The sequence below is a fragment of the Nannobrachium achirus genome, assembly GCF_963921795.1.
Source record: "Nannobrachium achirus genome assembly, chromosome: 2".
Classification (NCBI taxonomy): Eukaryota; Metazoa; Chordata; class Actinopteri; order Myctophiformes; family Myctophidae; genus Nannobrachium; species Nannobrachium achirus.
This window is the reverse complement of record NC_137811.1, coordinates 6,912,186-6,984,274: the sequence shown is the minus strand read 5'-3', so window position 1 is coordinate 6,984,274 and position 72,089 is coordinate 6,912,186. Positions and strand designations below refer to the sequence as shown.

The window sequence follows — 72,089 nt, the reverse complement described above, 5'->3', positions numbered from 1 at the left end:
ATTTATTTCACTTCATCTTTATCATTTAATATAACTCTGGTAATGGCTTAAAATAGGGACAGGGGGATAAATAGCAAATCAATTATAAAAACAACCGAGTTCTCTATGGGCCAGGTGTAAGGAGCAAGGGGGATAGGGACAGGTCGACCGACCCAGGGAAGTGGCTCTCCAAATCACAGCAAAATCAAATATAAACAAAAATAATATAACACAGCAAAACGGGGGGATTACCACAACCCTGGGCGGCTGCCCGTGTCCCAACGTAAGGCCCCAGCACCGTGGCCTGTGTAATAGAAAGAGACGGTGTTAGAATGAATCACAATAGTTCTAGGCTTGTCTCGAGATACTAGAACTAAAACACACGGGCGGCGAAGTTGGAGTGGAGGAAGAGTTGTACGTGTGTCAGATCCTTGCGTTTCTGTATGGCGGGCGACCTTGCGGTCGCAAAGCAGCAGTTTCAATGGCTCTGAAATAGGCAACAAGCGGCCCTATTAGTTTACCAGTATACTGCATAAAGTTCAAAGAAATAGGAACAGAGAGATGCACACCTACCACTTTAATGCGAGCGGAACTCACAGAGTCCTGTACACACAGCGGCCCCCGGGAGGACGTTAATAACTGGAATACAAATACAAAGCCCAATGTTTAATCTAGTGAACGCACCAAACCAACATATACTGCGGAGACTGAGAGGGAGGAATGTACACCTACCCCATGCGTGTGGCACTAGATCGCCGCACCATAGAGCAGGAAGCTCCCGACAGAGCGTTTGATCACAGCTAAAAAAGACAACACCCAGTCACGGTCAAGTTCAAGTTCACTATGCAATGTACCAAAAGGTATTTACTTGAACAGCAAAACCTGGGAACGTACCTTCTCTGAGCAAATGAATGTGTAGCTGCTGGAGCCCATCAGGCCAGCGCGAGCTGGAGGGCACCTTCAGTGTGCCCCACCAGCGAGAGGAGACAACCATCTAACTCACAGCTGAAGACCATGCTGCTTAAATACTGGTTTCAATCAGGCTAACAAGGGGGAGGAGGATGGGCAATGGGAACCGACGCCCATACTGCTACAATCCATCCCCCCCAATTGCGTCGTCGACCCGACGATGACTCACCTAGCAATACCAAACATGTCATAAGGCTCACTAGGTGCAACAAATATAATCTATAAGGCACACAGACTGTGCGTTGTAGCTGAAGCCCGCAGGCCAGCGTAGTTTGACACATTTAAACTCTTGAGGGCACAAACACCACTACAGTTGCACCGCTCCTGAAGAGACGGGCAAAAACTGTCCAGCTTGTTAACAAGCGAACAGGCTGTAGTCAATTATCAAACCATGACTTGCTCAGCTCCTTGAGGTGAACAAAACAGAAAAGACTCACTTACGGAAGCACACAGAAGTGCGCGGACTGACTGAAACCCAACAGGCCAGCCATTGAACAGTTTTAAAACCTGGCGCATTCAGCTCCTCTGGAGGTGAACACAGCGAACCGACTAAACCCATTACGAGCCAGCCATCGAACCTTTTAAAACGTGACGTATTCAGCTCCTCTAGAGGTGAACACAGCGAACCGACTAAACCCATTGCGAGCCAGCCATCGAACCTTTTAAAACATGACGCATTCAGCTCTTCTGGAGGTGAACGCAGCGAACCGACTAAACCCATTGCGAGCCAGCCATCGAACCTTTTAAAAACATACTATAACCTGTTCAGCTCCTCGGGAGAAGAACACCACTGAAGACTCACTTATTGAAAGCACACCGACGTGCGCGGACAAACTGAAACCCGACGGGCCAGTCAAACTTTAACATACTGACTTGCTCAGCTCCTCTGGAAGTGAACAAAATTGAAAAGACTCAACTTATTGGAAGCACACCTGAAGTGTGCAGGCTGACAAACTAAAACCCAACGGGCCAGTCCACCAACTCTAGCTGTTCAGCTCCTTTTGGAGGTGAACAAAACTGACGAGACGCAACTATCCTACACGGGGGAGGGGACGCCATCGGGACCTACACTCCCTGGCAAAATGGCAAATCTTTGTCAGCCATTTCAACTGCTCCTGCTGTCCCTTAAGCACTGCCTGCACATCAGAGGAGACAATACTACTACCTGGTTGTGCATCTCTCTGTTCCCGTCTCAATGAACAATCTGCCCTGAGCTGTGCTACCAGCTCAGCCTCCATAGTGGTACAGACTTTAAGACTTACGACCAGATTGAGTTTTACACGAGCCAGGTCCTACAGCGGAGACCAGGGAACCAGTCTAGGCGACCCGCGGGTCCTCCCCTCCACTGACAACTGCTGCTTTGCTTAAAAAGAACAAAATATCAGTTAATACACAAACAACTCTTCTCCACCTTTTTTTTTTTTTTAACTGGACTAACAAATTATACATCTAACTTAAATCACTGTGCTAACAGAACAAATGATCTAACAAGGGAACTAGAAAAGAAAAAAAAAATACACGTTTCTGCCTAGTTAGTAAATCCTGCCGACGTACCCAAATGTGGCATAGCGGTATAATTTAGGGTATTGCCAGACAACGCCACCGAGGGAGTTGCGCCCCCGGAAATAGTTATTATCTAAATTAAACACTTCAGGTTCAACATATAGCACACAAGTTCGTTTTACAAGTCAGGCAGAAACGTGTTTACAAAAGTACAAAACAATTCTTTATTTGACTTAGGCAGAGTATTTAGGCAGTAGTACATATTTATTTCACTTCATCTTTATCATTTAATATAACTCTGGTAATGGCTTAAAATAGGGACAGGGGGATAAATAGCAAATCAATTATAAAAACAACCGAGTTCTCTATGGGCCAGGTGTAAGGAGCAAGGGGGATAGGGACAGGTCGACCGACCCAGGGAAGTGGCTCTCCAAATCACAGCAAAATCAAATATAAACAAAAATAATATAACACAGCAAAACGGGGGGATTACCACAACCCTGGGCGGCTGCCCGTGTCCCAACGTAAGGCCCCAGCACCGTGGCCTGTGTAATAGAAAGAGACGGTGTTAGAATGAATCACAATAGTTCTAGGCTTGTCTCAAGATACTAGAACTAAAACACACGGGCGGCGAAGTTGGAGTGGAGGAAGAGTTGTACGTGTGTCAGATCCTTGCGTTTCTGTATGGCGGGCGACCTTGCGGTCGCAAAGCAGCAGTTTCAATGGCTCTGAAATAGGCAACAAGCGGCCCTATTAGTTTACCAGTATACTGCATAAAGTTCAAAGAAATAGGAACAGAGAGATGCACACCTACCACTTTAATGCGAGCGGAACTCACAGAGTCCTGTACACACAGCGGCCCCCGGGAGGACGTTAATAACTGGAATACAAATACAAAGCCCAATGTTTAATCTAGTGAACGCACCAAACCAACATATACTGCGGAGACTGAGAGGGAGGAATGTACACCTACCCCATGCGTGTGGCACTAGATCGCCGCACCATAGAGCAGGAAGCTCCCGACAGAGCGTTTGATCACAGCTAAAAAAGACAACACCCAGTCACGGTCAAGTTCAAGTTCACTATGCAATGTACCAAAAGGTATTTACTTGAACAGCAAAACCTGGGAACGTACCTTCTCTGAGCAAATGAATGTGTAGCTGCTGGAGCCCATCAGGCCAGCGCGAGCTGGAGGGCACCTTCAGTGTGCCCCACCAGCGAGAGGAGACAACCATCTAACTCACAGCTGAAGACCATGCTGCTTAAATACTGGTTTCAATCAGGCTAACAAGGGGGAGGAGGATGGGCAATGGGAACCGACGCCCATACTGCTACATAAACAAAGTCAGGCTGAAAAATGCCAAATTGATTATTTCATCATTATTTACAACCACCTAAGAAAGCATCACAAAACCTCCTCAGATGCAGAAACAGCCACAGAGAGAGAGAGAGAGAGAGAGAGAGAGAGAGAGAGAGAGAGAGAGAGAGAGAGAGAGACACTCTGCAGCAGCCAGTCCTCCATCGTCTGATGAAGATGATTTGGTGACAGAGGATGATGATGAAGTTGTGGCTACTGATATGGAGAAGATGATGTGGTTACTGATGGAGAAGACTTGGCTACTGATGATGATGGAGAAGATGAGGTGGGAGAGGATGATGATGGAGACCATTATGATTCTAGAGGTAGTGAGGATGAGCAGAGGGAAGAAGAGGTCAATCCAGAACCGCATTTAGTAGAGGACCCAGGACTATGGCAAGAGAATCTAACTAATAAACAGAGACAAATGTGTTTGCAGATTGGCTAATAGACATTTTTTAAAGTCAGCCAATGGCCGTGAGAAAATTAAACGAGACTGGCTCATATATAGTGTAAGTGCAAAGGCTCTGTACTGCATCCCATGCATTCTGTTCTCTCATGAGCTAAAAAAATACATCCAAAAGTGCACTGAACAGCAAAGATGGAATGAAGTTAGTGGACACCAAATGGAAACCCTTGTACATGAAACTACCAAATCATGGGACAGACAATTCCCATAAGCAGTGCTACTTGAAATGGAAATCACTGCAGCAGTCACTATTGGCAGCAACAGGAGTCGATAGTCACATTAAAAAACAAATGCAAACAGAAGTAGAGAAGCATAAATTGTTTTTGGAGAGGCCTTTGCATGTGACCCTTCATTTGGCTTCAAGGAATCTTTCATTCAGAGGCCACACCTCAATATTAGATAATGTCCATAATGGTAATTGTCTTGGCAGTCTTGAGATGTTGGAACGTTATGATCATGTTTTACATGCACACTTAGAAAAAGTAAGGCAAAAAGAGAAAGGGACACGGTTAACTCATTATCTAAGTTCTAGCACTCAGAATGAGTTCATTGATCTATGTGGCAAGAGAGTCCTAACAAACTTCTGGATGAAAGAGAAAACGCAACACCAGACATCTCTCACACTGAACAGAATGTGATAATGGTAAGATTTGTACATCGAGAAGACAAAGAGAGAGGCGAAGACAGTGGTGTTGTTATCAATGGTGTTTGGAAGATAACTGAGAGGTTCATTCAATTCACACAATTTAACAAAAAGACAGGCAAGGATATTTCAGACATGATTAAAGTTTCATTGCAAGACAATGGCATACCGTTAGAGGACTGTAGAGGTCAAGGATATGACAACGGGGTCAATATGCCAGGAAAGGTGAAATGAGTTCAAGCTCAGATTTTAAAAGCCAATCCTCTTGCTACATACTCGCATTGTGCTTCCCATACCCTTAACCTGGTGGGTGTACATGCAGCTGGATGATGTACTGAAGTAAAAAAAAATGTGGTTGTGTTTATCGACTATACAACTTCTTCAGTGCTAGCCCAGAGCGATTGGAAATATTGAAGAGTAAGACAGGGTGCTCTCTCCATTCCCTCTCTGAGACTCGATGGAGTGCATGCATTGCTGCTGTTAAAGTTGTGGCTAGACGCTTGCCCTCTATCATCGAGGCACTGGAATGTGTATTAACAGAATGCAATCTGACATTTTCACCCCTTCTGAATCTGAAATGATGACAGCATGCCAGACACTCCAAAAAAGATACTACAGTGATCTTTCCAAGGAATTTGTAAACAAAATGCTTCACCTGCGCACAATCTATAAGGAGACATTTCCACCCTCTCTGTCCCCTCTTGATCTCCTCAATGCCATCTACAAGACCCAGCTGGTGAACATCTTTAAAGATGTGTGTGTCGCACTGCAGATCTGCACCTTGCCTGTCACTGTTTCAGGTGGTGAACGCGCATTTAGCAAATTAAAACTTGTTAAAAACTACCTGCGATCAACTATGAACCAGGAACGGCTCAACGGCCTGGCAAGGCTTTCCATCGAAAGCGAGTTGGCTAAACCATTGAACTTTAAAGATCTAATGGATGATTTTGCCAACATGAAGACCCGCCAATGGGCATTTTAGAGCCAATAAATAACAGTGATGTGAAGTAACTAAATACCACTTACGCAAGTACTGTATTAACACAGTATTTCCAATTTTCGATTTTTATTTCTACCACACTACATTTCAAAGGTGATTATTGTACTCCACTACAAATATTTGAAAACTAGTTACCTTGTACATTTAAGGTTGTGAAACAGGACATTCTGCACAATGGGCTCTTTCCTTTTTGGTACTTAAAGTACACTTTGATACCAATACTTTTGTACTTTTTTATTTTCTTTTTTTAATCCCAGACTTATACTTATACACATGAAGATACATTTAATAATTACGTAATGCATTAGCATTATAATCCCTTTGCTGTGGCCCTTGGTACTGATAATATCACTACACACGATGACTATGATACTCAAAAAAGAAATAGAAATAAAAGGAAAGAAAACAGAGCAAAAAAGAATCAGGGATTATGCATATTTATTCAATAATTCATTACAAGATAGATTGCATAACAAACTTAGTACAATAATCAATGTACATGCATCTTGACTCAAAGTGCAAATTCAAATTTCAAGAAGAAAATGTAAAATAAAATCAAGCTGGGCACATTAAAGTATATAAAATGCAATGTATGCAAATACACTTGTATGTATGTAATTGTATTGTATGCAAATGCTTTCTCAAAAGTGAGTAGTGACTTGTTTGTGTAGACACATTTTCAGGTCTTCAGTGCTTAAACAAGAACAGAGAAGACACACAATACAAAATTTTGGTCTTTCTTTATACTCTGTCAGAGTTTGCCGAGACAGAATCTGTAATTCTATTGGTCCATACCTCCAGACATGTTGATTCGGGGGTGAGATTAGATTTAGCATATGGCGTCCAAATGGGCCCGTGACCCAAGGGCTTTTGTTGACTGTAAACACCTTATCAATAGCTAATCACAGCAGGTGACATTCCTACACAAAGACAGTGCCCTGTGACTTTGCTCCATCTAGGAGCCATTTGGTGCCGTGGGGGACAGACAGACAAACATGATTGAGTTACTGGGTTAGGGTTATTTGGTGAATATGAGTTTCATAAGATACGACAGTGGAAAGCGTCTCAGGGTCACATACAAACTTGTACACGTACCTCTCGCTGGCCACCTTCTCCATGATGCCCTTCTCATAGTAGTTACGCAGGGAGCGACTCATTTTTTTGTAGTTCATGGCGGGACAATTATTCTGCATTCCCCATTGCCGGGCCACCTCCCCTGGCTCGATGAGATTGAACTCCATGTTGCGTCCAGTCCAGGCGATAAAGTGGCTGTTGGCTGGATTGACCAGCAGGGTGACTAGGAACTGCCAGAGCTGCAGCGATCGCTTCTTGGTCTTCTTCAGGACATCCACCACTGCTTCCCGTTCGGAGGAAGAGATCCGGGGGCTGAGCCAGCATTCTGGAAGGACAGCGACATTCTGGGTGAATCGTGTATCCAGGGGCTCATTAAAGTCACCCAGACTCTCCTGCTCTGCATGCTTGGTTGTTGGTCTGTTCAGTCTGATCAGCAGGCCTGGATCATCTGCATCTTCTAGGGCAACACTTATACACAGAGCCTTATCTCTTTCGGAGGAAGAGATCCAGCTTTCAGGCAGAACAGCAGCATTCTGTACATGTCTCCCATTTTGGGGGAGAGAATCGGGATCATTCTGGGCGAATACTGTCACCAGGGGCTTCTTGAAGGTGCCCAGGCTGTTCTGTTCTGTGTCACTCTTCCTTGTGTGCTGCTCTGTCAACTCAGCCTGTAAAAAACAAAGTAAAATATTACAATAATAGAAGTGTAAATGCATATTATTATTACCCCTATCATTATATAATTAAAATATGATCTATTTATATTGTAATATGGATGATCTAATTCAACTCACCACTTTTCCTTTAACCAAAAGTGGTGGTTGCTTTTCAGGGTCTTGGACTAAACGCTCTTGCCACAGTGATGATGCTATGGGCATGCTCCAGGTGATTTCCTCTATTTCTGTTAGCTCTGCCCAAAATAGTTTCTCCTTCCCTTGCAGTTCAGGCATGGCCGCCAACTTAGCCTTCTCAGCCTGGAGAAGATCCTCCCACAAGATCATTGCAGAAGATGTGTCCTCAGCTACCTGAATTATTAATAGAAAATGGTTAGGTCATGTGATTTGACACCTTAACTGGATTCAAATATAATAATTTAGTATTATGTAATTTAATGGTTCTTAGTCGTTCTTAGAGTCTTTAAGTAGTACACTCTCAGAGTTCTTCAACACAGAGGAGTGTAGTGTGATATAACAATTATAATGGGTGTCCTCTAAAACATTATCAAACAGGAGTCCTTGGTTAATTTTAAAACAACTCACCCTATGCTTAGCTGGTGATGGGTCTTCAGAGGCTGAACTCTTTAGCCTCTGTGATGATCGTCCGGTTGAATTCAATATATTACTGCTGGTCATGTTGATAATCTGTAAAGTGTCCTCTGTCTGAGGAACAAACTGTAAAGTGTCCTTTGTCTGGACGGGGGATCGCTGCTGGTTCTGATGATCGATCTCCCTGCAGAGGTCGAACCTGAAGCCCTCGTTGTGCTCAGGAACGGTGGCCACATCTGGGATGTGGGATTCGTAGTTGCGCCGTCCGTCACATTCTCCCACCACAGAGACATGGGATGGGAGTCCTGAATGCTCACCGGATCTGGAGGCGTAGTGCTGGTGTGCAATGTATGTAGGGACCATTTGCTCTTCGCTGCTGTAGTCTTGTCCTTGCAGTTCCAAGGACTCCACAGCCCAGGGTGAAAGTTGCTCTTCCTCCTTGGGACTCTTCATTGTATCCACTGATTGAGTGGCATAGGGTGACCGCTGGATGCCTAAGAGGGAAATACACACTGTTTAATTTGAGATTCCAGATTTTTTTCATAGTTATGCATCAATACATTTATAATTCCATCCTGGTTTAAGATGCACATATCATGTTTTGGAAGGGGGTATTACCTGGAGGACTGTTGTACATGGCCTTCATATCCATCTTGGCTTTCTTTGCAGCACTCTTGGGACTGTTGTTTGAGCGGCACCTCTTGCTTTGAAGGCGGGTGCCATCCTCTCTGAATGCTTTGGCAAATGGGTTGTGGTCAATCTTCAGTTTGATGATCTTGGTGTTCTGGTAAGAAGTGACTGCCGTGAAAGCGGTCTCTGGGAAGGTGAAGGTCGGGAAATGTCCCCAGTGGACTGTGTAGGGGCTGCCTGCCTGGATCACATGGAACCTGGGCTGGTAGCGGTGCAGCGAGTGCAGGATGATCTAATAACCAAAGAGAGGGCAAAAACAGCATGAAACATAAGTACTGCTATTAACAGTAATAGTTGTAGTTGAAAGTTGTGCTTTCATAACACTGCAAGTTGTAGTTGCTATCCTTACCTTATGTCCAAACTGATCCAAAGTGTTGTTGGTGAGTTTCATCTTGAGGAAGGACACAGACTGCTTCATCCAGTGGGTTCCTGTGGCGGGGGAGTCAGGATGGATGTAGGTTCGACGCGGGGGCTGGGGCTCTGCCTTGGCTGCTACTTCCCACTTCTCATTATTCCACTACAGAAGGATATGTGAGATGGGAGAAGAAGGGGGGTTAGGAGTGGAAACCATTCGGCATGCCATGAGGGCTTTATAAAAAGCCTGATTGCTCCTATGAGGAGATGTCTTGAAATTATACTAATTGAAAGGCCTCCAACTGAGGGTTGAAAAGCCATCCTGGTTGGGATGGCTAGTGGCTTTAACCTGGAGCCTGTAAATAGTGTTTATCTCGGCAGAACATTATCCTTACCTTGTATCTGAAGTTATCCACAGGAACCATGTCCATCACAACAACATAATTGGCATAGGGCCGGAGTCCAGAGAGGCTGATGTTACAATGAGGAAACATTCTCCTGAAAAGACACAAAACAACACTGATGAGCTTGCCGTTCAACTACCAGTTAGGGTCAGCTATAGGAAATGCCTGTGATTATTACAGTTTCTGTAAGATGTTGGGTGAAAGTATTCACCTTCCGTGCTTGGTGATAATCATCTCTGTTTCAACGCCATTGAAGGTCTTCCACAGATCAGAGTTCTCCAAAGTCAACTTGGTGCTTGTCTGCTGGTAGGGTTCATCTGCAGGAGGGTACTGTGCCATGCTGAGGGGCTTGGTGTCTATATTGACAAAAGCAAATAGAAAATAGACAGACTTAAAAACATTGTATCATGCTTGCGAGTGGACAGTTTCATTGTTTTTAGCTACATGTCACACACGTGGCATGCTCTAATTGATCATACAATCAAATAAATCAATCAATACGTCAAATTACTTTAACTTTGATGCAGATGGAAAATGCACACTTGCAGGTCCGTTCATTAATTTAACTCACCGGAACAGAATGGACCTAAGTAACTCTTGCGAGTTAAAATAGCTGCAGATTAGCTTACTGTGTAAAGTTAGATCCCAAAGATAAGTCAGACTTACCACAGATTCGCTCAATTCTATCTTCTTAAGATCTTCACAACTAGCAGCAGTAGTAGAACTAGTAGTAGTAGGAGGCAGCTGGTGGAGCCTTGATGCAAAGGTTCTTGCGAGACAAAGCAATGAAGTGCAGGAATTCAAAGAGCTTTAGTTCAAGTTGCTTGTGCTGTTCATCCATGGAGTGAAGACCTTTTAAATGATCCTCTCCCCTCATGTTTGGACTGCTGAAGGCCTGACCCTTGAACTTGATTGGTCCTCCCAGAAGAGGAGGTGCCTAGGTAGGTAGTGCTCAGGATATACTAGTGAGGGGGGGGCAGGTTCGTTATCTGGTGTCTAACCCTTTGATGTGGGCTCATCAGGGGAGTGCTCACACTTTGACATTATGCATAGATCTACTAGAGTTGTTTGTGAGGATTCATACAGGGGAAAAGCCATTTAGCTGTACAGATTGTTGCAGAAGCTTTAGTATGAGTGGTCATCTGAAGGAGCACATACTGATTCATACAGGGGGGACAGACTGTGGCAGCAGCTTTGGTAAAGCAATTTGTCTGAAGCGGCACCTGGGGGAACAAAAAACTCCAGCTGTAAAACTTGTGGCAAAAGCTTTGGTCTAGAGCAGGGGTGGGCAACTTTGATGATGGTGAGGGCCACTATACTTCCACATTTACTCCAGAGGGCCACATTGCATATTGCTACATCCTACTTTGTCATAGTGTCGCACATAATAGCAAAAATAGCAGATATATAAGCTCAAAACGCATCGCAAGCTCAAAACGCATCGCACTGTGATGCGTTTTGAGCTTGTAGATCGGCTATTTTTGCTTCTTTTGAATTCGAATCCTGAATTATTTTTTGTTATTTCTTAATTGGAATCCTGAAATGTAACATTTTGATTTAATTTCAAAGGCATTTAGTTGTATACTCATGTTAACTTTATGAACCTAAATGCAAATACATTGGACATAAAAAAATACATTTTAATACTACTATACTAGTCATTAAGCTACTAATATAGACTGATGGAATTAAAGCAGGGCATGTTTGGAATTGTAACAGCTGAAATTACTGTGTTATAAAATAAGTAACAGTATTGTTTGACCTAAATGGGAAAACCACCCATTTTCAGCATTAATTGTGGGCTTTGTATTGCAATGTACACTTTCAGATGTTGTTGCAAATCCAGTAGGTCAAGCGTTAGCGTCAACCCCTGGATAAGAAGATGGTTAATTGTGTCTACGTTTGATCCCATCCATGTACAATGTGTGTCACAGAAACACATTGAGTTTGACCACATTGAGAAATAGTTATGATAGTTAAATGGTTTAAAGTTTGACTGAGTTTGAACTTTCCAATTTAAATGACACAACACACACACACTCACATTACATTAAACAAGTGTATGGATGATTTACCAATAGTGTTTTAGACAAACTGCAGATACAGGTATATGTGTCCTTGTGGGTTATGAAGAATTTGAAGTCTGTTGACCTCCAGATATTCTATTCTTATTATTCAAGAATGCAGCTCATTGAATCTCCTCACATAGTGTAGCAAGCTTTTGTTCAGCTTTTACTGAGGGAACGAGCAGCACTCAGGTGTGTGGAACCACTTTCAATAGGGTCTTGATTGGGCTTAATTTCAATATGGTAAATGGAGAAGAAACTCATTCTTATCACCTGGTTAAAATGCAAATATGGATGTCTGATGATTGAATTGCCCAAACAAAAGATTGAACATGCAGTGATCAACGAGTTAATGGTCAGTTGTGTGGCATTGAATGGAACACATATTATAGGGGACAATAACAACCCTATTGAAACTACTGGTAACACTTGCTATGCATCCATGACGATAAGGTGTTATGAACATAATGATAATGTATAATTTAGTAGGTATCATTATAACTTAAGTAGAATATAATGCAATATGCATGGTTATAATGTGTTAAAGATAGGTGTACATATTACCAGTATTACAATGGAGGCATCACTGCTTGCTAAGATCATTCATTTAAACCTATTATTCTTGGAAAATGTTTAGAGTGTATATCATATAATAATATATAAAGAGTAAGGACAGGTTTCAGTGTAGTTTAGGGACATTGCAGACATTTGATGACTTATGCAGTAGGTTTTCCTTCCATTTATAAAAGAATGGAGCTCATTGAAGAGTCTGCTCACATAGTGTAGCAAACTGATGTTCCTCCCTAGAACACCAGCTTCTATTGTTCAGAAGGAATGAGCAGCACTTGTGACATTAGAGTAAAGGCATTTCTAAAGTAACACATTCCAGCTGATTGAAATGCAAATAGGTTCAATGATGATTACATATTAATTAATTAGCACACACACACACACACACACACACACACACACACACACACCTGAGTGCTGCAAATTTCGCGCTTTAAGTCAAAATTGCACGAAATTAGCATTTGCTCCCCTAAATCCCCACACTAATTGGGGATATGTGAGAAAAGGTTAAAAATGAACCCCATGGGACATTAGTTGACCACGGCAACAAGCAGAAATCATAACTAGACATAAGGGTCCTAAAAAACCTGTGGTATCAAAAGAATACACCTTAATTCATCTGTACAAAGAGAAGTATAGACGTGTTTTGAACATTTTTGGGTTATTCTTCGCCGTTTCTGTCCTGAAATAGGGTCAAGATGTGCTTAAATGTAAAAAATAACCACTTTAATGAATTCCCTGGGTCAAAATCATATAGAAAAGTGTGTTCATTTGTCCCTGTAGGTTGTTTACATCAAGCGTTATGGCATTTTCTGTTATGACCATTGTATGGTTCAGATTGGGAATAGTTGTGAGAAAAGGTTAAAAATGAACCCCATGGGACATTAGTTGGCGACGGCAACAAGCAGAAATCATAACTAGACATCATAACGGTCCAAAAAAAACAGGTTTCGAAAAAGTGTCATTGGGGTGCTGGTAGACCCCTCTCTCCTGCCCTACTAATAGTGTAGCAAGCTTTTGTTCAGCTTTTACTGAGGGAACGAGCAGCACTCAGGTGTGTGGAACCACTTTCAATAGGGTCTTGATTGGGCTTAATTTCAATGCAAATAGGTTCAATGATGATTACATATTAATTAATTAGCACACACACCTGAGTGCTGCAAATTCCTTCACGACAATAGAAGCTGGTGTCTATCAGTCTGTAGGGTTTACAGGTGTAAAACCTGGTCAGATATTCTTCATCAGTAGATTCAAGTATATCCATATATAATACCGGTATGTTAAAATGTGTGTGTGTGTGTGTGTGTGTGTGTGTGTGTGTGTGTGTGTGTGTGTGTGTGTGTGTGTGTGTGTGTGTGTGTGTGTGTGTGTGTGTGTGCGCGCGTGCACAATATCAACTTAGCAATGCTCACCAATATTTGGAGTTAGTTGTAAACAGTTAAATTATTGATTGCGACCGTAGTTTACTATCAGAACCGCCACAGCTTGTGGCAACGTGTACACTTTTGTAATGTCTATGGGTGAATCTTTTCATTTTTATTTAAAACAAAAGTCAGGATATTCATGGCAACAGTCCGCCATTCCGAAACACCGCTATTCCGAAGCAGGGTTAGGGTTAGGGTTAGGGGTAGGGTTAGGGGTAGGGTTAGGGTTAGTTAGGGTTAGGGTTAGGGTTAGGGTAAGGGTTAGGGTTAGGGTTAGGGTTAGGGTTAGGGTTAGGGTTAGAAGTCAACGTTCGGAATAGCGGTGTTTCGGAATGGCGGGGTGTAACCGATATTCATATTTCTCTCTTAATACATGACCTGAATGATACGAATGTGCGTGCATTGTTAATTGCGAAGCCACTCTTACAATATGTTTAAAATGCAAATAGACTAACATTTTTATAATCGGCTGATGATTGAATTGACACAATAAAATATTGAAATACAGTGATGAATGTGTTAATGGTCAGTGGTTGTTTGGCCTTGAATATATCACATGTTAATGATCATATTATGGTTGGACAATAATAACCCTATTGAAACTATGGGTGACACTTATGTGTGACCAGTCTTAATGCTTTATGGACATAATTAAAAATGTATTATAATCTACTTATAACACAGTTTAATTATACTAACTCATAAATATGCATAATACAAAAAGCTTTTTTATAATGATGTATACGGTCAAGATAATTATACTTCATAATTACTGGTCATTCAGACATTTTATTTTGGCAAGGACCATACATTTATTATTATCAGTTCACATATTTAATAATTACGTAATGCATTAGCATTATAATCACTTTTCTGTGGCCCTTGGTACTGATAATATCACTACACACGATGACTATGATACTCAAAAAAGAAATAGAAATAAAGGGAACGAAAACAGAGCAAAAAAGAATCAGGGATTATGCATATTTATTCAAAAATCTTACAAGATAGATTGCATAACAAACTCAGTACAATAATCAATGTACATGCATCTTGACTAAAAGTGCAAATTAAAATTTCAAGAAGAAAATGTAAAATAAAATCAAGCTGGTCACTTGTATGTATGTAATTGTATTGTATGCAAATGATTTCTTAAAAGTGAGTAGTGACTTGTTTTGTGTAGACACATTTTCAGGTATTCAGTGCTTAAACAAGAATGGAGGCATCATTTTACATACAACATACTAATGTCTCCTCAACGGTGACTTTAGATAATGGTCCATTTATTGTGTTTGGTACGTTTTACACGAATTGCTCTGATCAGTAGACCTGGATCAACCACACATTCTGTTGAAACAGGTGTCTCCCGTTTGGAGTAAGAGTGGTCTGTCAGGACAGCAGTATTGTGGATGAATGGTGAAACCAGGGGCTTCTTGAAGGCTCTCAGGCTCTCCTGTTCTGCGTCGCGCTTCCTTTTGTGCTGCTCTGTCAACTCAGCCTGTAAAAAAAAACAAAGGTTGGTCAACAGTATTTACTTAAGCCTAAGGCTGGAGTACTCCAGGTGGACAAAATGGATGGATTAAAATACTGTATTATAATGACATATATTATAAATAGAAATATACACAAAATTGTAATAGTATTATGCAATTATAATTAAACTATAAATGTCTATTTATAATGTAATATCTGTATGAATATAATTCAACTCACCACTTTTCCTTTCACCATAAGCGCAGCTGGTGGTTGCTTTTCAGAGTCTTGGACTGAACGCTCTTGCCACAGGGATGATGCTGTTGCTATGGGCATGCTCCAGCTGATTTCCTCTGTTTCATCTAGCTCTGCCCAAAATAGTTTCTCCATCCCTTGCAGTTCCGGCATGACGGCCAAATTTTCCTTCTCAGCCTGGAGAAGATCCTCCCACAAGATCATTGCAGAAGATATTTCCTCTGCAAACTGAATAATGAATAGACAAATGGTTAAGACATGTGATTTGATATGACAATGACATATGGACTCAAATTCATTATTGTGTAATGCTGAGTCCTTAAGTAGTACACATGAGTACATACCAGAGTGTATGGATTAAGACTCATTGATTGAACTCACCCAATGCTTAGCTGGTGTTTGGGTTTCAGGGTAAGAGGCTGAACGCATTAGCTTCTGTGATGATGTTCTGGTTGAAGGCCTGCAGCGATTAAATCTAGTACTGCTGTTCATGATAACAAACTTAGGGTGTCCTCTGTCTGGATAACAAGCTGTAATGTGTCCTCTGTCTGGATAACAAGCTGTAAGGTGTCCTCTGTCTGGATAACAAACTGTAAGGTGTCCTCTGTGTGTCTTCAGCTGTTGTGATGCATTGCTTTGCAGATTGGTGGTCTACTTATAGCCCACAATGGGTGTGAGGTTTGTATCACCCTCTATCAAGGAGCCAATTGGAGAAGAGAACAACATGCTAATGCAAATAGGCCAAATGATGGTGACTGATGACAATGCAGTGATCAAACATGCTAATGGTCACTCATTGTCTGGCATTTAATTGAGATCACCTACATATATCAAATGAATACCATTATTAGCAGAAGACTAAATTACCCTGGAAGTAAACTTGAATCAAATATAATATAACTATCTCTGTTGTCAGGCCAAAACCTCCTAACTCCAAAATGTTCATTTTCGGGAAAATGAGCTCAAGCGGAGTTAGGTGGTTTTGACAGAAGGTTTTTTTTTTATTACTTTTCATTGGTTCAACATTATTTTAAACAACACAACCAATCGGGTGGAGTTAGCTGCTTTGGCCGAAAGTGTGGAGTTCGGAGGTATTGTCCCAAGCAATAAATAAACAAATATCTCTGCTCCACTTACATCAAGACTACAACTACATTCTCTTCTCCCTTCCACGGGTTGTTCTTCAGTCAAGTGAGTCAACCTGTGGGTCGAGATCCCCAGAGGTCCCCAAATGATTTTGGGGGTGTCCCTAGATGACAATGAAGTCATAATTTGATTCACTTGAAGAGCTTTTTAATAAATAAAGAATGACCAAGATCAAAAGTAATCAAACTATAGGCTACAATAAAAAAAAAACATTAGCCAAATTGTACAATATTATAAGAAAGAGGCACATTTGGGGAAATAGCTGATCTACAAGCTCACAACTCTCAAAAACATTTTATTGGGAACCCATACATTTTTTCTCAGACCCATTTGAATGACCACCTGTGGGTCTCATGACCCATTACATTGAAAGCCTAGCAGCTGTACAGATCATGGCAGCAGCTTTAGCAGAGCAATTAGTCTGAAGAAGCACATGCTAATTCATAGGTGAAACCCCCGTATAGCTGTACAATGTGTGGCAACAGTTTTAGTCGAAACAGTACTTGAAGCAGCACACAAGGATTCATACAGGGGGAAAACCCTTCAGCTGTTCACTTTGTGTAAAATTTTTAATACAAAATAGTAATCTGAAACACCACATGAACAGGGGAGTATTATTTTAGTTGCAGTGTGTTTGCCAGCAACTTTAGTCATTTTACAACTTTGAAGAACCCCATGAGAATTTATGCATGGAGAGTCCCTTTAACTGTACTGATTGTGCCTACAGCTTTAAAAAGGGTAGCATAAAAATGCAACTGCAAGGATCACGAGGTGGGATGAAAAGTGGAACTAAAACTCACTGATGGGCAGATGTGACTTATAAGGATTGGAAGTCACATCTGCCACTGGCGGCAGCCAGCTCGTTTGAATTACAATTATAAATAATGATAGTGAAATTATAACCATTTGTCAAATATTCGTCTTGATAAGGGCCAATGATGCCTGTTGTCTTTCGCCTTTATTGTCTGTGCTACTCATTTCAGGCCATATTCTGCTTCATGCCATTGTGTTGACATTGTGTTGTAATCTTGGTATCTTAGTATCTTTTGGAGATACTGATTTCCATTGAATGGTGCTATGCTGGTTGACATTGTCGTTTGCACTATTGCCTCTTGCCCTGGCCTATATCACGTAAATGATCAATGTCCTAAGTCGACTCCTGTGTTTCATGTGACACTGGCACCATTTCCTTTATGTCGTGCAATGTGACCATACATACTGATAATTATGACCTTTATACTCTTACTGAGGATGAACTGTTTTTTGAACTATTATTCTAATAATTGAGTAAGAATGTATGTTTATTCTAACATTTGAGCCTTGTATCAGGAAGGAATACAATTTGTCAATGCTATATTATAAACATATGACACATGATGCATATTAGAAAAAACTTTATTGTCCATCACACAGTGATACAGAATTTTTACATTTCATATAGTGTTGCATAGTTGCATATCACAAAAAAAACAAAACAAAAAGATATTTGTAGTCTGTGAATCAAAAGACTCCATTGCTAATATACACCGTACAAGCCATTTTCATACAGTGCTTTTTTACATTTTACCCCAAGAAATTAAGTGTGTTCTCTCAAGACAATGTTTTAAAAATATGATCTATTTATATTGTAATATGGATGATCTAATTCAACTCACCACTTTTCCTTTAACCAAAAGTGGTGGTTGCTTTTCAGGGTCTTGGACTAAACGCTCTTGCCACAGTGATGATGCTATGGGCATGCTCCAGGTGATTTCCTCTATTTCTGTTAGCTCTGCCCAAAATAGTTTCTCCTTCCCTTGCAGTTCAGGCATGGCCGCCAACTTAGCCTTCTCAGCCTGGAGAAGATCCTCCCACAAGATCATTGCAGAAGATGTGTCCTCAGCTACCTGAATTATTAATAGAAAATGGTTAGGTCATGTGATTTGACACCTTAACTGGATTCAAATATAATAATTTAGTATTATGTAATTTAATGGTTCTTAGTCGTTCTTAGAGTCTTTAAGTAGTACACTCTCAGAGTTCTTCAACACAGAGGAGTGTAGTGTGATATAACAATTATAATGGGTGTCCTCTAAAACATTATCAAACAGGAGTCCTTGGTTAATTTTAAAACAACTCACCCTATGCTTAGCTGGTGATGGGTCTTCAGAGGCTGAACTCTTTAGCCTCTGTGATGATCGTCCGGTTGAATTCAATATATTACTGCTGGTCATGTTGATAATCTGTAAAGTGTCCTCTGTCTGAGGAACAAACTGTAAAGTGTCCTTTGTCTGGACGGGGGATCGCTGCTGGTTCTGATGATCGATCTCCCTGCAGAGGTCGAACCTGAAGCCCTCGTTGTGCTCAGGAACGGTGGCCACATCTGGGATGTGGGATTCGTAGTTGCGCCGTCCGTCACATTCTCCCACCACAGAGACATGGGATGGGAGTCCTGAATGCTCACCGGATATGGAGGCGTAGTGCTGGTGTGCAATGTATGTAGGGACCATTTGCTCTTCGCTGCTGTAGTCTTGTCCTTGCAGTTCCAAGGACTCCACAGCCCAGGGTGAAAGTTGCTCTTCCTCCTTGGGACTCTTCATTGTATCCACTGATTGAGTGGCATAGGGTGACCGCTGGATGCCTAAGAGGGAAATACACACTGTTTAATTTGAGATTCCAGATTTTTTTCATAGTTATGCATCAATACATTTATAATTCCATCCTGGTTTAAGATGCACATATCATGTTTTGGAAGGGGGTATTACCTGGAGGACTGTTGTACATGGCCTTCATATCCATCTTGGCTTTCTTTGCAGCACTCTTGGGACTGTTGTTTGAGCGGCACCTCTTGCTTTGAAGGCGGGTGCCATCCTCTCTGAATGCTTTGGCAAATGGGTTGTGGTCAATCTTCAGTTTGATGATCTTGGTGTTCTGGTAAGAAGTGACTGCCGTGAAAGCGGTCTCTGGGAAGGTGAAGGTCGGGAAATGTCCCCAGTGGACTGTGTAGGGGCTGCCTGCCTGGATCACATGGAACCTGGGCTGGTAGCGGTGCAGCGAGTGCAGGATGATCTAATAACCAAAGAGAGGGCAAAAACAGCATGAAACATAAGTACTGCTATTAACAGTAATAGTTGTAGTTGAAAGTTGTGCTTTCATAACACTGCAAGTTGTAGTTGCTATCCTTACCTTATGTCCAAACTGATCCAAAGTGTTGTTGGTGAGTTTCATCTTGAGGAAGGACACAGACTGCTTCATCCAGTGGGTTCCTGTGGCGGGGGAGTCAGGATGGATGTAGGTTCGACGCGGGGGCTGGGGCTCTGCCTTGGCTGCTACTTCCCACTTCTCATTATTCCACTACAGAAGGATATGTGAGATGGGAGAAGAAGGGGGGTTAGGAGTGGAAACCATTCGGCATGCCATGAGGGCTTTATAAAAAGCCTGATTGCTCCTATGAGGAGATGTCTTGAAATTATACTAATTGAAAGGCCTCCAACTGAGGGTTGAAAAGCCATCCTGGTTGGGATGGCTAGTGGCTTTAACCTGGAGCCTGTAAATAGTGTTTATCTCGGCAGAACATTATCCTTACCTTGTATCTGAAGTTATCCACAGGAACCATGTCCATCACAACAACATAATTGGCATAGGGCCGGAGTCCAGAGAGGCTGATGTTACAATGAGGAAACATTCTCCTGAAAAGACACAAAACAACACTGATGAGCTTGCCGTTCAACTACCAGTTAGGGTCAGCTATAGGAAATGCCTGTGATTATTACAGTTTCTGTAAGATGTTGGGTGAAAGTATTCACCTTCCGTGCTTGGTGATAATCATCTCTGTTTCAACGCCATTGAAGGTCTTCCACAGATCAGAGTTCTCCAAAGTCAACTTGGTGCTTGTCTGCTGGTAGGGTTCATCTGCAGGAGGGTACTGTGCCATGCTGAGGGGCTTGGTGTCTATATTGACAAAAGCAAATAGAAAATAGACAGACTTAAAAACATTGTATCATGCTTGCGAGTGGACAGTTTCATTGTTTTTAGCTACATGTCACACACGTGGCATGCTCTAATTGATCATACAATCAAATAAATCAATCAATACGTCAAATTACTTTAACTTTGATGCAGATGGAAAATGCACACTTGCAGGTCCGTTCATTAATTTAACTCACCGGAACAGAATGGACCTAAGTAACTCTTGCGAGTTAAAATAGCTGCAGATTAGCTTACTGTGTAAAGTTAGATCCCAAAGATAAGTCAGACTTACCACAGATTCGCTCAATTCTATCTTCTTAAGATCTTCACAACTAGCAGCAGTAGTAGAACTAGTAGTAGTAGGAGGCAGCTGGTGGAGCCTTGATGCAAAGGTTCTTGCGAGACAAAGCAATGAAGTGCAGGAATTCAAAGAGCTTTAGTTCAAGTTGCTTGTGCTGTTCATCCATGGAGTGAAGACCTTTTAAATGATCCTCTCCCCTCATGTTTGGACTGCTGAAGGCCTGACCCTTGAACTTGATTGGTCCTCCCAGAAGAGGAGGTGCCTAGGTAGGTAGTGCTCAGGATATACTAGTGAGGGGGGGGGCAGGTTCGTTATCTGGTGTCTAACCCTTTGATGTGGGCTCATCAGGGGAGTGCTCACACTTTGACATTATGCATAGATCTACTAGAGTTGTTTGTGAGGATTCATACAGGGGAAAAGCCATTTAGCTGTACAGATTGTTGCAGAAGCTTTAGTATGAGTGGTCATCTGAAGGAGCACATACTGATTCATACAGGGGGGACAGACTGTGGCAGCAGCTTTGGTAAAGCAATTTGTCTGAAGCGGCACCTGGGGGAACAAAAAACTCCAGCTGTAAAACTTGTGGCAAAAGCTTTGGTCTAGAGCAGGGGTGGGCAACTTTGATGATGGTGAGGGCCACTATACTTCCACATTTACTCCAGAGGGCCACATTGCATATTGCTACATCCTACTTTGTCATAGTGTCGCACATAATAGCAAAAATAGCAGATATATAAGCTCAAAACGCATCGCAAGCTCAAAACGCATCGCACTGTGATGCGTTTTGAGCTTGTAGATCGGCTATTTTTGCTTCTTTTGAATTCGAATCCTGAATTAGTTTTTGTTATTTCTTAATTGGAATCCTGAAATGTAACATTTTGATTTAATTTCAAAGGCATTTAGTTGTATACTCATGTTAACTTTATGAACCTAAATGCAAATACATTGGACATAAAAAAATACATTTTAATACTACTATACTAGTCATTAAGCTACTAATATAGACTGATGGAATTAAAGCAGGGCATGTTTGGAATTGTAACAGCTGAAATTACTGTGTTATAAAATAAGTAACAGTATTGTTTGACCTAAATGGGAAAACCACCCATTTTCAGCATTAATTGTGGGCTTTGTATTGCAATGTACACTTTCAGATGTTGTTGCAAATCCAGTAGGTCAAGCGTTAGCGTCAACCCCTGGATAAGAAGATGGTTAATTGTGTCTACGTTTGATCCCATCCACGTACAATGTGTGTCACAGAAACACATTGAGTTTGACCACATTGAGAAATAGTTATGATAGTTAAATGGTTTAAAGTTTGACTGAGTTTGAACTTTCCAATTTAAATGACACAACACACACACACTCACATTACATTAAACAAGTGTATGGATGATTTACCAATAGTGTTTTAGACAAACTGCAGATACAGGTATATGTGTCCTTGTGGGTTATGAAGAATTTGAAGTCTGTTGACCTCCAGATATTCTATTCTTATTATTCAAGAATGCAGCTCATTGAATCTCCTCACATAGTGTAGCAAGCTTTTGTTCAGCTTTTACTGAGGGAACGAGCAGCACTCAGGTGTGTGGAACCACTTTCAATAGGGTCTTGATTGGGCTTAATTTCAATATGGTAAATGGAGAAGAAACTCATTCTTATCACCTGGTTAAAATGCAAATATGGATGTCTGATGATTGAATTGCCCAAACAAAAGATTGAACATGCAGTGATCAACGAGTTAATGGTCAGTTGTGTGGCATTGAATGGAACACATATTATAGGGGACAATAACAACCCTATTGAAACTACTGGTAACACTTGCTATGCATCCATGACGATAAGGTGTTATGAACATAATGATAATGTATAATTTAGTAGGTATCATTATAACTTAAGTAGAATATAATGCAATATGCATGGTTATAATGTGTTAAAGATAGGTGTACATATTACCAGTATTACAATGGAGGCATCACTGCTTGCTAAGATCATTCATTTAAACCTATTATTCTTGGAAAATGTTTAGAGTGTATATCATATAATAATATATAAAGAGTAAGGACAGGTTTCAGTGTAGTTTAGGGACATTGCAGACATTTGATGACTTATGCAGTAGGTTTTCCTTCCATTTATAAAAGAATGGAGCTCATTGAAGAGTCTGCTCACATAGTGTAGCAAACTGATGTTCCTCCCTAGAACACCAGCTTCTATTGTTCAGAAGGAATGAGCAGCACTTGTGACATTAGAGTAAAGGCATTTCTAAAGTAACACATTCCAGCTGATTGAAATGCAAATAGGTTCAATGATGATTACATATTAATTAATTAGCACACACACACACACACACACACACACACACACACACACACACACACCTGAGTGCTGCAAATTTCGCGCTTTAAGTCAAAATTGCACAAAATTAGCATTTGCTCCCCTAAATCCCCACACTAATTGGGGATATGTGAGAAAAGGTTAAAAATGAACCCCATGGGACATTAGTTGACCACGGCAACAAGCAGAAATCATAACTAGACATCATAAGGGTCCTAAAAAACCTGTGGTATCAAAAGAATACACCTTAATTCATCTGTACAAAGAGAAGTATAGACGTGTTTTGAACATTTTTGGGTTATTCTTCGCCGTTTCTGTCCTGAAATAGGGTCAAGATGTGCTTAAATGTAAAAAATAACCACTTTAATGAATTCCCTGGGTCAAAATCATATAGAAAAGTGTGTTCATTTGTCCCTGTAGGTTGTTTACATCAAGCGTTATGGCATTTTCTGTTATGACCATTGTATGGTTCAGATTGGGAATAGTTGTGAGAAAAGGTTAAAAATGAACCCCATGGGACATTAGTTGGCGACGGCAACAAGCAGAAATCATAACTAGACATCATAACGGTCCAAAAAAAACAGGTTTCGAAAAAGTGTCATTGGGGTGCTGGTAGACCCCTCTCTCCTGCCCTACTAATAGTGTAGCAAGCTTTTGTTCAGCTTTTACTGAGGGAACGAGCAGCACTCAGGTGTGTGGAACCACTTTCAATAGGGTCTTGATTGGGCTTAATTTCAATGCAAATAGGTTCAATGATGATTACATATTAATTAATTAGCACACACACCTGAGTGCTGCAAATTCCTTCACGACAATAGAAGCTGGTGTCTATCAGTCTGTAGGGTTTACAGGTGTAAAACCTGGTCAGATATTCTTCATCAGTAGATTCAAGTATATCCATATATAATACCGGTATGTTAAAATGTGTGTGTGTGTGTGTGTGTGTGTGTGTGTGTGTGTGTGTGTGTGTGTGTGTGTGTGTGTGTGTGTGTGTGTGTGCGCGCGTGCACAATATCAACTTAGCAATGCTCACCAATATTTGGAGTTAGTTGTAAACAGTTAAATTATTGATTGCGACCGTAGTTTACTATCAGAACCGCCACAGCTTGTGGCAACGTGTACACTTTTGTAATGTCTATGGGTGAATCTTTTCATTTTTATTTAAAACAAAAGTCAGGATATTCATGGCAACAGTCCGCCATTCCGAAACACCGCTATTCCGAAGCAGGGTTAGGGTTAGGGTTAGGGGTAGGGTTAGGGGTAGGGTTAGGGTTAGTTAGGGTTAGGGTTAGGGTTAGGGTAAGGGTTAGGGTTAGGGTTAGGGTTAGGGTTAGGGTTAGGGTTAGAAGTCAACGTTCGGAATAGCGGTGTTTCGGAATGGCGGGGTGTAACCGATATTCATATTTCTCTCTTAATACATGACCTGAATGATACGAATGTGCGTGCATTGTTAATTGCGAAGCCACTCTTACAATATGTTTAAAATGCAAATAGACTAACATTTTTATAATCGGCTGATGATTGAATTGACACAATAAAATATTGAAATACAGTGATGAATGTGTTAATGGTCAGTGGTTGTTTGGCCTTGAATATATCACATGTTAATGATCATATTATGGTTGGACAATAATAACCCTATTGAAACTATGGGTGACACTTATGTGTGACCAGTCTTAATGCTTTATGGACATAATTAAAAATGTATTATAATCTACTTATAACACAGTTTAATTATACTAACTCATAAATATGCATAATACAAAAAGCTTTTTTATAATGATGTATACGGTCAAGATAATTATACTTCATAATTACTGGTCATTCAGACATTTTATTTTGGCAAGGACCATACATTTATTATTATCAGTTCACATATTTAATAATTACGTAATGCATTAGCATTATAATCACTTTTCTGTGGCCCTTGGTACTGATAATATCACTACACACGATGACTATGATACTCAAAAAAGAAATAGAAATAAAGGGAACGAAAACAGAGCAAAAAAGAATCAGGGATTATGCATATTTATTCAAAAATCTTACAAGATAGATTGCATAACAAACTCAGTACAATAATCAATGTACATGCATCTTGACTAAAAGTGCAAATTAAAATTTCAAGAAGAAAATGTAAAATAAAATCAAGCTGGTCACTTGTATGTATGTAATTGTATTGTATGCAAATGATTTCTTAAAAGTGAGTAGTGACTTGTTTTGTGTAGACACATTTTCAGGTATTCAGTGCTTAAACAAGAATGGAGGCATCATTTTACATACAACATACTAATGTCTCCTCAACGGTGACTTTAGATAATGGTCCATTTATTGTGTTTGGTACGTTTTACACGAATTGCTCTGATCAGTAGACCTGGATCAACCACACATTCTGTTGAAACAGGTGTCTCCCGTTTGGAGTAAGAGTGGTCTGTCAGGACAGCAGTATTGTGGATGAATGGTGAAACCAGGGGCTTCTTGAAGGCTCTCAGGCTCTCCTGTTCTGCGTCGCGCTTCCTTTTGTGCTGCTCTGTCAACTCAGCCTGTAAAAAAAAACAAAGGTTGGTCAACAGTATTTACTTAAGCCTAAGGCTGGAGTACTCCAGGTGGACAAAATGGATGGATTAAAATACTGTATTATAATGACATATATTATAAATAGAAATATACACAAAATTGTAATAGTATTATGCAATTATAATTAAACTATAAATGTCTATTTATAATGTAATATCTGTATGAATATAATTCAACTCACCACTTTTCCTTTCACCATAAGCGCAGCTGGTGGTTGCTTTTCAGAGTCTTGGACTGAACGCTCTTGCCACAGGGATGATGCTGTTGCTATGGGCATGCTCCAGCTGATTTCCTCTGTTTCATCTAGCTCTGCCCAAAATAGTTTCTCCATCCCTTGCAGTTCCGGCATGACGGCCAAATTTTCCTTCTCAGCCTGGAGAAGATCCTCCCACAAGATCATTGCAGAAGATATTTCCTCTGCAAACTGAATAATGAATAGACAAATGGTTAAGACATGTGATTTGATATGACAATGACATATGGACTCAAATTCATTATTGTGTAATGCTGAGTCCTTAAGTAGTACACATGAGTACATACCAGAGTGTATGGATTAAGACTCATTGATTGAACTCACCCAATGCTTAGCTGGTGTTTGGGTTTCAGGGTAAGAGGCTGAACGCATTAGCTTCTGTGATGATGTTCTGGTTGAAGGCCTGCAGCGATTAAATCTAGTACTGCTGTTCATGATAACAAACTTAGGGTGTCCTCTGTCTGGATAACAAGCTGTAATGTGTCCTCTGTCTGGATAACAAGCTGTAAGGTGTCCTCTGTCTGGATAACAAACTGTAAGGTGTCCTCTGTGTGTCTTCAGCTGTTGTGATGCATTGCTTTGCAGATTGGTGGTCTACTTATAGCCCACAATGGGTGTGAGGTTTGTATCACCCTCTATCAAGGAGCCAATTGGAGAAGAGAACAACATGCTAATGCAAATAGGCCAAATGATGGTGACTGATGACAATGCAGTGATCAAACATGCTAATGGTCACTCATTGTCTGGCATTTAATTGAGATCACCTACATATATCAAATGAATACCATTATTAGCAGAAGACTAAATTACCCTGGAAGTAAACTTGAATCAAATATAATATAACTATCTCTGTTGTCAGGCCAAAACCTCCTAACTCCAAAATGTTCATTTTCGGGAAAATGAGCTCAAGCGGAGTTAGGTGGTTTTGACAGAAGGTTTTTTTTTTATTACTTTTCATTGGTTCAACATTATTTTAAACAACACAACCAATCGGGTGGAGTTAGCTGCTTTGGCCGAAAGTGTGGAGTTCGGAGGTATTGTCCCAAGCAATAAATAAACAAATATCTCTGCTCCACTTACATCAAGACTACAACTACATTCTCTTCTCCCTTCCACGGGTTGTTCTTCAGTCAAGTGAGTCAACCTGTGGGTCGAGATCCCCAGAGGTCCCCAAATGATTTTGGGGGTGTCCCTAGATGACAATGAAGTCATAATTTGATTCACTTGAAGAGCTTTTTAATAAATAAAGAATGACCAAGATCAAAAGTAATCAAACTATAGGCTACAATAAAAAAAAAACATTAGCCAAATTGTACAATATTATAAGAAAGAGGCACATTTGGGGAAATAGCTGATCTACAAGCTCACAACTCTCAAAAACATTTTATTGGGAACCCATACATTTTTTCTCAGACCCATTTGAATGACCACCTGTGGGTCTCATGACCCATTACATTGAAAGCCTAGCAGCTGTACAGATCATGGCAGCAGCTTTAGCAGAGCAATTAGTCTGAAGAAGCACATGCTAATTCATAGGTGAAACCCCCGTATAGCTGTACAATGTGTGGCAACAGTTTTAGTCGAAACAGTACTTGAAGCAGCACACAAGGATTCATACAGGGGGAAAACCCTTCAGCTGTTCACTTTGTGTAAAATTTTTAATACAAAATAGTAATCTGAAACACCACATGAACAGGGGAGTATTATTTTAGTTGCAGTGTGTTTGCCAGCAACTTTAGTCATTTTACAACTTTGAAGAACCCCATGAGAATTTATGCATGGAGAGTCCCTTTAACTGTACTGATTGTGCCTACAGCTTTAAAAAGGGTAGCATAAAAATGCAACTGCAAGGATCACGAGGTGGGATGAAAAGTGGAACTAAAACTCATTGATGGGCAGATGTGACTTATAAGGATTGGAAGTCACATCTGCCACTGGCGGCAGCCAGCTCGTTTGAATTACAATTATAAATAATGATAGTGAAATTATAACCATTTGTCAAATATTCGTCTTGATAAGGGCCAATGATGCCTGTTGTCTTTCGCCTTTATTGTCTGTGCTACTCATTTCAGGCCATATTCTGCTTCATGCCATTGTGTTGACATTGTGTTGTAATCTTGGTATCTTAGTATCTTTTGGAGATACTGATTTCCATTGAATGGTGCTATGCTGGTTGACATTGTCGTTTGCACTATTGCCTCTTGCCCTGGCCTATATCACGTAAATGATCAATGTCCTAAGTCGACTCCTGTGTTTCATGTGACACTGGCACCATTTCCTTTATGTCGTGCAATGTGACCATACATACTGATAATTATGACCTTTATACTCTTACTGAGGATGAACTGTTTTTTGAACTATTATTCTAATAATTGAGTAAGAATGTATGTTTATTCTAACATTTGAGCCTTGTATCAGGAAGGAATACAATTTGTCAATGCTATATTATAAACATATGACACATGATGCATATTAGAAAAAACTTTATTGTCCATCACACAGTGATACAGAATTTTTACATTTCATATAGTGTTGCATAGTTGCATATCACAAAAAAAACAAAACAAAAAGATATTTGTAGTCTGTGAATCAAAAGACTCCATTGCTAATATACACCGTACAAGCCATTTTCATACAGTGCTTTTTTACATTTTACCCCAAGAAATTAAGTGTGTTCTCTCAAGACAATGTTTTTTTTTAAAGAAAAGGGAATATTGTCATTTAAATTTCACCAACAGGGGTAGGAGAAGAGTGGGTACTGGCTCCACTCTGCTGTGTTCCCACCATGGTGATGGTAGCTGCGTTGTTGTTGGCTGCTGTGCTCGGGGATGGTGGCGGCGTGCGAATGGAGAGAGGGGTGCGTGAGCGGGTGCATCACGTACTGTCCGGCTGCCTCGGTCTTGGCCTCTCCTCTGTGACTCATACCCTGCTCAGCTGGATAGTACCCGTGCCCGTAGAGTGGGTAGCCCCGGATGGCAGCGTTTGTTTTGAATGGCACGTGCATGCCAACGGCCGGGGCGTGGCGGTAGTCTTGGCTGACGGGCATGGCAGCCTGGCTCTGGACCGGGGATCTCTGCTGGTTCTGATGATCGATCTCCCTGCAGAGGTCAAACCTGAAGCCCTGGTTGTGCTCGGGAACGGTGGTCACGTCTGGGACGTGGGATTCGTAGCTGCGCCGTCCGTCACATTCTCCCGCCACAGAGACAGGGGATGGGAGTCCTGAATGCTCACCGGATCTGGAGGGGTAGTGCTGGTATGCAATGGATGCTGGGACCATTTGCTCTTCGCTGGTGTAGTCTTGTCCTTGCAGTTCCAAGGACTCCACAGCCCAGGGTGAAAGTTGCTCTTCCTCCTTGGGACTCTTGATTGTATCCACTGATAGAGTGGCATAGGGTGACCGCTGGGTGCCTAAGAGGGAAATACTCACTGTTTAATTTGAGATTCGAGATTTTTTTTCCTCATAGTTATGCATTAATACATTTAGAATTACATCCTGGTTTAGTTTAAGATGCGAATATCATTTTTTGGAAGGGGGTATTACCTGGAGGACTGTTGTACATGGCCTTCATATCCATCTTGGCTTTCTTTGCAGCACTCTTGGGACTGTTGTTTGAGCGGCACCTCTTACTTTGAGGGCGGGTGCCGTCCTCTCTGAATCCTTTGGCAAAGGGGTTGTGGTCGATCTTCAGTTTGGTGATCTTGGTGTTCTGGTAAGCAGTGACTGTCGTGAAAGCGGTCTCTGGGAAGGTGAAGGTCTGGAAATGTCCCCAGCAGACTGTGTTGGGGCTGTCTGCCTGGATCACATGGAACCTGGGCTGGTAGCGGTGCAGCGAGTGCAGGATGATCTAATAATCAAAGAGAGGCATAATGCATAAGTACTGCTATTGATAGTAGTAGTTGTAGTTGAAAGTTGTGCTTTCATAACAATGCAACTTGTATTTGCTATCCTTACATGTCCAAACTGATCCAAAGTGTTGTTGGTGAGTTTCATCTTGGGGAAGGACACGGACTGCTTCATCCAGTGGGTTCCTGTGGCGGGGGAGTCAGGATGGACGTAGGTTCGACATGGGGGCTGGGGCTCTGCCTTGCCTGCTACTTCCCACTTCTCATTATTCCACTACAGAAGGATACATGAGATGGGAGAAGTGGGTTAGGTGTGAACCCATGGTGCAAGTCTGATCAAGCATGTCTTCTCACAGGATTTTACATAATAAGAGATAAAACATCTTGTGTAAAACAAATAGGAGCTTGCAAATATTGTTTATCTCGGCAGAACATTATCCTTACCTTGTATCTGAAGTTATCCACAGGAACCATGTCCACCATAACAACGTAATTGGCATAGGGCTGGAGCCCAGAGAGGCTGATGTTACAATGTGGAAACATTCTCCTGAAAATACACAAAAACAACACTGATGAACTTACTGTTCAACTACTAGTTAGGGTCAGCTATAGGAATGCCTGTGATTATAACAGTTTCTGTAAGATGTTGGGTGAAAGTATTTACCTTCCGTGCTTGGTGATAATCATCTCTGTTTCAAAGCCATGGAAGGTCTTCCACAGATCAGAGTTCTCCAAAGTCAACTTGGTGCTTGTCTGCTGGTAGGGTTCATCTGCAGGAGGATACTGAGCCATGCTGAAGGGCTTGGTGTCTATATTGACAAAAGCAAATAGAAAATAGACAGAATTAAATGTGTTTCATTGTATCATGCTTGCAAGTAGACAGTTTAATTGTGTTTTAGCTACATGTCACACACAGGTCTATTCATTATTTTAACTTACTGGTCTTGCAAGTTAAAATAGCACAGAGGAGCTTACTGTGTAATGTTAGATCCCAAAGATAATTATAAGTCAGACTTACCACAGATTTGCTGCATTCTATCTTCTTAAGATCTTCACGACTAGCAGCAGTAGTAGAACTAGTAGTAGTAGGCAGCTGGTGGAGCCTTGGTGCAAAGGAGATAAAGCAATGAAGTGCAGGAGTTCCAAGAGCTTTCGTTCAAGTTGCTTGTGCTGTTCATCCATGGAGTGAAGACCTTTTAAATGATCCTCTCCCCTCATGTTTAGGACTGCTGAAGGTCTGACCATTGAACTTGATTGGTCCTCCCATAAGAGGAGGGGCATAGGTATGTAGAGTGCTCAGGATAGAGTGAGGAGGAGGGCAGGCTCATTATCTGCTGTCTAACCCTTTGAAGTGGGCTCATCAGGGGAGTGCTCACACTGTGACATTATGCATAGATCTACTAGAGTTGTTGGTGGCCTTTTGTGAGGATTCATACAGCTGTACAGATTGTGCTAGCAGCTTTAGTCAAAATGGTGTGGTGTGTGTGTATGTTTAGATAAATATGCTTATATAATATATAAAGAGTAAGGACAGGTTTCAGTGTAGTTTAGGGACATGTGATGACTTATGCTGTAGGTTTTCCTTCCATTTATAAAATAATGGAGCTCATTGAAGAGTCTTTTCACATAGTGTAGCAAACTGTTGTTCCTCCCTAGAACACCAGCTTCTATTGTTCTGAAGGAATGAGCAGCACTTGTGACATTAGAGTAAAGGTATTTCTAAAACACATTCCAGCTGGTTGACATGCAAATAGGTGCAATGATGATTACATGTTAATTAATGAGCACGTTATCGTGTCACACACCTGAGTGCTGCAAATTCCTTCACAACAATAGAAGGTGTCTGGTGTCTATCAGTCTGTAGGGTTTACAGGTGTAAAACCCGGTCAGATATTCTTCATCAGTAGATTAAAGTATATCCATATATAATACAATATGTTAAAATGTGTGTGTGTGTGTGTGTGTGTGTGTGTGTGTGTGTGTGTGTGTGTGTGTGTGTGTGTGTGTGTGTGTGTGTGTGTGTGTGTGTGCAATATCAACTTAGCAATGCTCACCAATATTTTGAGTTAGTTGTAAACTGTTGATAGTTAAATTGTTGATTGCGACCGTAGGTCACAGTTTACTATCAGAACCGCCACAGCTTGTCCGTATATGTCCGTCCTGACGTGTACACTTTTGTAGGGTCAATGGGGAAATCTTTTCATTTTTATGTCAGGCTATTCATATTTCTCTCTCTGTTAATAAATGACCTGAATTATACGAATGGGAGTGTGAATTGCGAAGCCGCTCTTACAATCTGTTTAAAATGCAAATAGGCTAACATTTTTATAATCGGCTGATGATTGAATTGACACAATAAAATATTGAAATGCATTAATGTTATGAATGTGCTAATGGTCAGTGGTTGTGTAGCATTATCACATGTTAATGATCACATTATGGTTGGACAATAATAACCCTATTGAAACTATGGGTGACACCTGTGTGTGAACCGTCTTAATTCTTTGTGGACATAATTAATAATGTATTATAATCTACTTATAACACAGTTTAATTATAGTACCACTAGCTCATTAATATGCATAATGCAAAAAGTTTTTTTTATAATGATGTATAGTCAAGATAATTACTCCATAATTACTGGTCATTTAGACATTTTCTTTTGGCAAGGATCATACATTTATTCTAATTATGAGTTCACATAATGATACATTTAATAATTATATAATGCATTATATCACTTTGCTGTGGCCCTTGGTACTGATATTATCACGACACACAATAACTATGATACTCGAAAAATAAAATAGAAATAAAGGGAAATAAAAAAGAGCAAAAAGAATCAGGGATTATGCATATTTATTCAAAGATCTCACAAGATAGATTGCATAACAAACTTAGTACAATAATCAATGTATGCATGTGTACATGTGTCTTGACTCAAAGTGCAAATTACAAGAAAAAATGCAAAATAAAATCATTAAAGTATATAAAATGCAATGTATGCAAATACACATATAAATACATGTATGTAATTGTATTGTATGCAGATGCTTTCTTAAACGTGAGTAGTGACTTGTTTTTTGTAGACACATGTTCAGGTCTTCAGTGCTTAAACAAGATACACATAAAATAAAATGAAATCCTGGAGACACACTTCAGGCCCACACTTAACCAACTGAGCCATTGGAGCAGACTACGAGACTATAAAGCAAGCCCTTAACCATTGGCTCATGGAGGCATCATTTTTACATACAACATACTAATGTCTCCTCAACTGGGACTTTAGATAATGGTCCATTTATTGTGTTTGGTACGTTTCACACGAATTGCTCTGATCAGTAGACCTGGATCAACCGCACATTCTGTTGAAACGTGTGTCTCCCGTTTGGAGTAAGAATGGTCTGTCAGGACAGCAGTATTGTGGATGAATGGTGAAACCAGGGGCTTCTTGAAGGCTCTCAGGCTCTCTTGTTCTGCGTCGCGCTTCCTTTTGTGCTGCTCTGTCAACTCAGCCTGTAAAAAAAAAACAAAGGTTGGTCAACAGTAGTTTGGTTAGATGAGGTCTGAACTTTACTTAAGCCTAATGCTGGAGTACTCCAGGTGGACAAAATGGGTGGATTAAAATATTATAATGACATACATTATAAATAGAAATATAGGCTACACAAAAATGTAATAGTATTATGTAATTATAACTAAACTATACATGTCTACTTATAATGTAATATCTGCATGAATATAATTCAACTCACCACTTTTCCTTTCACCGTAAGCGTAGCTGGTGGTTGCTTTTCAGAGTCTTGGACTGAGAGCTCTTGCCACAGTGATGATGCTGTTGCTATGGGCATGCTCCAGCTGATTTCCTCTATTTCATCTAGCTCTGCCCAAAATAGATTCTCCATTCCTTGCAGTTCCGGCATGACGGCCAAATTTGACTTCTCAGCCTGGAGAAGACCCTCCCACAAGATCATTGCAGAAGATATTTCCTCTGCAAACTGAATAATGAATAGATAAATGGTTAAGACATGTGATTTGACATGACATATGGACTCAAATTATTATTGTTTTAATTATTATATATCCTTAAGTATTACACATGAGCACATACCAGAGTGTATGGATTAAGAATCACTGATTGAACTCACCCAATGCTTAGCTGGTGTTTGGGTTTCAGGGTAAGAGGCTGAACGCATTAGCGTCTGTGATGATGTTCTGGTTGAAGGCCTGCAGCGATTAAATCTAGTACTGCTGTTCATGATAACAAACTTAGGGTGTCCTCTGTCTGGATAACAAGCTGTAAGGTGTCCTCTGTGTGTCTTCAGGTGTTGTGTTGCTTGGCAGATTGGTGGTCTACTTATAGCCCATAATGGGAGTGAGGTTTGTATCACCCTCTATCAAGGAGCCAATTGGAGAAGAGAACAACATGTAAATAGGCCATAAATGATGATGGTTGATGACAATGCAGTGATCAAACGTGTTAATGGTCACTCATTGTCTGGCATTTAATTGAGATCACCTACATATCTACACATACATATCAAAAGAATACCATTATTAGCAGAAGACTAAATTACCCTGGAAGTAAACTTGAAATATAACACATACGTATCTCCTTACTCCAAAATGTTCATTTTCAGGAAAATGAGCTCAAGTGGAGTTAGGAGTTTTTTTTTTAATTACTTTTCATTGGTTCAATATTATTTTAAATAACACAACCAATTGGATGGAGTAAGCTGGTTTGGCTGCAGAACGTGTGGAGTTAGGAGGTATTGTCCCAAGCAATAAATAAACAAATATCTCTGCTCCACTTACATCAAGACTACAACTACATTCTCTTCTCCCTTCCACGGGTTGTTCTTCAGTCAAGTGAGTCAACCTGTGGGTCGAGACCCCCAGAGGTCCCCAAATGGTTTTATGGTTGTCCCTAGATGACAATGAAGTCATAATTTGATTCACTTGAAGAGCTTTTTAATAAATAAAGAAAATAATAATAAGTAAAAAAAAAAAGATCAGCTGTGGGTCTCGTGACCCATTACATTGAAAGCCTAGCGGCTGTACAGATTGTGGCAGCAGTTTTAGCAGAGCAATTAGTCTGAAGAAGCACATGCTAATTCATAGGTGAAACCCCCGTATAGCTGTTCAATTTGTGGCAACAGTTTTAGTCAAAACAATACTTGAAGGATTCATACAGGGGGAAACCCCTTCAGCTGTTCACTTTGTGTAACATTTTTAATACAAAATAGTAATCTGAAACACCACATGAACAGGGGAGTATTATTTTAGATGTAGTGTGTTTGCCAGCAACTTTAGTCATTTTACAACTTTGAAGAACCACATGAGAATGTATGCACGGGGAGTCTCTTTTTCCTTTATGTCGTGCAATGTGGCCAACTGGCCATACATACTGATAACTATGGCCTTTACAGTTTTTTGGACTATTATTCTAATAATTGAGTAAGAATGTATGTTTATTCTAACATTTGAGTCTTATATCAGGAAGGAATACAATTTGTTAATGCTATATTATAAACATATGACACATGATGCATATTTAGGAGGAAACAAAACTTTATTGTCCATCACACAGTGATACATCATTTTTACATGTCATAGTGTTGCATAGTTGCATATCACTAAAAAAAATAAAACAAAAAGATAAATGCGTAGTCTGTGAATCAAAAGACTCCATTGCTAATATACACCGTACAAGCCATTTTCATACAGTGCTTTTTTACATTGTACCCCAAGAAATTAAGTCTGTTCTCTCAAGACAATGTTTTTTTTTCTTTTTTTTAAAGAAAATTCACCAACAGGGGTATGAAAAGAGTGGGTACTGGCTCCACTCTGCTTTGTTCCCACCATGGTGATGGTAGCTGCGTTGTTGGTGGCTGCTCTGCTCGGGGATGGTGGCGGCGTGCGAATGGAGAGAGGGTTGCGTGAGCATCAGGTACTGTCCAGCTGCCTCGGTCTTGGCCTCTCCTCTGTGACTCATACCCTGCTCAGCTTCGTAGTACCCGTGCCCGTAGAGTGGATAGCCCTGGATGGCAGTGTTCGTTTTGAATGGCACGTGCATGCCAACGGCCGGGGCGTGCCGGTAGTCTTGGCTCACGGGCATGGTAGCCTGGCTCTGGACTGGGGATCTCTGCTGGTTCTGATGATCGTTCTCCCTGCAGAGGTCGAACCTGAAACCCTGGTTGTGCTCGGGAACGGTGGCCACGTCTGGGACGTGGGATTCGTAGCTGCGCCGTCCGTCACATTCTCCCGCCACAGAGACAGGGGATGGGAGTCCTGAATGCTCACCGGATCTGGAGGGGTAGTGCTGGTATGCAATGGATGCTGGGACCATTTGCTCTTCGCTGCTGTAGTCTTGTCCTTGCAGTTCCAAGGACTCCACGGCCCATGGTGAAAGTTGCTCTTCCTCCTTGGGACTCTTCATTGTATCCACTGATTGAGTGGCATAGGGTGACCGCGGGATGCCTAAGAGGGAAATACACACTGTTTAATTTGAGATTCCAGATTTTGTTTTCATAGTTATGCATTAATACATTTAGAATTACATCCTGGTTTAGTTTAAGATACATAATTTTTTGGAATGGGGTATTACCTGGAGGACTGTTGTACATGGCCTTCGTATCCATCTTGGCTTTCTTTGCAGCCCTCTTGGGACTGTTGTTTGAGCGGCACCTCTTGCTTTGAGGGCGGGTGCCGTCCTCTCTGAATCCTTTGGCAAAGGGGTTGTGGTCGATCTTCAGTTTGGTGATCTTGGTGTTCTGGTAAGCAGTGACTGCCGTGAAAGTGGTCTCTGGGAAGGTGAAGGTCTGGAAATGTCCCCAGCAGACTGTGTAGGGGCTGTCTGCCTGGATCACATGGAACCTGGGCTGGTAGCGGTGCAGCGAGTGCAGGATGATCTAATAATCAAAGAGAGGGCAAAAAACAGCATGAGACATAATGCATAACTGCTATTGATAGTAGTAGTTGTAGTTTAACGTTGTGCTTTCATAACACTGCAACTTGTATTTGCTATCCTTACATGTCCAAACTGATCCAAAGTGTTGTTGGTGAGTTTCATCTTGGGGAAGGACACGGACTGCTTCATCCAGTGGGTTCCTGTGGCGGGGGAGTCAGGATGGACGTAGGTTCGACATGGGGGCTGGGGCTCTGCCTTGCCTGCTACTTCCCACTTCTCATTATTCCACTACAGAAGGATACAGGAGATGGGAGAAGTGGGTTAGGTGTGAACCCATGGTGCAAGTCTGATCAAGCATGTCTTCTCACAGGATTTTACATAATAAGAGATAAAACATCTTGTGTAAAACAAATAGGAGCTTGCAAATATTGTTTATCTCGGCAGAACATTATCCTTACCTTGTATCTGAAGTTATCCACAGGAACCATGTCCACCATAACAACGTAATTGGCATAGGGCTGGAGCCCAGAGAGGCTGATGTTACAATGTGGAAACATTCTCCTGAAAATACACAAAAACAACACTGATGAACTTACTGTTCAACTACTAGTTAGGGTCAGCTATAGGAATGCCTGTGATTATAACAGTTTCTGTAAGATGTTGGGTGAAAGTATTTACCTTCCGTGCTTGGTGATAATCATCTCTGTTTCAAAGCCATGGAAGGTCTTCCACAGATCAGAGTTCTCCAAAGTCAACTTGGTGCTTGTCTGCTGGTAGGGTTCATCTGCAGGAGGATACTGAGCCATGCTGAAGGGCTTGGTGTCTATATTGACAAAAGCAAATAGAAAATAGACAGAATTAAATGTGTTTCATTGTATCATGCTTGCAAGTAGACAGTTTAATTGTGTTTTAGCTACATGTCACACACAGGTCTATTCATTATTTTAACTTACTGGTCTTGCAAGTTAAAATAGCACACAGGAGCTTACTGTGTAATGTTAGATCCCAAAGATAATTATAAGTCAGACTTACCACAGATTTGCTGCATTCTATCTTCTTAAGATCTTCACGACTAGCAGCAGTAGTAGAACTAGTAGTAGTAGGCAGCTGGTGGAGCCTTGGTGCAAAGGAGATAAAGCAATGAAGTGCAGGAGTTCCAAGAGCTTTCGTTCAAGTTGCTTGTGCTGTTCATCCATGGAGTGAAGACCTTTTAAATGATCCTCTCCCCTCATGTTTAGGACTGCTGAAGGCCTGACCATTGAACTTGATTGGTCCTCCCATAAGAGGAGGGGCATAGGTATGTAGAGTGCTCAGGATAGAGTGAGGAGGAGGGCAGGCTCATTATCTGCTGTCTAACCCTTTGAAGTGGGCTCATCAGGGGAGTGCTCACACTGTGACATTATGCATAGATCTACTAGAGTTGTTGGTGGCCTTTTGTGAGGATTCATACAGCTGTACAGATTGTGCTAGCAGCTTTAGTCAAAATGGTGTGGTGTGTGTGTATGTTTAGATAAATATGCTTATATAATATATAAAGAGTAAGGACAGGTTTCAGTGTAGTTTAGGGACATGTGATGACTTATGCTGTAGGTTTTCCTTCCATTTATAAAATAATGGAGCTCATTGAAGAGTCTTTTCACATAGTGTAGCAAACTGTTGTTCCTCCCTAGAACACCAGCTTCTATTGTTCTGAAGGAATGAGCAGCACTTGTGACATTAGAGTAAAGGTATTTCTAAAACACATTCCAGCTGGTTGACATGCAAATAGGTGCAATGATGATTACATGTTAATTAATGAGCACGTTATCGTGTCACACACCTGAGTGCTGCAAATTCCTTCACAACAATAGAAGGTGTCTGGTGTCTATCAGTCTGTAGGGTTTACAGGTGTAAAACCCGGTCAGATATTCTTCATCAGTAGATTAAAGTATATCCATATATAATACAATATGTTAAAATGTGTGTGTGTGTGTGTGTGTGTGTGTGTGTGTGTGTGTGTGTGTGTGTGTGTGTGTGTGTGTGTGTGTGTGTGTGTGCAATATCAACTTAGCAATGCTCACCAATATTTTGAGTTAGTTGTAAACTGTTGATAGTTAAATTGTTGATTGCGACCGTAGGTCACAGTTTACTATCAGAACCGCCACAGCTTGTCCGTATATGTCCGTCCTGACGTTAGGGTTGTTCGATTAATCGATTTTTAATCGTAACCCGGTTTTTTTCCTTTGGAAGATTTAAAAAAATGGAAATCGTAAAATCGATTTTCACTTTAATTAGGGAAATTCTTACTCATTGGAGCCTTGCACGCGCAAAAAGTACACAGCCCCGTCCTCCTAAAGCAGGACGACAAGGTCCGACACCAAATTAATACTACTTTCTATCTGATGTGTAATTTCTTTGATGCGCGTTTAGCGCACGTCAGACTGAGCAGAGTTCACCACCCCGCACTGCGCTCACTCGCGATGGTTCAAGCAGCAAACAGAACAAAACGCTGCTGAGCTGGTAAACTTACTTACTTGTTGTAGTTTGAAAGAAGCTTATTAATTCTGTGTTACCCACCTACTGACTGTAGTCTACTCCTAGTCCTACTGTCCCTGTCACTGTGTTAATTTTTGCGTCGGGAAGCGAAGCGCTTCGCCTCCGTTTACAATCAGTCAACATCTCCGTGCATGAGTGGTGCAGTGCAGGGGCGTAGCCAGGAATTACATTTTGGTAGGCGAAATGCCTACCAAAATGCCTCACCAGCCTCCAAGAGCTGGCTTGTTTTGGCTGTTTTGTCACTCACTATTGATAATGAAACACTAAGGACGCTAAGTTGTATGTGATTGTTGCACAACTAAAGTTATTATTATTAATACCCTTATTGTTTTATTGCATTTTGCTATTTGGCTATATAAAAAAAATCAAAAAATGAAACAATAATGAAAAAAAAAATCATTTCCTTGCATTTTTGAAATGAAAACAAAATAGTTGAAACAATGTATTATTCTTTTAACAAAAAATCGAAATCGAAATCGAAAATCGGGATTTCAGAGAAAATAATCGAGATTTTATTTTTTGGCCATATCGAACAACCCTACCTGACGTGTACACTTTTGTAGGGTCAATGGGGAAATCTTTTCATTTTTATGTCAGGCTATTCATATTTCTCTCTCTGTTAATAAATGACCTGAATTATACGAATGGGAGTGTGAATTGCGAAGCCGCTCTTACAATCTGTTTAAAATGCAAATAGGCTAACATTTTTATAATCGGCTGATGATTGAATTGACACAATAAAATATTGAAATGCATTAATGTTATGAATGTGCTAATGGTCAGTGGTTGTGTAGCATTATCACATGTTAATGATCACATTATGGTTGGACAATAATAACCCTATTGAAACTATGGGTGACACCTGTGTGTGAACCGTCTTAATTCTTTGTGGACATAATTAATAATGTATTATAATCTACTTATAACACAGTTTAATTATAGTACCACTAGCTCATTAATATGCATAATGCAAAAAGTTTTTTTTATAATGATGTATAGTCAAGATAATTATACTCCATAATTACTGGTCATTTAGACATTTTCTTTTGGCAAGGATCATACATTTATTCTAATTATGAGTTCACATAATGATACATTTAATAATTATATAATGCATTATATCACTTTGCTGTGGCCCTTGGTACTGATATTATCACGACACACAATAACTATGATACTCGAAAAATAAAATAGAAATAAAGGGAAATAAAAAAGAGCAAAAAGAATCAGGGATTATGCATATTTATTCAAAGATCTCACAAGATAGATTGCATAACAAACTTAGTACAATAATCAATGTATGCATGTGTACATGTGTCTTGACTCAAAGTGCAAATTACAAGAAAAAAATGCAAAATAAAATCATTAAAGTATATAAAATGCAATGTATGCAAATACCCATATAAATACATGTATGTAATTGTATTGTATGCAGATGCTTTCTTAAACGTGACTTGTTTTTTGTAGACACATGTTCAGGTCTTCAGTGCTTAAACAAGATACACATAAAATAAAATGAAATCCTGGAGACACACTTCAGGCCCACACTTAACCAACTGAGCCATTGGAGCAGACTACGAGACTATAAAGCAAGCCCTTAACCATTGGCTCATGGAGGCATCATTTTTACATACAACATACTAATGTCTCCTCAACTGGGACTTTAGATAATGGTCCATTTATTGTGTTTGGTACGTTTCACACGAATTGCTCTGATCAGTAGACCTGGATCAACCGCACATTCTGTTGAAATAGGTGTCTCCCGTTTGGAGTAAGAGTGGTCTGTCAGGACAGCAGTATTGTGGATGAATGGTGAAACCAGGGGCTTCTTGAAGGCTCTCAGGCTCTCTTGTTCTGCGTCGCGCTTCCTTTTGTGCTGCTCTGTCAACTCAGCCTGTAAAAAAAAAACAAAGGTTGGTCAACAGTAGTTTGGTTAGATGAGGTCTGAACTTTACTTAAGCCTAATGCTGGAGTACTCCAGGTGGACAAAATGGGTGGATTAAAATATTATAATGACATACATTATAAATAGAAATATAGGCTACACAAAAATGTAATAGTATTATGTAATTATAACTAAACTATACATGTCTACTTATAATGTAATATCTGCATGAATATAATTCAACTCACCACTTTTCCTTTCACCGTAAGCGTAGCTGGTGGTTGCTTTTCAGAGTCTTGGACTGAGAGCTCTTGCCACAGTGATGATGCTGTTGCTATGGGCATGCTCCAGCTGATTTCCTCTATTTCATCTAGCTCTGCCCAAAATAGATTCTCCATTCCTTGCAGTTCCGGCATGACGGCCAAATTTGACTTCTCAGCCTGGAGAAGACCCTCCCACAAGATCATTGCAGAAGATATTTCCTCTGCAAACTGAATAATGAATAGATAAATGGTTAAGACATGTGATTTGACATGACATATGGACTCAAATTATTATTGTTTTAATTATTATATATCCTTAAGTATTACACATGAGCACATACCAGAGTGTATATGGATTAAGAATCACTGATTGAACTCACCCAATGCTTAGCTGGTGTTTGGGTTTCAGGGTAAGAGGCTGAACGCATTAGCGTCTGTGATGATGTTCTGGTTGAAGGCCTGCAGCGATTAAATCTAGTACTGCTGTTCATGATAACAAACTTAGGGTGTCCTCTGTCTGGATAACAAGCTGTAAGGTGTCCTCTGTGTGTCTTCAGGTGTTGTGTTGCTTGGCAGATTGGTGGTCTACTTATAGCCCATAATGGGAGTGAGGTTTGTATCACCCTCTATCAAGGAGCCAATTGGAGAAGAGAACAACATGTAAATAGGCCATAAATGATGATGGTTGATGACAATGCAGTGATCAAACGTGTTAATGGTCACTCATTGTCTGGCATTTAATTGAGATCACCTACATATCTATACATACATATCAAAAGAATACCATTATTAGCAGAAGACTAAATTACCCTGGAAGTAAACTTGAAATATAACACATACGTATCTCCTTACTCCAAAATGTTCATTTTCAGGAAAATGAGCTCAAGTGGAGTTAGGAGTTTTTTTTTAATTACTTTTCATTGGTTCAATATTATTTTAAATAACACAACCAATTGGATGGAGTAAGCTGGTTTGGCTGCAGAACGTGTGGAGTTAGGAGGTATTGTCCCAAGCAATAAATAAACACATATCTCTGCTCCACTTACATCAAGACTACAACTACATTCTCTTCTCCCTTCCACGGGTTGTTCTTCAGTCAAGTGAGTCAACCTGTGGGTCGAGACCCCCAGAGGTCCCCAAATGGTTTTATGGTTGTCCCTAGATGACAATGAAGTCATAATTTGATTCACTTGAAGAGCTTTTTAATAAATAAAGAAAATAATAATAAGTAAAAAAAAAAGATCAGCTGTGGGTCTCGTGACCCATTACATTGAAAGCCTAGCGGCTGTACAGATTGTGGCAGCAGTTTTAGCAGAGCAATTAGTCTGAAGAAGCACATGCTAATTCATAGGTGAAACCCCCGTATAGCTGTTCAATTTGTGGCAACAGTTTTAGTCAAAACAATACTTGAAGGATTCATACAGGGGGAAACCCCTTCAGCTGTTCACTTTGTGTAACATTTTTAATACAAAATAGTAATCTGAAACACCACATGAACAGGGGAGTATTATTTTAGATGTAGTGTGTTTGCCAGCAACTTTAGTCATTTTACAACTTTGAAGAACCACATGAGAATGTATGCACGGGGAGTCTCTTTTTCCTTTATGTCGTGCAATGTGGCCAACTGGCCATACATACTGATAACTATGGCCTTTACAGTTTTTTGGACTATTATTCTAATAATTGAGTAAGAATGTATGTTTATTCTAACATTTGAGTCTTATATCAGGAAGGAATACAATTTGTTAATGCTATATTATAAACATATGACACATGATGCATATTTAGGAGGAAACAAAACTTTATTGTCCATCACACAGTGATACATAATTTTTACATGTCATAGTGTTGCATAGTTGCATATCACTAAAAAAAATAAAACAAAAAGATAAAATGCGTAGTCTGTGAATCAAAAGACTCCATTGCTAATATACACCGTACAAGCCATTTTCATACAGTGCTTTTTTACATTGTACCCCAAGAAATTAAGTCTGTTCTCTCAAGACAATGTTTTTTTTTCTTCTTTTTTTTAAAGAAAATTCACCAACAGGGGTAGGAAAAGAGTGGGTACTGGCTCCACTCTGCTGTGTTCCCACCATGGTGATGGTAGTTGCGTTGCTGGTGGCTGCTGTGCTCGGGGATGGTGGCAGTGTGCGAATGGAGAGAGGGGTGCGTGAGCTGGTGCATCACGTACTGTCCGGCTGCCTCGGTCTTGGCCTCTCCTCTGGGACTCATACCCTGCTCAGCTGGGTAGTACCCGTGCCCGTAGAGTGGATAGCCCTGGATGGCAGTGTTCGTTTTGAATGGCACGTGCATGCCAACGGCCGGGGCGTGCCGGTAGTCTTGGCTCACGGGCATGGTAGCCTGGCTCTGGACTGGGGATCTCTGCTGGTTCTGATGATCGATCTCCCTGCAGAGGTCGAACCTGAAACCCTGGTTGTGCTCGGGAACGGTGGCCACGTCTGGGACGTGGGATTCGTAGCTGCGCCGTCCGTCACATTCTCCCGCCACAGAGACAGGGGATGGGAGTCCTGAATGCTCACCGGATCTGGAGGGGTAGTGCTGGTATGCAATGGATGCTGGGACCATTTGCTCTTCGCTGCTGTAGTCTTGTCCTTGCAGTTCCAAGGACTCCACGGCCCATGGTGAAAGTTGCTCTTCCTCCTTGGGACTCTTCATTGTATCCACTGATTGAGTGGCATAGGGTGACCGCGGGATGCCTAAGAGGGAAATACACACTGTTTAATTTGAGATTCCAGATTTTGTTTTCATAGTTATGCATTAATACATTTAGAATTACATCCTGGTTTAGTTTAAGATACATAATTTTTCGGAATGGGGTATTACCTGGAGGACTGTTGTACATGGCCTTCGTATCCATCTTGGCTTTCTTTGCAGCCCTCTTGGGACTGTTGTTTGAGCGGCACCTCTTGCTTTGAGGGCGGGTGCCGTCCTCTCTGAATCCTTTGGCAAAGGGGTTGTGGTCGATCTTCAGTTTGGTGATCTTGGTGTTCTGGTAAGCAGTGACTGCCGTGAAAGTGGTCTCTGGGAAGGTGAAGGTCTGGAAATGTCCCCAGCAGACTGTGTAGGGGCTGTCTGCCTGGATCACATGGAACCTGGGCTGGTAGCGGTGCAGCGAGTGCAGGATGATCTAATAATCAAAGAGAGGGCAAAAAACAGCATGAGACATAATGCATAACTGCTATTGATAGTAGTAGTTGTAGTTTAACGTTGTGCTTTCATAACACTGCAAGTTGTAGTTGCTATCCTTACATGTCCAAACTGATCCAAAGTGTTGTTGGTGAGTTTCATCTTGGGGAAGGACACAGACTGCTTCATCCAGTGGGTTCCCGTGGCGGGGGAGTCAGGATGGACGTAGGTTCGACACGGGGGCTGGGGCTCTGCCTTGCCTGCTACTTCCCACTTCTCATTATTCCACTACAGAAGGATACAGGAGATGGGAGAAGTGGGTTAGGTGTGAACCCATGGTGCAAGTCTGATCAAGCATGTCTTCTCACAGGATTTTACATAATAAGAAATAAAACATCTTGTGTAAAACAAATAGGAGCTTGCAAATATTGTTTATCTCGGCAGAACATTATCCTTACCTTGTATCTGAAGTTATCCACAGGAACCATGTCCACCATAACAACGTAATTGGCATAGGGCTGGAGCCCAGAGAGGCTGATGTTACAATGTGGAAACATTCTCCTGAAAATACACAAAAACAACACTGATGAACTTACTGTTCAACTACCAGTTAGGGTCAGCTATAGGAATGCCTGTGATTATAACAGTTTCTGTAAGATGTTGGGTGAAAGTATTTACCTTCCGTGCTTGGTGATAATCATCTCTGTTTCAAAGCCATGGAAGGTCTTCCACAGATCAGAGTTATCCAAAGTCAACTTGGTGCTTGTCTGCTGGTAGGGTTCATCTGCAGGAGGATACTGAGCCATGCTGAAGGGCTTGGTGTCTATATTGACAAAAGCAAATAGAAAATAGACAGAATTAAATGTGTTTCATTGTATCATGCTTGCAAGTAGACAGTTTAATTGTGTTTTAGCTACATGTCACACACAGGTCTATTCATTATTTTAACTTACTGGTCTTGCAAGTTAAAATAGCACAGAGGAGCTTACTGTGTAATGTTAGATCCCAAAGATAATTATAAGTCAGACTTACCACAGATTTGCTGCATTCTATCTTCTTAAGATCTTCACGACTAGCAGCAGTAGTAGAACTAGTAGTAGTAGGCAGCTGGTGGAGCCTTGGTGCAAAGGAGATAAAGCAATGAAGTGCAGGAGTTCCAAGAGCTTTCGTTCAAGTTGCTTGTGCTGTTCATCCATGGAGTGAAGACCTTTTAAATGATCCTCTCCCCTCATGGTTTGGACTGCTGAAGGCCTGACCATTGAACTTGATTGGTCCTCCCAGAAGAGGAGGGGCCTAGGTATGTAGAGTGCTCAGGATAGAGTGAGGGGGTGGGCAGGCTCATTATCTGCTGTCTAACCCTTTGAAGTGGGCTCATCAGGGGAGTGCTCACACTGTGACATTATGCATAGATCTACTAGAGTTGTTGGTGGCCTTTTGTGAGGATTCAGACAGGGAAAAGCCTTTACAGATTGTTGCAGAAGCTTTATTATGAGTGGGGAGGGGAGGGGGAAAATTCAGCTGTACAGATTGTGGCAGCAGCTTTAGTAAAGCAATTTGTCTGAAGCGGCACATGCCGATTCATACAGGGGGGACCCTCCAGTTGTACAGCTTGTGGCAAAAGCGTTGTCCTAGGGGGTACTCTGAAGAAGCACATGAGGATTAACACAGGGGAGAAACCCTTACAGTTTACAGTTTACAGTTTAGGCATTTAGCAGACACTTTTAATCCAAAGCGACTTACAATAAGCAGATAACATCACAATAATAAACAAGATAATATGTCAGAACATCATCAACAATATAACAAATGCAAATGGATATCTATCTAGAAAAAACACAGTATAATCAAAGTTCTAAAAACCTAAAGACAAAAAACTAATGCTAACTAGCTTCATGTATGATCAGCTTCATGTATGGTCAGCTGTACAGATGGTGGCAGCAGCTTTAGTCAAGCAATTCATCTGAAGCAGCACATGCTGGTTCATACAGGGGGAAACCCTTCAGCTGCATAGTTTGTGGCAACTGCTTTAGTCAAGAGGGTACTCTGAAGCAGCACATGAGGGTTCATACAAGGGAAAAACCCTTTAGCTGTGAAATTTGTCGCAACAGCTTTTGTGATAATAGTAATCTGAAGCAGCACATGCTGATTCATAAAGAAGAAAAAAACGAAATCTGTACAATTTGTGGCAACAGTTTTAGTCAAAATAATTATCTGAAGCGACACATGCACATGAGGGTCAATACAGGGGGGAAAAAACGCTTTGTCTAAATAATCTTGAGGTTGAGGTTGTATTTTGTCATTTCAGACAGACAACTTGGATTAATTTAGAATATATTTGTATGGACATTTACTGAGATATGAAGTCTAGTTTAGCGTCAGTAATGAAAAATAATGTCTGCTCCAATGTGCTTTAGTACATTCTCCTTTTTACAGTGTTGTTTAGTGCTTGCTTGTGTAGTGATACACGGAAGCGGGGTTTGAACCCGGGACTCCCACTCGCCAGTCCAACGCACAACCAGTCGTGCTAATAGGGCTGAGCCCAATTAGCAGGGCTGTTGTCGCTGGTTCATGACTGATACTAACTGTGGGGTGCTACACTTGCAAATGAGGAAATCTCTCCGGTGAGAGCTAGCCTCATAAACCGCCCTCTTCCGGAAACCATTTCATTTGTTTCACTGGAATCCTACTGGATTACGGAAGTTGGTTGTTTACTAGGCTAGGTGAGAGCTGCATAAAAACAGGTAGGCCTAAATAGGTCTCCGCCCTTCAGCCTGTGGCCCGCACAAACATGTAAATCGCATTTTCAAGGCCAAAATTCGGGTGCTGGCCCTCGTTAGACTCAAGATAGCGCAAGCTTTCAATTAGACTGTCCTGGGTGTTAACATTGTTCGGGACTGATGGCTGGGCATCCCCAGAGAAGAGATGCGCTGATGATGTTGAAGCCGTCGCCCCCTCTCCTTGCTCCGCTGCTGGTTGAGGTGGTGAAAACGCTGGTGGTGCAGACACTGACGTCACTCACAGCTGCCGCTATTTAACTATGACAGCAACTTCTAAATCACTGTCCATGTCTGCTTATTCTCTGTTGAGATTACAAATAAGTCTCCAGTTGTTTGCTTGCAACAGGGTGTGGGATATCAGCAATAGAACAGTGAAGTCATGACGTGACTCGCTCATCCCCCGGTTCCACAGAAGTAATTCTCAATAACATTGGGTCATCTTAAATCATCTCATATAAGCATTGTGATCCAAAAATAAACAAACAGTCTTTGCGATATTGTCGCGGAGGTGGCTCTGTATGGTTTATGATAGTCAGTCACTCATAAGTGATAAAGCCTGTTTCTAGCGAAAATGTAACTAATTCGGCGACAGTAACATTAGTGTTTTTTCTACCATCAGTTGATTCTTCATATCCATAGGCCTATGAGTCAAACCGCTGAGATAATTTGTTTATAATTGGAACACAGTTAAGGTCTATGGGAATTCAGAATGGGGGAAGAAAACCGCGAACCAGGTGGATGTGTAAATTACGTCACACTTCACTATTCTATTGCAAATGAACCCTTAATGGAAATCACACCTTTAATGACAATGAGTAGGCTATGTGCAGTACGTGCTAACTGTCTGAATGAATTACATTGTGAATAACAAAGCAAACAGAGCATTGCTTTATAGACAACCATTACTCACAAAGGAGCAGTTGTTGACCATTTAGCATATCATGTCATAGTAAATGCCGTATCATCTCATCGTAGGTCCTACTCACATTGTGTAACCTGTGGATGTGTGTGTGTGTGTGTGTGTGTGTGTGTGTGTGTGTGTGTGTGTGTGTGTGTGTGTGTGTGCGCGCGCGTATGTGTACACACACTTTATAATGTGTTATTACAATTTGTATAAATCACTGATTATTTGTGAGTTAGATTATACTGGGTATGTATGTGGTTACAGCTCCTCTCTTCAACCTGTTCTGAATCTGATACTGAAGACAGTGATGAGTGGGAGGAGACCAGGGGAGCCCAGCAATCACACAAGACACAACATGTGAAAGGACAAAGATTGTATATGAGCTGCAAACTGTTCCACTGTGGGAAATCATCAAAAGAGAAGCCATCCATGAAGACTAATCGAGGGGGAAATCCCATTATATGTACTCTTTGTGGCAACAGTTTCAGTTAAAAAAAGGTCATCTGAAGGGGCACATGCACGTTCATGGTGCTCTGTTCTCATTTATTATTTAACCCTGTAAAAGCATGAAACACAGCTGAAGTCATTTGTCACCTTTCTCATGTTGCGGAATGCTAAGTATTTTCCAGTAGTCCTATACGCAATTTGAATACAATAACATGAATCCTAATCCTATCCCATTCAGTATGCTCACTACTTATCCAACAACTTAACATAATAAAAGGAATACATGCAAATATGTAGGTCCATCCATTCAGCGACAGGGCTACACACCCTAACCCATTCTCACCTGTCCATTAACAAAGCATCCCCTAAATAAAACAACATTCACAACCTGTGTCTTCTAACGGATTAGATACAGATTGATCTTTCAAACCCTACAAGCTGAAATAATGTTTTGATTTGTGTAAACTGGCACTGCAGTATGTAAAGTGGCGTGATGGATATGTTTTGCAAAAATAAGTTACATAGCTCTACAATAGCTAATTCTGAGTGTTTGTTCATAAACTGGGATCTATGTGTTACCCCAGCTCTGTATCAAACAGGCTAACCCAATCAGGAGACAGAACTCATGGAGGATACTGCATACAGGATACACTAGCGCAGTGGAAGTGATGATACATACAGGGAAATGAACAGAAAACATTGGCAACTGGGACAACTGGTTAAATTGATGGTGATTCATTGGTGTACCTGGTTTAGTTAAATTGTATCCAATTACACTATATGTTGTGTTTACTAAAGAGTTGGGGAGGTGGAGAGACTCTTGTTCCTGTTACTGAAGTTAACAAGCATGATAGCAAAAAAACAATGAGATGTAGGCCTAGGTTTTACAACTGTAAAATTGCAATTTAAATGATACACTGGGTAGACATACATCATAACTTTAAATAGCTTGAAGCAAGTATGCATGGCATGTTATTTTATCACCAGAATGTGTTCTAACTTGTTTCCAGATTGTTGATGTGCTATGTTAATGTATGGATCTTAGCTCCCCCCACTTCCTTTGCTCTGCTCCGATTGGTTGAATTCAACGTGTGAAAGACCCTCCTCAGGTATAAGTAAAGTATTCTAGCGGGTAGCCAGATAAGTCGCCCTCTTTTCAAGTCGCCCTCAATCGCAGAAAAGTCACTCGGGAAATGACGACCCCCAGTCTAGGAAATCACGACCTAGAAAATTGAGAGTGTCACCCCCAGTATAGGGAATCCCGACCTTACCGGTTAGAGACTTGACCTCTCAACTATAAAATAATAATTGATCTCATTGAAGACTCTCCTCACATAGTGTAGCAAGCTGTTGCTCCTCCACAGAACACCAGCATCTATTGATATGAAGGTTTGCACAGTACTGAGGTGTGCGCACATACTTTCCATAGGTTTGTGATTGTGCTTAATGTAATTAATGGCTGATGATTGAATTGACACAATAACATATTGAAATGCAGTGATGAATGTGTTAATGGTCAGTGGTTGTGTGGTATTGAATATATCACATGTTAATGATCACATTATGGATGGCCAATAACGACTGTATTGATAGGAGACACCTTTGTGTGACCCATTTTAATGCTTTATGGACATACTTATAGTTATAATGTATCTATTTATAACACAGTTTAATTATAGTAACACTAACTAAAAAATATACAAAAAGGCCTTTTTTTACTTAAAATGTATTTGCAAATGTCACATGTATCGCAGTACAGGGTTTACAATGTTAATTTCAAATGTCTCTTTTCAGTCCATTTCAAAGTTCGTCGGTGGTGTCATCCTGTTGGGTGTTATAGACAGTCCATTTTTCCCACTTCTCCAGGAATAGGTCTTCTTGCAACATGAGTTTGTGTGTAAATCTCTCCATTACATATATTTCCTCCACAATGCACAGCCACTGCTCACTCGGAGGGTCAGCTTTATACCACAATCTTGTAATTGCTTTTTTGCTGGCTGCCAATAGTACCTTAATCAGATACATGTCCTCTCCCCGTGTGTTTTCCTGTGTCAGATTTCCTAGATACAGTACCACACTTGTTTTCGGTATTTCGTATTTTAGTATCTCCTTTATTACTGACCATATATCATCCCAATATTTGTCTATTTTTGGGCAATTCCAAAATATGTGTTCATGGTCAGCATCCATGTGGCCGCATAGCCTCCAGCATGGTTGTTTCTCCGCTGTAAAATTTCCTCTGATCTTTGGCGCTATGAAATATCTGATAAAAATTTTCCAGCAAAATTCCCTCCACAGTCTAGAGCTTGTGGCCGTGCACTGCGTCTTACAAATATTATACCAGAAGGCTTTTTACAGTATAAGGTCAAGATAAATATACTCATAATTGCTGGTCATTCAGACTTGTTTCTTTTGGCAAGGATCATACCTTTATTCTAATTATCAGTTCATATAATGATATATTTAATAATTATATAATGCATTATAATCACTTTGCTGTGTGGCAGTATTTGGCCGTTGGTACTGGTAATATCATGACAAGTGATAACTATGATACTCAAAAAATTAAATCACAATGAAAAAAGAATCAGGAATTATGCATATTTATTCCAAAATCAAAAAAGAAAAACAGGTCTTCAGTGCTTAACATGATATGAATAAAATGAAAGCCAGGCCTTTCCGTGGCTACTGTGCGCATGTGAATCCCCAACACACCCACAATCTTGAGAGGATACACCAGTAAGACTCCCTAATCGGAAGATAAGCGACCGTTGGTCGCTTATCTCCTGTCACACTGCTGACATCAGTATGACATCACACCGTACACAAATGACCCTTATATAAGACCGGCATTATCTACCGACAGATTAGTAACAAGATGTCAAAATCGTTGAAGGTTGAATCTCCAGATATGGAGATAACCAACACATCCCTCCATATATGGAGATAACCGACGAAATCTCACTAAGTCTGACCTCACAAGCCCCATATTTGGACACAAACAACATATAACTCCATATATAGAGACATAGCTGCTGACATCAGTATGACATCACACTGCTGACATCAGTATGACATCACACCGTACACAAATGACCCTGACGGCACACACCAAGCAGTGTGATGTCATACTGATGCAGAGATATGAGCAGGGCAAAGGTGTGACGTGTGACCAACGGACGGACGGACGGACGGACGGACGGACGGACGGCCGGTGGAGGTTTTGATACTAAACAAGATTACAACAACACAGATTTGAACAACAAAAGACTGCATTCGGATGAAGAGGCGTTAAAGGCAATCGAAAACCTAATCATAGATGAAAACGAAGAGCTATACATGTTAGAGATGTTTGCTCACAGTCACTACAACCACTGCTTAGCGTATAATCATAATTATAATGTGTTATAAGTAGGCTAGATTATAATGCATTATACATAATGGTTATAATGTGATATAGATAGATCTAGTGTAGACTGAGTGCACATTACAATGTAGGACAACAGCTTGCTCATTCTCCTCATTCCTTTTCTATTTAAATGTTTAATAGGCTAATTTCTCCAAAAAGAATACAATTCTTTTTTGGGGACATTATAAAATGTTGAATGATACCCTATTATCAGAGTGTTACCATCAGCTGTGAAGCATAACCTTTTTATTTTAATTAATTTATCATTCTAATGCAACAACAAAAAACATGTTACAACAGTGTTAGATTGTAACTGGAGTAGTAAAAAGTAGCACAAAATAATGTGTTAAAAAAAGAGGGAAAAAAATATGTTGCATGTAACAATGGATAATTGAATAGCTGTATCAGCTATTGCGTAAAAAAAATGTGTAAACAGCTGTCATGCATGTGGCAACATTCTTGTTCCCTATATATAAGCAGTGTTGGGGAAGTTACTTTGAAAGTGTTACTGTAACTGTACAAGTACAGTTACAAGTAACTTTTTCAGTGTTAAATTGAGAATGTACATTTGGTGTACATGAAACAAAATATAATATCCTTTTTTTAACTTTATTTTAGGAACACAGATGTTTACTAAAGAAAATGTCAACCTTTTTGAAATAAAACAAACCTCAGTTGAGAGGCATATTTCTGCTGGCATGTGACTTTTTTTGTAGAAGAAATTTATGATTTGTTGAGGAAATTTGATCGTCAATCTTAACAAAACTTAAAGGTAAAATTATAACTTTGCTTGTAACTTTGTGTAACTTGTAATTTGAGCCAAAAATGACCCAAAAAGTATCTGAGTTATTGACGAGTTACAGAAATATGAATTTAACTCAGTTACCAGCAAGTTACAGCAAAATGTAACTTAGTTACATAACTCAGTTACATGTAACTTTAACTTCCCCAACACTGTGTATAAGCAAAATTAATGGTGTAAATATCCACTTAGAGTTGATTATAACACTTAGAACACATGACAATGTGAGCCCCACGGCATGTTCCACACACCCTACGGTGGCATTTGTGACATACGTCGGTGCCCTTACCAAAAAGTAGTAAACTTCAAGTTTACTTTTCTAAGTATACTTAAGTCAACTTTGAGTATATTTCTTAAGTATACTTTAAGTACAAGTATACTGATATTTATGTACAAGTAGTATACTAACAAATGTACTAGTTAGTGTACTAGTTAGTATACTTACAGTATACCTAACGTACTTAAAGTAGTCTGAATTGGCCCAATTTGAGTATACTCGCGTAAACTCTAAGTTTACTTAAAGTATACATGAAGTATCTATGAGTATACTTAAATTATTGTATTCATACACTAGAATTGTGCTATTCCCTTACTTAAAATAAACCATTCATATACTCGGATGTATACTTAAGTACACTACTTATTTACTTGAATTGCACTTCTCTTATACGAGAGGTATACTATGGTCATACTTGAACTGCACTACATTTAAATTTGAAGTATACCATTTATATACGTAAAACATACTATCCGTGAACTTAATGTACACTACTCTTTTACCTGCAGTGTACTTGAATAGCACTTTTATTGTACTTGAGGTATACTAAGGTCATATGAACTGCACTACTTGTAACCTTGAAGTATACCATTTATATACTCAAACTATACTATGCATGAACTTAATGTGCACTACTCTTTTACCTCTAGTGTACTTGAGTTGCACTTTTCTTATACATGAGTTATACTACGTTTATATTTGAACGGCACTTTTTTCATACTTGAAGTATACCATTTATATAGTCGGAACATACTATGCATGAACTTAATGTACACTACTCTTTTACCTGCAGTGTAGTTGAATTGTACTACGTTTACATTTGAACAGCACTATTTCATACTTGAAGTATAACGGTTATATACTCAAAACATACTATGCATGGACTTAATGGACACTACTCTTTTACCTGCAGTGTAGTTGAATTGTACTACGTTTACATTTGAACAGCACTATTTCATACTTGAAGTATAACGGTTATATACTCAAAACATACTATGCATGGACTTAATGGACACTACTCTTTTACTTGAATTGCATTATTCTTATACTTGACGTGTACTACGTTTATATTTGAATTGCATTAATTTTAAACTTGAAGTATACCATTTATATACTCAAAACATACTTGATGTACACTACTTTTACTTGCAGTGCACTTGAATTGCACTTTTCATTTACTTGAGGAAGACTATGGTCATACTTGAACTGCACTACTTTTAAACTTGAAGTACACCATTTATATACTCAAAACATACTGTGCGTGAACTTAGTGTACACTACTCTGTTACTTGCAGTGCATTTGAATTGCACTTTTCATTTACTTGAGGTATACTATGGTCATACTTGAACTGCACTACTTTTCAACTTGAACCATACCAGTTATATACTCAAAACATACTATGCGTGAACTTAATGTACACTACTCTTTTACTTGCAGTGCACTTGTCTTATACTTGACGTAAACTACGTTTACATTTGAACTGCACTATTTTCATACTCGAGGTATGCCATTTATATACTCAAAACATACTATGCGTGATTTTAATGTACACTACTCTTTTACTTGCAGTGCACTTGAATTTCACTCTTCTTTTACTTGAGGTATACTATGGTCATACTTGAACTGCACTACTTTTGAACTTGAACCATACCAGTTATATACTCAAAACATACTATGCGTGAACTTCATGGACACTACTCTTTTACTTGAATTGCACTATTCCTATACTTGAGGTATACTATGGTCATACTTGAACTGCACTACTTTTAAACTTGAAGTATACCATTTATATACTCAAAACCTACTATGCGTGACCTTAATGTACACTACTATTTTACCTGCAGTGTACTTGAATTGAACGTTTCTTATACTTGAAGTATACCAGTTATATACTCAAAACATACTAGGCGTGAACTTAATGGACACTACTCTTTTACTTGCATTGTACTTGAATTGCACTTAGCTTATACTTGACATATACTATGTGTATATTTGGACTGCACTATTTCTATACTCAAAGTATACCATTTATATACTCCAAACATACTGTGCGTGAACTTAATGTTCACTACTCTTTTACCTGCAGTGCACTTTAATTGCACTTGTCTTATACTTGAGGTATACTATGGTCATACTTGAACTGCACTTTTTTCATACTCGAGGTAGACCATTTATATACTCAAAACATACTATGCGTGAACTTAATGTACACTACTCTTTTACTTGCTTTGCACTTGTCTTATACTTGACGTAAACTGCGTTTATATTTGAACTGCACTATTTCCATACTCGAGGTATACCATTTATATACTCAAAACATACTATGTCTGATTTTAATGTACACTACTCTTTTACTTGCAGTGCACTTGAATTGCACTCTTCTTTTACTTGAGGTATACTATGGTCATACTTGAACTGCACTACTTTTAAACTGGATTCATACCATTTATATACTCAAAACATACTATGCGTGAACTTAATGTACACTAATATTTTACCTGCAGTGTACTTGAATTGAACGTTTCTTATACTTGAAGTATACCAGTTATATACTCAAAACATACTAGGCGTGAACTTAATGGACACTACTCTTTTACTTGCATTGTACTTGAATTGCACTTAGCTTATACTTGACATATACTACGTGTATATTTGAACTGCACTATTTGTATACTCGAAGTATACCATTTATAAACTCAACACATACTGTGCGTGAACTTAATGTACACTACTCTTTTACCTGCAGTGCACTTGAATTGCACTCTTCTTTTACTTGAGATATATTATGGTCATACTTGAACTGCACTACTTTAAAACTTGAAGTATACCATTTATATACTCAACACATACTATGCGTGTACTTAATTGACACTACTCTTTTACTTGAACTGCACTTGTTTTATATTTGACGTATACTACGTTTATATTTGAACTGCACTATTTTCATACTCGAGGTATACCATTTATATACTCAAAACATATTATGCGTGAACTTAATGTACACTACTCTTTTACTTGCTGTGCACTTGTCTTATACTTGACGTAAACTGTGTTTATATTTGAACTGCACTATTTCCATACTCGAGGTATACCATTTATATACTCAACACATACTGTGCGTGAACTTAATGTTCACTACTCTTTTACCTGCAGTGCACTTTAATTGCTCTTTTCTTATACTTGAGGTATACTATGGTCATACTTGAACTGCACTACTTTTAAACTTGAATCATACCATTTATATACTCAAAACATACTGTGCGTGAACTTAATGTACACTACTCTTTTACCTGCAGTGCACTTGAATTGCACTCTTCTTTTACTTGAGGTATACTATGGTCATACTTGAACTGCACTACTTTAAAACTTGAAGTATACCATTTATATACTCAACACATACTATGTGTGTACTTAATTGACACTACTCTTTTACTTGAACTGCACTTGTTTTATATTTGACGTATACTACGTTTATATTTGAACTGCACTATTTTCATACTCGAGGTATACCATTTATATACTCAAAACATATTATGCGTGAACTTAATGTACACTACTCTTTTACTTGCTGTGCACTTGTCTTATGCTTGACGTAAACTGTTTTTATATTTGAACTGCACTATTTCCATACTCGAGGTATACCATTTATATACTCAACACATACTGTGCGTGAACTTAATGTTCACTACTCTTTTACCTGCAGTGCACTTTAATTGCTCTTTTCTTATACTTGAGGTATACTATGGTCATACTTGAACTGCACTACTTTTAAACTTGAATCATACCATTTATATACTCAAAACATACTGTGCGTGAACTAAATGTACACTACTCTTTTACCTGCAGTGCACTTGAATTGCACTCTTCTTTTACTTGAGGTATACTATGGTCATACTTGAACTGCACTACTTTAAAACTTGAAGTATACCATTTATATACTTAACACATACTATGCGTGTACTTAACTGACACTACTCTTTTACTTGAACTGCACTTGTTTTATATTTGACGTATACTACGTTTATATTTGAACTGCACTATTTCCATACTCAAGGTATACCATTTATATACTCAACACATACTGGGCGTGAACTTAATGTTCACTACTCTTTTACCTGCAGTGCACTTTAACTGCTCTTTTCTTATACTTGAGGTATACTATGGTCATACTTGAACTGCACTACTTTTAAACTTGAATCGTACCATTTATATACTCAAAACATACTGTGCGTGAACTTAATGTACACTACTCTTTTACCTGCAGTGCACTTGAATTGCACTCTTCATTTACTTGAGGTATACTATGGTCATACTTGAACTGCACTACTTTAAAACTTGAAGTATACCATTTATATACTCAACACATACTATGCGTGTACTTAATTGACACTACTCTTTTACTTGAACTGCACTTGTTTTATATTTGACGTATACTACGTTTATATTTGAACTGCACTATTTTCATACTCGAGGTATACCATTTATATACTCAAAACATACTATGCGTGAACTTAATGTACACTACTCTTTTACTTGCTGTGCACTTGTCTTATACTTGACGTAAACTGTGTTTATATTTGAACTGCACTATTTCCATACTCGAGGTATACCATTTATATACTCAACACATACTGTGCATGAACTTAATGTTCACTACTCTTTTACCTGCAGTGCACTTTAATTGCTCTTTTCTTATACTTGAGGTATACTATGGTCATACTTGAACTGCACTACTACTAAACTTGAATCGTACCATTTATATACTCAAAACATACTGTGCGTGAACTTAATGTACACTACTCTTTTACTTGAATTGCACTATTCTTATACTTGAGGTATACTATGGTCATACTTAAACTGCACTACTTTTAAACTTGAAGTATACCAGTTATATACTCAAAACATACTAGGCGTGAACTTAATGGACACTACTCTTTTACTTGCATTGTACTTGAATTGCACTTAGCTTATACTTGAGGTATACTATGGTCATACTTGAACTGCACTATTTTCATACTCGAAGTATACCAGTTATATACTCAAAACATACTTAGCTTATACTTGACATATACTATATGTATATTTGAACTGCACTATTTGTATACTCGAAGTATACCATTTATATACTCAACACATACTGTGCGTGAACTTAATGTTCACTACTCTTTTACCTGCAGTGCACTTTAATTGCACTTTTCTCATACTTGAGGTATACTATGGTCATACTTGAACTGCACTATTTTCATACTCGAAGTATACCAGTTATATACTCAAAACATACTATGCGTGAACCTAATGTACACTTGCTGTGTACTTGAATTGCACTTTTCTTATATGTGAGGTATACAACTTTCATACTTGAAATGCACTATTTTATTACTTGAAGTATACCATTTATATACTCAAAACATACTATGCATGAACTTAATGTACACTACTCTTTACCTTGCAGTGTACTTGAATTGCACGTTTTTTTATACTTTACGTATACTACGTTTATACTTGAACTAGACTATTTTCATGCTTGAAGTATACCATTTATATACTCAAAACATTGAATTGCACTTTTCTTATACTTGAGGTATACTATGTTTATACTTGAACTGCACTATTTTCATTGTAGCGACGGGGTGCAACTAATTAATATTCGAACACAGTTCTGCATAGGTATTTTAATGGTTAAAGAAAGACAGAGTGTGAAATATTATAGCTTTGGAAATGGAGGACTGTATATTCTGGAGTTCAGGTTATGCCGACCACAGGGCTCCAGTCAAAGAGCAGTAATCAATGATGACACTTGTTGTTTTATGTGGTTTTTATAAAGGAGGTAGTTGGTGGACACAAACATACACAATGATGAATGGTATCTGAAAATATAGAAATAATACATAAGGATAAGGAGACAATAAACAATATGCAGTAGTAACACAAACATAGCATATTACTGAAATGCCATGCACTCATGTGCCAGCTTAGACCCAGCATGCACTCACACACAGGTTAGACTAGGGCCTGTTAGCTTAGCCACTGAAGTTTAGCTAGCAAACACAATTACAAAAACAAACTTTTTAAACCACACACAGATCAATTCTGACACAATGAACTGTTACCACATGAACCATTATTGCTCTGCAGGACAGAACTCACTTTGTCAAGAACGCATTCTTATGTGCATATGTTTGTGTGTGGCTGCACTCATGCATGTAAACAGTTGGGGGAATGTTTGGTGTTGCTGAACTGTCTGTAGATTTCACTCTGAATGTGTAGACTTGCCGGTCCCATTATAAACCTACAAATGAACAGATAAAGCACATTAGTTATGGGAGTCAACAGTAGTAATATACTTTGAATTGACAAGTAGAATACTCAAGATTTGTGAAGATAATGTAAAGCTGTTATTTGTAAAACCCTTACCTTTGTCTGTCTCCTCCTCCCAGGGTGGTGTTCGGGCAAAAGAGTTCCCTCCGGGAACACGCACACTATTTATAGTCCTGGGAGGGTGAAGCCAAGTGGGGGGTGGATAGAGGGGAGATTGAAAATGATTCTAATGCATTTAATAATGTATGGTGGGTGTACACATTTAGTGGGCATAGTGATAATTGGAGCATATCCATGTGCTAGTGTTTTAAGTACTTTTGTATTATTAAATGCATTAGAATCATTCTCAATCTCCCCTCTATCCACTTCCCACTTGGTTTCACCCTCCCAGGACTATAAATAGGGTGTGTGTTCCCGGAGGGAACTCTTTTGCCCGAACACCACCCTGGGAGGAGGAGAACATCAGACAAAGGTATTATCATCACACATCTTGGCATTCTACTTGTCAATTCAAAGTATATTACTACTGTTGACTCCCATAACTAATGTGCTTTATCTGTTCATTTGTAGGTGTATAATGGGACCGGCAAGTCTACACATTCAGAGTGAAATCTACAGACAGTTCAGCAACACCAAACCCCATCACCACCTTTATTGTCCCCATTTAGAGCAACTGTTTACATGCATGAGTGCAGCCACACACAAACATATGCACATAAGAATGCGTTCTTGACAAAGTGAGTTGTTTTCTGTCCTGCAGAACAATAATGGTTCATGTGGTAACAGGTCATTGTATCAGAATTGATCTGTGTGTGGTTTAAAAAGTTTGTTATTGTAATTGTGTTTGCTAGCTAAACTTCAGTGGCTAAGCTAACAGGCCCTAGTCTAACCTGTGTGTGAGTGCATGCTGGGTCTAAGCTGGCACATGGCTCATTTCAGTAATATGCTACATTTGTGTAGGTTACTACTGCATATTGTTTATTGTCTCCTTATCCTTATGTAGTATTTCTATATTTTCAGATACCATTCATCATTGTGTATGTTTGTGTCCACCAACTACCTCCTTTATAAAAAACACATAAAACGCCATCAAGTGTCATCATTGATTACTGCTCTTTGACTGGAGCCCTGTGGTGGGCATAACCTCAACTCCAGAGTATACAGTCCTCCATTTCCAAAGCTATAATATTTCACACTCTGTCTTTCTTTAACCATTACAATACTTATTAATTAGTTGCACCCCGTCGCTACAATGAAAATAGTGCAGTTCAAGTATAAACATAGTATACCTCAAGTATGAGAAAAGTGCAATTCAAGTATGTTTTGAGTATATAAATGGTATACTTCAAGTATGAAAATAGTGCAGTTCAAGTATAAGCGTAGTATACGTAAAGTATAAAAAACGTGCAATTCAAGTACACTGCAAGTAAAAGAGTAGTGTCCATTAAGTTGACGCATAGTATGTTTTGAGTATATAACTGGTATGGTTCAAGTTTAAAAGTAGTGCAGTTCAAGTATGACCATAGTATACCTCAAGTAAAAGAAGAGTGCAATTCAAGTGCACTGCAAGTAAAAGAGTAGTGTACATTAAATTCACGCATAGTATGTTTTGAGTATATAAATGGTATACTTCAAGTTTAAAATTATTGCAATTCAAATATAAACGTAGTATACGTCAAGTATAAGAATAGTGCAATTCAAGTAAAAGAGTAGTGTCCATCAAGTTCATGCATAGTATGTTCCGAGCATATAAATGGTATACTTCAAGTATGAAAAAAGTGCCGCTCAAATATAAACGTAGTATACCTCATGTATAAGAAAAGTGCAATTCAAGTACACTAGAGGTAAATGAGTAGTGCACATTAAGTTCATGCATAGTATAGTTTGAGTATATAAATGGTATACTTCAAGGTTAAAAGTAATGCAATTCAAATATAAACGTAGTATACGTCACGTATAAGAAAAGTGCAATTCAAGTAAAAGAGTAGTGTCCATTAAGTTCACGCATAGTACGTTAAAGTATAAACGTAGTATACCTCAAGTATAATAAAAGTGCAATTTAAGTACATTCAAAGTAAAAGAGTAGTGTACATTACGTTCACACATAGTATATTTTCAGTATATGAATGCTATACTTCAAGTATGAAAATAGGGCAGTTCAAGTATAAACATAGTATACGTCAACTATAAAAAACATGCAATTCAAGTACACTGCAAGTAAGAGAGTAGTGTACATTAAGTTCACACATAGTGTGTTTTGTGTATATAAATGGTATACCTAAAGTATAAGAAAAGTGCAATTCAAGTACACTGCAAGTAAGAGAGTAGTGTACATTAAGTTCACACATAGTGTGTTTTGTGTATATAAATGGTATACCTAAAGTATAAGAAAAGTGCAATTCAAGTACACTGCAAGTAAAAGAGTAGTGTACATTAAGTTCATGCATAGTATGTTTGGAGTATGTAATAGTGCAGGTCAAGTATAAACATAGTATACGTCAAGTATAAGAAAAGTGCAATTCAAGTACCCTGCAAGTAAAAGAGTAGTGTACATTAAGTTCACGCACAGTATGTTTTGAGTATATAAATGGTATACTTCAAGTATAAGAAAAGTGCAATTCAAGTGCACTGCAAGTAAAAGAGTTCTGTACAGTAAGTTAACGTAGAGTATGTTAGGAGTATTTAAATGGTATACTTCAAGTAAGAAAATAGTACAGTTCAAGTATAAACGTAGTATACCTCAAGTATAAGAAAAGTGCAATTCAAGTACACTGCTAGTAAAAGACTAGTGTACATTAAGTTCATGCATAGTATGTTTGGAGGATATAAATGGTATACCTCAAGTCTGAAAATAGTGCAGTTCAAATATAAACATAGTATACAACAAGTATAAGAAACATGCAATTCAAGTACAATGCAAGTAAAAGAGTAGTGTCCATTAAGTTCACGCACAGTGTGGTTTCAGTATATAACTGGTATTCTTCAAGTATAAGAAAAGTGCTATTCAAGTACACTGCAAATAAAAGAGTAGTGTACATTAAGTTCACGCATAGTATGTTTGGAGTATATAAATGGTATACCTCAAGTCTGAAAATAGTGCAGTTCAAATATAAACATAGTATACGTCAAGTATAAGAAACGTGCAATTCAAGTACAATGCAAGTAAAAGAGTAGTGTCCATTACGTTCACGCATAGTATGTTTGTAGTATAAAAATGGTATACCTCAAGTATGAAAATAGTGCAGTTCAAATATAAACTTAGTATACGTCAAGTATAAGAAACGTGCAATTCAAGTACAATGCAAGTAAAAGAGTAGTGTCCATTAAGTTCATGCAAAGTATGGTTTGAGTATATAACTGGTATTCTTCAAGTATAAGAAAAGTGCAATTCAAGTACACTTCAGGTAAAAGAGTAGTGTCCATTAAGTTCACACACAGTATGTTTAGAGTATATAACTGGTATGGTGCAAGTTTAAAGGTAGTGCAGTTGAAGTATGACCATAGTATACCTCACGTATAAGAAAAGTGCAATTCAAGTACACTGCAAATAAAAGAGTAGTGTACATTAAGCTCACGCATAGTATGTTTGGAGTATATAAATGGTATACCTCAAGTCTGAAAATAGTGCAGTTCAAATATAAACGTAGTATACGTCAAGTATAAGAAACGTGCAATTCAAGTACAATGCAAGTAAAAGAGTAGTGTCCATTAAGTTCATGCAAAGTATGGTTTGAGTATATAACTGGTATTCTTTAAGTATAAGAAAAGTGCAATTCAAGTACACTGCAGGTAAAAGAGTAGTGTCCAGTAAGTTCACGCACAGTATGTTGAGAGTATATAACCGGTATGGTGAAAGTTTAAAAGTAGTGCAGTTGAAGTATGACCATAGTATACTTCAATTATAAGAAAAGTGCAATTCAAGTACACTGCAAATACAAGAGTAGTGTACATTAAGTTCAAGCATATTATGTTTGTAGTATATAAATGGTATACCTCAAGTCTGAAAATAGTGCAGTTCAAATATAAACGTAGTATACGTCAAGTATAAGAAACGTGCAATTCAAGTACAATGCAAGTAAAAGAGTAGTGTCCATTAAGTTCACGCACAGTATGGTTTGAGTATATAACTGGTATTCTTCAAGTATAAGAAAAGTGCAATTCAAGTACACTGCAGGTAAAAGAGTAGTGTCCATTAAGTTCACACACAGTATGTTTAGAGTATATAACTGGTATGGTGCAAGTTTAAAGGTAGTGCAGTTGAAGTATGACCATAGTATACCTCATGTATAGGAAAAGTGCAATTCAAGTTTAAAAGTAGTGAAATTCAAGTATAAATGTAGTATACGTCAAGTATAAGAAAAGTGCAATTCAAGTACACTGCAAATAAAAGAGTAGTGTACATTAAGCTCACGCATAGTATGTTTGGAGTATATAAATGGTATACCTCAAGTCTGAAAATAGTGCAGTTCAAATATAAACATAGTATACGTCAAGTATAAGAAACGTGCAATACAAGTACAATGCAAGTAAAAGAGTAGTGTCCATTAAGTTCACGCATAGTATGTTTGTAGTATATAAATGGTATACCTCAAGTATAAAAATAGTGCAGTTCAAATATAAACGTAGTATACGTCAAGTATAAGAAACGTGCAATTCAAGTACAATGCAAGTAAAAGAGTAGTGTCCATTAAGTTCACGCACAGTATGGTTTGAGTATATAACTGGTATTCTTCAAGTATAAGAAAAGTGCAATTCAAGTACACTGCAGGTAAAAGAGTAGTGTCCATTAAGTTCACACACAGTATGTTTAGAGTATATAACTGGTATGGTGCAAGTTTAAAGGTAGTGCAGTTGAAGTATGACCATAGTATACCTCACGTATAAGAAAAGTGTAATTCAAGTTTAAAAGTAGTGAAATTCAAGTATAAATGTAGTATACGTCAAGTATAAGAAAAGTGCAATTCAAGTACACTGCAAATAAAAGAGTAGTGTACATTAAGCTCACGCATAGTATGTTTGGAGTATATAAATGGTAAACCTCAAGTCTGAAAATAGTGCAGTTCAAATATAAACGTAGTATACGTCAAGTATAAGAAACGTGCAATTCAAGTACAATGCAAGTAAAAGAGTAGTGTCCATTAAGTTCACGCACAGTATGGTTTGAGTATATAACTGGTATTCTTTAAGTATAAGAAAAGTGCAATTCAAGTACACTGCAGGTAAAAGAGTAGTGTCCAGTAAGTTCACGCACAGTATGTTTAGAGTATATAACCGGTATGGTGAAAGTTTAAAAGTAGTGCAGTTGAAGTATGACCATAGTATACTTCAATTATAAGAAAAGTGCAATTCAAGTACACTGCAAATACAAGAGTAATGTACATTAAGTTCAAGCATAGTATTTTTGTAGTATATAAATGGTATACCTCAAGTATAAGAAAAGTGTAATTCAAGTTTAAAAGTAGTGAAATTCAAGTATAAATGTAGTATACGTCAAGTATAAGAAAAGTGCAATTCAAGTACACTGCAAATAAAAGAGTAGTGTACATTAAGCTCACGCATAGTATGTTTGGAGTATATAAATGGTATACCTCAAGTCTGAAAATAGTGCAGTTCAAATATAAACGTAGTATACGTCAAGTATAAGAAACGTGCAATTCAAGTACAATGCAAGTAAAAGAGTAGTGTCCATTAAGTTCACGCACAGTATGGTTTGAGTATATAACTGGTATTCTTTAAGTATAAGAAAAGTGCAATTCAAGTACACTGCAGGTAAAAGAGTAGTGTCCAGTAAGTTCACGCACAGTATGTTTAGAGTATATAACCGGTATGGTGAAAGTTTAAAAGTAGTGCAGTTGAAGTATGACCATAGTATACTTCAATTATAAGAAAAGTGCAATTCAAGTACACTGCAAATACAAGAGTAGTGTACATTAAGTTCAAGCATAGTATTTTTGTAGTATATAAATGGTATACCTCAAGTATGAAAATAGTGCAGTTCAAATATAAACGTAGTATACGTCAAGTATAAGAAACGTGCAATTCAAGTACAATGCAAGTAAAAGAGTAGTGTCCATTAAGTTCACGCACAGTATGGTTTGAGTATATAACTGGTATTCTTCAAGTATAAGAAAAGTGCAATTAAAGTACACTGCAGGTAAAAGAGTAGTGTCCATTAAGTTCACGCACAGTATGTTTAGAGTATATAACGGGTATGTTTCAAGTTTAAAAGTAGTGCAGTTGAAGTATGACCATAGTATACGTCACGTATAAGAAAAGTGCAATTCAAGTACACTGCAAATACAAGAGTAGTGTACATTAAGTTCAAGCATAGTATGTTTGTAGTATATAAATGGTATACCTCAAGTCTGAAAATAGTGCAGTTCAAATATAAACGTAGTATACGTCAAGTATAAGAAACGTGCAATTCAAGTACAATGCAAGTAAAAGAGTAGTGTCCATTAAGTTCACGCACAGTATGGTTTGAGTATATAACTGGTATTCTTTAAGTATAAGAAAAGTGCAATTCAAGTACACTGCAGGTAAAAGAATAGTGTCCAGTAAGTTCACGCACAGTATGTTTAGAGTATATAACTGGTATGTTGCAAGTTTAAAAGTAGTGCAGTTGAAGTATGACCATAGTATACCTCATGTACAAGAAAAGTGCAATTCAAGTTTAAAAGTAGTGAAATTCAAGTATAAATGTAGTATACGTCAAGTATAAGAAAAGTGCAATTTAAGTACCCTGTAAGTAAAAGAGTAGTGTACATTAAGTTCACACATAATATGTTTTGTGTATAAATGGTATACCTCTAGTATAATAAAAGTGCAATTCAATTACACTGCAAGTGTACATTAAGTTCACGCATAGTATGTTTGGAGTATATAATAGTTCATTTCAAGTACAATCGTAGTATACGTCATGCATATTTAAAGTGCAATTCAAGTACCCTGCAAGTAAAAGAGTAGTGTACATTACGTTCACACATAGTATGTTTTGTGAAAATAAATGGCACACCTCAAGTATAAGAAAAGTGCAATTCAAGTACACTGCAAGTAAAAGAGTAGTGTCCATTAAGTTCACGCACAGTATGGTTTGTGTATATAACTGGTATTCTTCAAGTATAAGAAAAGTGCAATTCAAGTACACTGCAGGTAAAAGAGTAGTGTCCATTAAGTTCACGCACAGTATGTTTAGAGTATATAACCGGTATGGTGCAAGTTTAAAAGTAGTGCAGTTGAAGTATGACCATAGTATAACTCAAGTATAAGAAAAGTGCAATTCAAGTACACTGCAAATAAAAGAGTAGTGTACATTAAGTTCACGCATAGTATGTTTGTAGTATATACATTTTGTGTAAATAAATATGGTACCCCTCAAGTATAAGAAAAGTGCAATTCAAGTACACTGCAAGTAAAAGAGTAGTGTACATTAAGTTCACGCATAGTGTGTTTGGAGTATATAAATGGTATACTTCATGTATGAAAATAGTTCAGTTCAAGTATAAATCTAGTATACCTCAAGTATACTAGATACTGTATAAGAACACTCCATGTTGCATGCAGGCAGGTAGAACATTTTGATTTACTTGTACTAAGTACTATAGAATATAGGCTGCACTTGAAATGAAGGAAAAGTATACTTAAACTTTTGCTGTGTACTCGTCAGTATAAACTAAGTATACTTTTGTTAAGTATATTCCTGATAGTACATTTTAAGTAAACAGAAAAGTATACTTACCAAAGTATTAGTTTAGACAAAGTATACTTAGTTCATAACAAGTATACTCAGAGTATACGTAAGTATACTACTTTTTGGTAAGGGTGGTTTTGTTGCCACATCTGTCCAGTTGACACTGCCTTCTCTTCTTTGACGGTGTCTCTGTGAAGGTCGTGTTGAAAGTGCCAGGTGTGCATTGATTATAACACCTATAACATGTGACAGTGCGAGCGCCACAACATGTTCCACATACCCTGCGGTGACATTTGTCACATGCCTCTGTGGTTTTGTTGCCACACCTGTCCAGCTGACACTGCCTTCTCTTCTTTGACGGTGTCTCTGATTGGGATGTGTGGGCAGGTGTGCGTGCTCTCTTTGCTGCTTGTGTGCATGTCTGGCGGGCAGGATTGCGTGGGAGGGATCTGGGTGCCCCTTCCATGTGGTTCTCACACAGCTGACTTACCAGGCCCTTCATGAAGTCTAGCCTGGTGGTCTGTTTGACCATGCACTGTTTGTACAGCACTTCAGCATTGATGGCAGCCAGGTGCAGCATGTAGTAAAAGACAGCGAAGGGCCAGCGAAAGGGCCACACTTTCTCTGTGGGGTAATACTTGCGCACCTTCCGGTCCAAATTGTCCACTCCGCACTTGATCTTGTTGTAATTTATTAAAGACTCTGGCTTCGACTTTGTGTCTGTGACAATCGAGACAGTGGGGTGCATGGTGCTCAATATGCAAACATTTTTGTCTGATCTGCTTTGGTAGATGGTAAGAGTAGCATTGTTGCTTTTCATCACTGTATCGCTGCCTCTCTTTGCCTCTTGGTTGCGTGCGCTTGGAGGCAACTCACGTCTTTGTCTGTTCATGGTCCCGACTATAGTTGTTCCCTTTGCTAGAAGATCTTCTGCAACGTTCCTTGAGGTGAAAGAGTTGCCCATCTTAACGTTCCGCCCTTTGTAGTTGAATGGCTTGACCAGTTCCATAACGACTTGTTCAGACCCTTCCACGTCACAGCTGCACATGTATGAGAAAGAGAGAGATGTGTGTTAGAGGATATACTATGTTATACTATAGATACATACATATAAAACAAAATTGTTAAATGTTAAATTACCTGCTGTTCGGGATGTTCCCAAGGTCAGGAAATCCACTCAATAGGTAGTTGGTTTCCACATCAGCAGCCATCAGAAACTTGATGCCAAACTTGTCGGCTTCGTTGTACATGTACTGTGTAAAACCACACTGTGTCTGTGTGGGTAACAGTTGTTCTCCCACACTGATGTTGGCTCCAGGAATGAAGCACTTCTGACAGTTCTCAGTAAAACTATTCCACACATCAGTCATTGCCGCAAATTTGTCTTCACTTTTGCGGGCAGCCCTCGTTTCCTTGTCATCAAAACGCAGGTAGCGCATGATTGACCTAAAGCGATCCCACGACATAGTTTCTCTTACAAAGTCTGACGCACCGAACATTGACCAAAGTGCAGCATATTGAAGGTCCCGGCGTGCAATGGAACGATAGAATATAATAGCAATGAATGCCTTCAGCTCGCTCACAGACAAATCCCAGTCCTCGTGCTCCTCACTGCGGGCCATCTTGACCGTACAGTCTCGGATATGCTGCAACATGTCCATGTCCAACAAACACAGCAAACTGCTCTGGTGATCATGAATCCTCGCCTTAGCATGATTTGTAGGACCTGGCTTGTCTGTGAAGAGATGGTTGGCTGGAGGCCTGTCATGGGTGCTTCCTGGAGCGACGTGTGACCACACGGTCCCATCCTTAGCGATCTCTTGTGTCCCAGTGGTTGTCGGTGCCGGCTGTGGGAGCTCAGGTGCTTTGCGGTCAGCTGGATCATCTGAGTCCGACTCTGAATCAGAGGAGTGTTCAGGATAGTACTCTGGTTCTTGTGTCTCCTCATCTCCATCATCACTGTCCTCGTCCCCCCGCCGTCTGTCTTCAAGCATGGACAGCACCTCCTCTGGGGAGTACTTCTTGGCTCGTAGTGGTGGTGTCATGATGCCAGCAGAGTTCACTTCTGTTCTGCCCAAGGTTCAAACTGGAACCTTTATACTGCCCTCTGCCCTGTGGTGACATCAGCCATCACGCATATTCATTAGAGCCATCAGGAAGCAATTGGAAGTCACATTCCTTATTCATCAGATGAGGAATGAATGGTCCCTATGTAAATGACCCTCTGCTCACACCAGCTAGAATTTTCTCAATCACTTACTGTATTATTATTATTCTGTTGTTTTAGCTTTTTTAGCATACATTCACACGATTCTTAAATGTTCTACAATCTACAATGACATTCCATAATCATTTCCCACTGTATTTTAATAGTTCTTTGTCTACAAATATACTTTTAGTTAAACATAATTTACAAATGTATATAAATTGCTTATTAATTAATAGTTTACTACTTACTAATATAGATTATGTTTAACCATAGTTATGAATGTTTAAGTAAACATTTATGAATGTCACAAACAGTCTGTTTATGATTATTAGTAACCTACAAATATAAGGACCGACAGCTTAAGACTTTGTGGATAACTTTAAAGCACAGCTCAAGACCTATTTCTTCACTATTGCTTTTAGCTGAGTTTTAAATCTCTGCGCTGTTATTCATGTCTGCAATGTTTGTAAATGTATTGTTTTATGTGTTTACTTTTTTGTGTATAAAGTTCATTATTATACATCTTTATGAATGCTTTTATTTATTGTAAAGTGCTCTATCTATACTGTAATGTGGAATACTGGAATAGTCAGGGATTCAAAATCACCAAAAGTAAAAAGTATTCATTGTGCAAAATGTCCCATTTCAAGTTTTACATTACATGGTGAACTTGTAGAAGTAACTAGTAATATAACATTTTCAAATAATAATAATAATACCAAGTCAGATGTAATGATGCAGATATTTAGATAAGGGATTTATGCAAAATGCTTTAACAGGCTCAAACACCAGATGTTCTTCTGTACTGAATATGAGTATCAGTATTTTTACTCAAGTCATGGGGTTGAGTTCTCTGTCCATCTCTGATGGATATATATAGTATTCATATATAGATTGTTCTCTTTGGCCAAAGCAATTGGTGATTTCACCCCAGGCTCTCTGGTATAAGAAGAGTTGGTCTGTGTCATTTCTCTACACGTCTTTCAGGATATCAATCATTTCTGATCAGATCTGACTGTGGACTCCAGATTTAAGGTGAAGATGAACTCTCTTGACCCCACCAAGGATATCTCTGCTGAACATGAGGAACCCAAAGACCATGGTATGTTACGTACTCTATTTCTCTGTTTTTCCCCCCTCGTTATTATCCAGAGTATTGTTATTCTTTAATCTTTCATTTTGTTATAGTAATAGTAGTGATGTTTACTTTAACAATACTTGACAAAATGTTTGATGGTTTTATAATGGTTTTATTATGTTTAGTGAACAATGCACAGCAAGTGAATACTAACTAATGTTAAGTCCACTAAGTAACGTCTTAAGGATCTTTCCTTTGTTTCCAACCTAGTGTTGCATCATCAGTCTGGCTTCCCTGTCCTACCAGAGGTGAATGAAAACAGAAGGTTGGCAGAGCAAAAACAACACTGCTGTGATCAGTGTGGAGTAAACTTCCTGTATATCTCTAAACTTAAAAGACACCAGAGAATTCACACTGGAGAAAAAACATATGGGTGTGACCAGTGTGGGTAGCACTTATCTAGCAAGTCTACTCTTGCAAAAGGTTTCTCTCCAGAGTGAATTATCTGGTGTTTTGTATGTGATCAGTGTGGGAAACACTTCTCTCAAATTAACAACCTTAAAGGCCACCAGAGAATTCACACAGGAGAGAAACCCTATGGATGTGATCAGTGTGGACAACACTTCTCTTGTGGAAAAAGCTTTTAGTCAATCTAACGAAGAAGCTTTTGTGATGATAATAATCTGAAGCAGCACATGCTGATTCATAAAGAAGAAAAACACTATATCTGTACAATTTGTGGCAACAGTTTTAGTCAAAATTATTATCTGTGGCAACTGCTTTAGTCAAGAGGGTACTGAAGCAGCACATGAGGATCAATACAGTCTCCTTTTTACAGTGTTTAGTGCTTGCTTGCAGTATTCGCCTGACGGTAATATTCAAATTAAAATTAATCACGGCGAATAGTATGCCCACAGCATGCACGTCATCATGAACTATATTTTAAATGGCTTTTTCGGTGCTTTATTGCCCTCTCGTAAACCACCTCTTCCGGAAACCATTTCATTTGTTTCACTGGAATCCTACACTTCAGTCCGCACATCACCACCCCCTGTTGGTGGGTGGTTTGTAGTAGAGCCCTGCATCGGCAGCGCGCTCCCGCGGGACCTGCAGGACCCGTCACCATATATTGCGGCGCGGGCGGTAGTTTAATCCCTGCGGGAGGGGACGGGAGGTCAAAATAAACTCGGCGGCGCCGCAAAATCCCGCACTCTCCCGCAATAAGCTTTTATCTATACTTTAGCAAGATGTGAATATGTAGAGAATCAATGTAACTTCCCCTGCTGAGCGCCTGATGAGAACGCATGGACCTACAGTACGTGGAATTTCTCTTTCTCTCTCTCTCGCTCTAACTCCCCCTCCCTCCCTCTCTCGTCTGTTAACGGCTAACCGGTGGGCAGATATTTGCGGCGGCATTGTCATTATTTTAGCCTAAATAACAACTATTTATTATAATATAGTCCCATCGCCTATGTCCAATCGCAATATAAACACTTTACCTCTGTTAAAAACCTCACAAATGCTCCTCTCTCGCGCT

The 72,089-nt window shown here is 39.3% G+C and overlaps 1 protein-coding gene across 1 annotated transcript; it reads right to left on the bottom strand.

Annotated features, from left to right (window-relative positions):
* Positions 1-28,718: 28,718 nt before the first annotated feature.
* LOC308301713 (T-box protein VegT-like) lies at positions 28,719-30,439 on the bottom strand. The gene is made up of 4 exons (XM_080745791.1): positions 30,342-30,439; positions 30,007-30,171; positions 29,596-29,899; positions 28,719-29,462 (listed from the first exon to the last, which is right to left on the bottom strand). The coding sequence occupies exons 1-4, from the start codon at positions 30,378-30,380 to the stop codon at positions 28,783-28,785; spliced, it is 1,188 nt and encodes a 395-aa protein (XP_080601917.1). The 5' UTR covers positions 30,381-30,439; the 3' UTR covers positions 28,719-28,782.
* Positions 30,440-72,089: the final 41,650 nt, after the last annotated feature.

Excerpts from the sequence above, each read along its gene's own strand:
- LOC308301713 (XM_080745791.1), bottom strand. The coding sequence starts at position 30,380 with ATGGTGGACATGGTTCCTGTGGATAACTTCAGATACAAG. Across the intron at positions 30,172-30,341 it reads TGGATAACTTCAGATACAAG|TGGAATAATGAGAAGTGGGA; the intron begins GTAAGGATAATG and ends ATCCTTCTGTAG. Across the intron at positions 29,900-30,006 it reads CTTTGGATCAGTTTGGACAT|ATCATCCTGCACTCGCTGCA; the intron begins GTAAGGATAGCA and ends TTTGATTATTAG.